Source organism: Oncorhynchus mykiss, chromosome 21 (genome assembly GCF_057628025.1).
Source record: "Oncorhynchus mykiss isolate SJ-2025 chromosome 21, ASM5762802v1, whole genome shotgun sequence".
NCBI lineage: Eukaryota > Metazoa > Chordata > Actinopteri > Salmoniformes > Salmonidae > Oncorhynchus > Oncorhynchus mykiss.
This window is the reverse complement of record NC_143042.1, coordinates 23,082,964-23,155,052: the sequence shown is the minus strand read 5'-3', so window position 1 is coordinate 23,155,052 and position 72,089 is coordinate 23,082,964. Positions and strand designations below refer to the sequence as shown.

Sequence of the window (72,089 nt, the reverse complement as noted above, 5' to 3'; positions counted from 1 at the left end):
GACTTTTTCCACATTTTGTTTCGTTACAGCCTTATTCTAAAATGGATTCAATTGTTATTTTTCCTCATCAAGGAATACCCCATAATGACAAAGCAAAAACAAGATTTTAAATTTTTTTGCACCTCGTCTTAAAAACCAAACAACTGAAATATCACATTTACATAAGTGTTCATACCCTTTACTCAGTACTTTGTTGAAGCACCTTTGGCAGCGATTACAGCCTCGAGTCTTCTTGGGTATGACCCTACAAGCTCGGCACACCTGTATTTGGGGAGTTTCTTCCATTCTTCTCTGCAGATCCTCTCAAGCTCTGTCAGGTTGGATGGGGAGCATCGCTGCACAGATATTTCCAGGTGTCTCCAGAGATGTTCAATCGGGTTCAAGTACAGGCTCTGGCTGGGCCACTCGAGGACATTCAGAGACTTGTTCCGAAGCCACTCCTGCGTTGTCTTGGCTGTGTACTTAGGGTCATTGTCCTGTTGGAAGGTAAACCTTCACCCCAGTATGAGGTCCTGAGCGCTCTGGAGCAGGTTTTCATCAAGTATCTCTCTGTACTTTGCGCCGATCATCTTTCCCTCAATCCTGACTAGTCTCCCAGTCCCTGTTGCTGAAAGACCCACAGCATGATGCTGCCACCACCACGCTTCACCGTAGGGATAGCGCCAGGTTCCCTCCAGGCGTGATGCTTGGCATTCAGGCCAAAGAGTTCGATCTTGTTTCATCAGACCAGAGAATCTTGTTTCTCATGGTCTGAGAGTCCTTTTGGCAAACTCCAAGCAGGCTGTCATGTGCATTTTACTGAGGAATGGCTTCCGTCTGGCCACTCTTCCATAAAGGCCTGATTGGTGGAGTGCTGCAGAGGTGGTTGTCCTTCTGGAAGGTTCTCCCATTCCCACCAAGGAACTCTGGAGGAACTCTCAGGAACTCCCTGACCAAGGCCCCTCTCCCCCAATTGCTCAGTTTGGCCGGGCATCCAGCTCTAGGAAGAGTCTTGGTGGTCTCCATCATTTAAGAATGATGGAGGCCACTGTCGTCTTGGGAACCTTCAATGCTGCAGAAATGTTTTGGTACCTTTCCCCAGGTCTGTACCTCAACATCCTGTCTCTGAGCTCTACCGACAATTCCTTTGACCTCATGGCTTGGTTTTTGCTCTGACATGCACTGTCAACGGTGTGAACTTATATAGACAGGTGTGTGCCTTTCCAAATCATGTCCAATCAATTCAATTTACCAGAGGTGGACTCCAATGAATTTGTAGAAACATGTCAAGGATGATCAATGGAAACAGGATGCACCTGAGCTCAATTTCGAGTCTCATAGCAAAGGGTCTGAATACTTAAGTAAATAAGTTATTTCTGTTTTTTATTTTGAATACATTTGCAAAAAAAATCTAAAAACCTGATTTTGCTTTGTCATTGTGGGGTTTTGTGTGTCAATTTTAAAATAAGGCTGTAACGTACGAAAATGTGGAAAAAGTCAAGGGGTCTGAATACTTTCTGAATGCACTGTATGATTAGTCTAATACATTGACAACTAAAACATTCCAAAAACTATTTAGTCCTGGCAACGAAAGCTAAACATGATAGTGATATTTATTTATGTGTGTGTGTGTGCATGCATGCGTGCAAGTAGAAAAAACATGTTGACAATGCCATCCTCCTCTTTCATGTTGCCTATACGGTCTATGACTCTGTCATACAGTACACACTTTTAGTTGTTGTTGTTGTCGTAGGCTACCTGGCTAAAATACTTGCTCACCAGCCTAACTTCCTTTCAAGTGCAACGATATGCCAGCGAGCTAGTTAACATTAGTATACTGCTGTACATCTAGCTACATGTTGAACTTCTATCCTCTCAGACCAGGGGCACAATGTATGAATTTATGGTTGGATCAGAATTGTCGTTATAATCACTGGCAAGTACGGAGAATTAAGAAAAATCACCAAGTCCAAGTCCCTATCACCATCATGGCTAATTTAGGAAAGGAACTGCTAGCTAGCCACCAGAGGACAACAACACGAGATGCAACAATTCAATATTTTTTCTGCCAATAATGACCTTTGGCTTGTGATATGATTGGTCTGAAGCCAAATCCAAACTGGCTTCCATTGACACTTAATTTTGGTGCCCCTGGAGCATTCATAGTTTAGCTCAACGCTGATTGGCTAATATTTTATATTGTTTTTATCCATGGAGGTCAAATGCTTTCTGGCTTCTCTTGCATTCAATACTACGGGCAGCAACAATATCATACTATTTCTGACCTGACAGCATCAGACATATACGCTACACATACTGGGACTGAGGGGCGCTGTTTCGTTTGGTCGGATGCTTTCTCCGGTGAGATACATTCAGCCTCTTGCGAATTGAAGGCAATTTATGAAACACAGAGAGACGAAAGATACTTTATTTTGTATGTTTTTTGTAAAAAATACAAATAAATTGGGGGAGAAGCCTGGCTTCCCTTGGTCCCAATGAATAGACGCCACTGGTCTCCATCCGTGTCCATATTGGGACTCTCGCACACTTGTGCACGCGCATACACACACACACACACCCTCACACTGACAATGTATTGTGAAGTAATTGGTGAACCTATTGTGAGGTGGACCATAGGTGTAAAATACATTGGATTTGGAAGAAGTCATCAACTGTTAACTGTTGCTTTGAAGGTAACATTTCAACCACAGAATTACGTCATCATGGTCAACAGATTTCAACATAGACACGCCTTGTATAAAATATGTTGAATTTGTAGCTTTAAAACAACGTCAGATCTTTAAAAAAAATAATAGAAAATGAAAACGTCTGGGCAGTACCTCCTACTAGAGAACTGATCTATCTACAGCTACCCTTTGGTCTCCCATTCTGGGTTTTAACTCTGCAGCAGAGGTACATCTGGGTCTTCCTTTCCTGTGCCGGTCCTCTTGAGAGCAAGTTTCATCATAGCGCTTGGTGGTTTTTGTGACTGCACTTGACAAAACTTTCAAAGTTCTTGAAATTTTCCGCATTGACTGAACTTCATGTCTTAAAGTAATGATGGACTGTCGTTTCTCTTTGCTTATTTGAGCTATTCTTGCCATAATATGGACTTGGTATTTTATGTATTCTAGGTGAATGTCAAGAGTGTAGAAAAGCTGTCATCAATTTTTGAAGAATATAAATATATTTTGATTTGTTTAACACTTTCTTGGTTACAGTATGAATCCATATGTGTTATCTCGTACTTTTGATGTCTTCACTATTATTCTACAATGTAGGAAATAGTAAAAATACAGAAAAACGCTTGAATGAGTAGGTGTTTCCAAACTTTTGACAGGTACTGTATATACTGAACAAAAACAAAAAATACAACATGCAAAGTGTTGGTCCCATGTTTCATGAGCTGAAATAAAATATTTCAGAATTTTTCCATATGCAAAAAAGCTTATTGTTCTCAAATGTTGTGTAAAATGTGTTTACATCCATGTTCGTTAACATTTCTCCTTTGCCAAGATAACCTAACCACCTGACAGGTCTGGCATATCAAGAAACTGATTAAACAGCATTATCATTACACAGGTGCACCTTGTGCTGGGGGGACAATAAAAGGCCACTCTAAAATGTGCAGTTTAGTCACAAAACATAATGCCACAGATGTCTCAAGTTTTGAGGGAGCTTGCAATTGTCATGCTGACTGCAGGAATGTCCTCCAGAGCTGTTGCCAGAGAATTCAATGTTAATTTCTCTACCATAAGCTGTCTCCAACATCATTTTAGAGAATTTGGTAGTACGTCCAACCGGCATCATATCTGCAGACCATGTGTAACCAATCCAGCCCAGGACCTCCACATCCGGCTTCTTCACCTGCGGGATCGTCTGAGACCAGCCAGCCGGACAGCTGATGAAACTGAGGAGTATTTCTGTCTGTAATAAAGCCCTTTGTTGGGAAAAACTCATTCTGATTGACTGGGCCTGGCTCCCCAGTGGGTGTGCCTATGCCCTCCCAAGCCCATCCATGGCTGCGCTCCTGCCCAGTCATGTGAAATCCATAGATTAGTGCCTAATCTATTTATTTTAATTGACTGATTTCCTTATTTGAACTGTAACTCAGTAAAATCGTTGAAATTGTTGTATGTTGCGTTTATATTTTTGTTTAGCATAAATCCTTTGGGACATATCAGTAAGCCCCATTGGACTCTGTCACCCTCTTTTTCACCTGAGGGTGACAGTGTTGTGGAGGCAGTGAATGTATCCTCTCTGTGTGGGAGCTGACAATGTCAACTTTGTCAGAGGCATTGTGTGGAAGGCTCTGCAAATTGTTTTTGTTATCAGCATCTTTAACAGTTGTCTGAAGCAAGTGGCAGGCAATAGCCTCTGCATGCCCCACTACACAAACAACATAAAAGGAAGAGAAAGGTGATGCTTGGCTGTGGTGACACCACCGTTGCTCTAGTATAGCCCAGTACCAACCTCCTCATCATCCCACATACAGTAAAGCTCCGAATATTCACTACACCAACCACCATCCATCCGCCCATGCCAAAGACCAACTGACAGCCCATGATGCACTGCCTTAGACAGGCGCTTTCGTTCTTCTCGCGTGCCTTCATTCAGTTACTTCAGTCCGTAGGCTAAAACCAAACCTCTCTCAACCCCAAACAAAAGGCCTTGTGACTCTGGCTGCGTGGCATCGTTTAACCCCCCCCCCCTGCAGTGGAGTCCTGGTGATGTTGCTCTACGACCTTTGCTAATCGAGAGGCAGCAGACTGGCAAGCCACAAGGCTGGATGCGCTCAGATTAAACAGAACGCTGTCTCCCTCCCTGTAGCCAAGGCAGGGTCTTACTGGGAGAAGGGCAAGAGCAAGGCTTGCCTTTTGCCTCTGCTACAGTACATGTGCATGGAGTTAAAGGGAAGCCTCGGGGGGGGGGGGGGGGTATCCATGTACTGTAGAAATAGTGAATTGAAAGAAATGAATGACGCTTTGATGTCGTGGTGTATGTTTTTGATTGATTGCTGTGTGAATACAGAATAAGCATTGTGTAACGTGTAATGACAATGACATACACATGTTTGTGTCCTGATCGTGTCGTTTAATGAAGCCTTATATATCGGAGCTCCCACAGACCCCACTTTATTGTAACTTGTGCAATTTGAATAGTGATCCTGCTTTATTTTCACTCCTGAAGCATGGAAGAATCTAGTTGAAAGACCTCGAAACACAAGTTGAAACTGTATATTTTGTATAGAAAGAATAGTATCATCGGCTAGACGTTCTTTACCATTCGGCCAGCAGATTTGCCATCCCTGCACTCTATACTCCTCTGTAAACTGGTCATCTCTGTTTACCCGTCGCAAGACCCACTGGTTGATGCTTATTTATAAAACTCTCTTAGGCCTCACTCCCCCCTATCTGAGATATTTACTGCAGCCCTCATCCTCCACACCCGTTCTGCCAGTCACATTCTGTTAAAGGTCCCCAAAGGACACACATCCCTGGGTCACTCCTCTTTTCAGTTCACAGCAGCTAGCGACTGGAACGAGCTGCAACAAACACTCAAACTGGACAGTTTTATCTCAATCTCTTCATTCGAAGACTCAATCATGGACGCTCTTACTGACAGTTGTGGGTGCTTTTTGTGATATATTTTTGTCTCTACCTTTTTGACCTTTGTGCAGTTGACTGTGCCCAATAATGTTTGTACCATGTTTTGTGCTGCTACCATGTTGTGATATTAATGCTCCGGGTGTCGTGGGTGTGGAGTCAAACGCAGGAGACAGAGAGTGCAATGCTGTGCTTCTTTAATTGCACCAAACGCACCACAGGGTGCTCACAATAGTAACGGCCCCAAACACAGGGAATGAAAAATGTACAGCTGAAAATGCACGACCAGGCACTAACACGTACCTCTACAACAGAGCCGAAGGTTACAACGAATAATCCCGCACAGCAACCAGGCGGGCCGGCTGTCTAATAAAGACAAACTAATCATTCATAAACAGGTGCTACCAATAAACATACAAGGAGGGGGAGGAAAGACAATCAGTGGCAGCTAATAGGCCGGTGACGACGACCGCCGAGCGCCGCCCCCCGGGAAGGGAGGCCACCCTAGGTTGGACTCGTGACAGTACCCCCCCATGACGCGTGGCTCCCGCAGCGCGCCAACACCGGCCTCGAGGTCGCCCCGGAGGACGGGGTGCAGGGCGATCCGGATGGAGGCGATGGAAATCCCTCAACATGGATGGATCCAAGATGTCCCCCACCGGTACCCAGCACCTCTCCTCCGGACCGTACCCCTCCCAGTAAACGAGTTACTGCAGGCCCCTCACCCGGCGTCTTGAGTCCAGATCGGCCCGGATCGTATACGCCGGGGACCCCTCTATGTCCAGAGGAGGGGGAGGGACCTCCGGCACCTCACTGTCCTGCAGGGGACCAGCTACCACCGGCCTGAGGAGAGACACATGAAACGAGGGGTTAATACGATAATAGGAAGGGAGTTGTAATCGATAACACACCTCGTTTATTCTCCTCAGGACTTTAAAGGGCCCTACACACTGCGGACCCAGCTTCCGGCAGGGCAAGCGGAGGGGTAGGTTTCGGGTCGAGAGCCAGACCCTGTCCCCCGGTACAAACACGGGGGCCTCACTGCGGTGACGGTCAGCACTCCTCTTCTGTCGTCCACTCGCTTGTTGTAGAGATTCCTGGACGGCCCTCCAGGTCTCCTTGGAGCGCTGTACCCATTCCTCCACCGCAGGAGCCTCGGTCTGGCTCGGATGCCATGGTGCCAGGACCGGCTGGTACCCCAATACACACTGAAAAGGGGACACGTTAGTAGAGGAGTGACGTAGTGAGTTCTGGGCCATTTCAGCCCAGGGAATGTATCGTGCCCACTCCCCTGGCCGATCCTGGCAATACGACCGCAGAAACCTACCCAACTCCTGGTTCACTCTCTCCACCTGCCCATTACTCTTGGGGTGATAACTGGAGGTCAGGCTGACAGAGACCCCCAAACATTCCATGAACGCCCTCCATACCTGAGACGGGAATTGGGGGCCCCGATCAGAAACGATGTCCTCCGGCACCCCGTAGTGCCGGAAGACATGGGTGAATAATGCCTCCGCAGTCTGTAGGGCTGTAGGGATACCTACAGGAGGAGGGTAGAGGGTAGGACGTGAGCCCACCAAATCAGTTTGTCCCGAACACCAAGCGGCACGTACCTTCGCCCCTCTGGACACTGAGGAGGCGCGGGTTCCGCCCGTAACGCCCGCTCGATGTCCGAGTCCACCTCCCATACCACTGGCGCTACCAGATTTGAGGCGGGAAGGATGGGAGTAGGTTCGGTGGACCCATCCTCTGTGTCGTAAAGGCGGGACAGTGAGTCAGCCTTTACGTTCTGGGAGCCCGGTCTATAAGACAAAGTAAACCGGAACCGGGTGAAGAATATGGCCCACCTTGCCTGACGTGGGTTAAGTCTCCTAGCTGCCCGAATATACTCCAGGTTCTGGTGGTCGGTCCAGATGAGAAAGGGGTGCTCAGCCCCCTCAAGCCAGTGTCTCCACACAAATCTCACGATACATGGCCCTATTCATTCTTTCCTTTACACGGATCAGTCGTCCTGGTCCCTTTGCAGAAAAACAGCTCCAAAGCATGATGTTTCCACCCTCATGCTTCACAGTAGGTATGGTGTTCTTTGGATGCAACTCAGCATTCTTTGTCCTCCAAACACGACGAGTTGAGTTTTTACCAAAAAGTTATATTTTGGTTTCATCTGACCATATGACATTCTCCCAATCTTCTTCTGGATCATCCAAATGCTCTCTAGCGAACTTCAGACGGGCCTGGACATGTACTGGCTTAAGCAGGGGGACACGTCTGGCACTGCAGGATTTGAGTCCCTGGCGGCGTAGTGTGTTACTGATGGTAGGCTTTGTTACTTTGGTCCCAGCTCTCTGCAGGTCATTCACTAGGTCCCCCCTGTGGTTCTGGGATTTTTGCTCACCGTTCTTGTGATCATTTTGACCCCACGGGGTAAGCTCTTGCGTGGAGCCCCAGATCGAGGGAGATTATCAGTGCTCTTGTATGTCTTCCATTTCAGCTCTTTCCAGCTCTTTGGTCTTGGCCATAGTGGAGTTTGTAGTGTGACTGTTTGAGGTTGTGGACAGGTGTCTTTTATACTGATAACAAGTTCAAACAGGTGCCATTAATACAGGTAACGAGTGGAGGACAGAGGAGCCTCTTAAAGAAGAAGTTACAGGTCTGTGAGATCCAGAAATCTTGCTTGTTTGTAGGTGACCAAATACTTATTTTCCACCATAATTTGTAAATAAATTCATTAAAAATCCTACAATGTGATTTTCTGGATTTTTTTTCTCATTTCGTCTGTCATAGTTGAAGTGTACCTATGAGGAAAATTACAGGCCTCTCTCATCTTTTTAAGTGGGAGAACTTGCACAATTGGTGGCTGACTAAATACTTTTTTGCCCCACTGTATATAGTTTGGCGATTGAACCAATGCGTTGTTTTTTAAGAGCGAAGCTTACTGGTTTCTCTGTGCCAGGTGTAATGAAGGGTCCCACGATAGCACTGTCTGCGTATGCAGATGATGTGACAGTTTTTATTATAGGTGGTGAGGATGTTAAGGTTCTCTCAAACGCTTTAAAGGTGTATGAGGGGGCCTCCTCAGCTAGAGTCAATTGGGGAAAGAGTGAAGTGCTGTGGGCAGGTCAGCTTCAAACGTGGTCCGCTCCACAGTTACCAGGGGCGCTTCAGTGGGGCAGAGATGGGATGAAGACTTTTTTTTTTTTTCTAGGCTCCGATGTCTTTTAGACAAATAACTGGGATGGTGTATTGGAGAAAGTGTGTGCCAGACTGTCAAGATGGTAATGGGTGCTGCCCCAGCTGTCTTAAAGGGGAAGGGTCCTGGTAGCTAATAATCTTGCTGCCTCTACCCTGTGGCACAGACTAATGATTTTGTAGCCACCAAAGTGTCTGATACAAGAGCTTCAGAGGACCCTTGTCAATTTATTCTGGTCTGTACAACACTGGATTAAAACTGCAGCCCTGTACCTGCCACTGCACAAGGGTGGGCAAGGCCTGGTGGACATTTCCTCTAGAATCATGGCTTTCCGGCTTCAAGCAGCCCAGAGATTGTTGTACAGAGACGGTTCTAGCTGGGTCGAAACAGCCTACACATTGATGAGGAGAGCGGGCTGTTTGGGCTTAGACAAGCACCTTTTCCTCTTAAAGCTGGAGGGGGGTGATTTGCCTGCCTGACTACATTTTATGAGTCTGTTATGCAGGCTTGGAGAGTCCTTGTCAAGTCCCACCAGGGATGTGGCTTTTTGAAGAACCTCTTTTCCACAACACTGCCATTCAGTCCCGTGTTCTGTGTTCAGCTAGCCTACGTTCATGCCTGTTAGGCGTGGGGTGTACCAAGCTGGGTCATCTGATGCGGAGCAGGAGCAGATCGTTGGAGCGTAACTGTGGTTTTGTATGAGTACTTATTGTGTGGTGGGCCCCCAGACCCAATAAAGACTTTTTAAAACTTAAAAAAAATCTCTCTCTCTCTCTCTCTCTCTCTCTCTCTCTCTCTCTCTCTCTCTCTCTCTCTCTCTCTCTCTCTCTCTCTCTCTCTCTCTCTCTCTCTCTCTCTCTCTCTCTCTCTCTCTCTCTCTCTCTCTCTCTCTCTCTCTCTCTCTCTCTCTCTCTCTCTCTCTCTCTCTCTCTCTCTCTCTCTCTCTCTCGCATCTCTTTCCCTCTGTTTTGCCTTTCCTCTCTCCCTGTATGTGCCTATCACTCTATCAGTCTGTATGTCTGTGTACCTCTCTCTCTCTAGAAAATTATCTATATCCCACCTCTGCACTCTTTACTTACTTGTTCTCTATCTCATTCTCCCTCCTCCTGTTTAAGGGCCAATATCTCAAATTTACCTGATTCTACACCTGGTGACCGTTCTGCTATTGTTCTCATCCATTTACCTTTCTCAGGCTCAGGGCTAGATGTCATGACAATTAAACAGAGCTTCTGTGCCAGCAGTAGTCTGGAATATGTTAATGAATCTCTAGTCTCCTTTAGCTTCCCTACATTTATCACAAGAGCCTGACATAAAAACGCATGAAGTTATTGTCCAAGGTGCGCTAAGGCTGCATTTATTGGGGTCTGATTTCGTGTTCCCTCCCGCTGAGTTGGCCACTAGTGTGGAGGTGTAAATTACCTCGTGTTATTATGCATTAACACCTTCTGTTGGGAATGAAGGGGAGTTATATTGTGAATAGAGCAGGAGAGGTGTTGAAGAACATGCGATTGATGTCATGTACATTCTGAGAGTGTCTATTTTAGATGCTAATGAAACACATATCTATTTCCCACAGAATAGATAATTAGTGGTGTGTTTGTGGTATGTGTGTGTGAGAGAGAGCGAGAGAGGGACAGACAGACAAACAGAGAGAGAGGGGGGGGGGAAAGAGGGACAGACAGACAGAGCGAGAGAGAGAGAGCAAGAGAGAGAGGGTAATGTGATGTGTGTGTCCTTAACTAGTGAGCTCCTTTCCTGTTTTGAAAATTTTGCCACTTACTCATCTCTCTCTCTCACTCACTTGCTCTCTCACTCCCCCTCTCTCCCTTTATTTCCCTCCCTCTCTCTCTCTCTCTCTTCTCCCCTGTTTTATCTATCCTCTGACACTTTGTGTCTGTCGGATTAGCACCTTTAGGTTCTCAGCAAAGCAGGTGGGGAACATCATTAGAGCTCCACAAATAGTCTTGGCAAGCTCACCAGCGGGAGAGAGGTGTCACTTTAAAAAACACAATGTTGTACATTGGAGTCATGCCATGGTTACGTCATACACTGCTACCCCTAGGCCCAGGTGGAAACATTTTCTCAGCCAGAGAGATTTAGAGAGAGAGTGCAAGAGAGAGAGAGAGAGAAATTAGTATGGCAACTAGGCTCATATCTGCATTGGGATCCTATTTCAATCATAATTAACGGGCTGTTTTTGTTTTCAAACCAGTCATTTTACTTTCTCTCAAGAGTAGTGATTGCTGAATGATATATTGTTGTGTAGCACTCGGTAGGGTGATATTTTTTGTACCATCAATCATCGGAATGAAAGCTGCCGTCAAGGCTCCACTTGATAAAAACGCAGCGCAACAGTCTGACGGGAGATCAGTCTTCATACACAGCAATTTGAAATCCAAGCAGAGGCAGCATTTTTTTTTTTACAGCGCTCCTCAGATCAGACTCTCATTTTAGTCTTGATTCAAACCAAGGGTGCAACTTTGGTTTTAGAAGTGGGGGTGGCATTATTATTATTATTATTGTTGTTATTTTTGTTTATCCAGTCAGATCAACACTCCAAACAGCCTACCCGACCGCTCAGAGACAACCACATGGTCCTAAAGCACACCGTTGCCTCATTTTGTACCGCGCCCCCCGTCCCCACCGTCCCCCCGTCCCCTGTCCCCAGTGAAAGTTGCCCCCTGATTCAGACACCTCAGCCATGTGCATGTTTCAAGATGATGCTCAGTGTGAAATCTCATCACGTAGGCTTTTATTCACTGTCAGCTCAGTCAACTGTTGGATCAATCTTTCATTATTTTTTACCTCAGGGGTCGAATAATAACTTGAGATATTATGCACTTGTAACTCAAACTTTCCCGTTGATCATGTATTGATATCAGTGTAGGATTAGCAGGAATATTGGAGATGCACACGTTGTTCAGAAGTTCTGATTTGGCCTGATAAAACTTTTAACCCTCGGGCCCCTTGACGAATTCAAGAAGCTTATGTTTCTCTGCCTGTTTAGTGTTCAACTTTGACTTTGACACATTGTTTCAAAGACTATTGAATACTTTTGTTTGAGTGTGGACAGCATCCCTTAGTAGAGTAAAATTTTTTTTGTTAAATCTCTTCAATTCCTCACAGCTTCTGATCTGCTCGCTCGATGATAGACTCACACATAAGTGTGTGTCTGTTTTTTCAGGTAGTATACAGACATTCAGTGTATCACTAAAAGTGTCACTTTGTTTAAGGGTGTTTTGTATGTTTTCTCTGTCTAGCTATTAAATATTATGGCCATAAGCCTCTACTGTTTTATGAATGCATTCTGTTTACCTGACCTTCATGTTCTTTACTTTCGGGGGAAAAATGCACTCTAATGGGATCCGTTGAAGTCAGAAGAATAGAAGTTGTTTTCTGCAGTATACTTTGCAAGTTCGATACTTTTTTCATGAAATATGTGTCACTGCTACTACACTCCCCTCCGTATTTCTTTGGACAGTGAAGCTAAAATGTTTACATTTGGCTCTATGCTTCGGCATTTTGGATTTGAGATAAAAAAAAAAATTTCATATGAGGCAACAGTACAGAATGTCACCTTTTATTTGAGGGTATTTTCATACATATCTGTTTTACCATTTAGAAATGAAAGCACTTTCTGTATTTACTCCTCCCTTTGGAAGCAGTCATAAGTATTTTGACAAATTCAGTAATACAATAGTCAAAAGTTTAGTATTTGGTCCCATATTCACTGCACACATGATTACATCAAGCTTGTGACCTTAGTGAGAGTTGAGAGTAAAATGTTTCGTTACAATTTTTGATCAAAACTTTCAGAACTACCTTTTAACAAAAATCTGTGTGCTTTAGGCAGAAAAGGAGAGACGAGGGATTCAACACGATTTCTCGCTGTGAGGAAAATACAGTCAGTCTTGAATTAATTATAATGCTGCAGGGATGAGAGGAGCTATGGCCAAACAAAAGGTCACATCAGTGTCTCTGCATGATCATTTTGCTCTCCTAGATCTGATGTGGACCTGTAATATCTGTTGTACTCTCTAACAGAGAAGGTATGGTCAAGAATCTCGTCGATGACCCTGTTCATCCTCCTCCTCTACATATATCGGCTTTTTGGTGGTTGTCTTGGCCATGGTGGAGAGTTTGGAATCTGATTGATTGCTTCTGTGGACAGGTGTCTTTTATACAGGTAACAAACTGAGATTAGGAGCACTCCTTTTAAGAGTGTGCTCCTAATCTCAGCTCGTTACCTGTATAAAAGACACCTGGGAGCCAGAAACCTTTCTGATTGAGAGGGGGTCAAATACTTACTTCCCTCATTAAAATGCAAATCAATTTAGAACATTTTTGACATGCGTTTTTCTGGATTTTTTTGTTGTTATTCTGTCTCTCACTGTTCAAATAAACCCACAATTAAAATTATAGACTGATCATTTCTTTGTCAGTGGGCAAACGTACAAAATCAGCAGGGGATCAAATACTTTTCCCCCCTCAATGTATATACTGTAACCTAGCAACAAACTAAAGTTTCCCCCAACTTTAATCATAGTACCTTGCCAGTGTCTGCCTGCAGTTGTGGCTTTAAATACCAAGCTGATAACAACTCGAGGGCTCCTTCCTCCTCCCATAGTTATAGTGTTCCACATATTTTCAGAGCTTCTTCTTGAAGGCCCCAGGCTCGAAACTCAAGGGCCCTGTCTGATACGTAAAAACTGTGTCCTTACATGATCCTGTCTTTACAATTTTCTGTTTTATGAAATTCTGTTGGACAATAAAGCATATGGAATTGAATCGCAAGTAACCATGTTTTGATTGGAGAGAAAAAGGTGCGTGGAAGAGCCTGTGATGATGTTAGGTCTACAGTGGCTTGCGAAAGTATTCACCCCCCCCCTTGACATTTTTTCTATTTTGTTGCCTTACAACCTGGAATTAAAATAGATTTTTTTAGCAGGGGTTTGTATCATTTGATTTACATAACATGCCGACCACTTCGAAGATGCTGAATATTTTTTCTTGTGAAACAAACAAGAAATAAGACAAAAAAAATTACAACTTGAGAGTGCATAACTATTCACCCCCCAGATCCACCTTTTGCGGCAATTACAGCTGCAAGTCTCTTGTGGTATGTCTCTATAAGCTTGGGTATGTCTCTATAAGCTTGGCACATCTAGCCACTGGGATTTTTGCCCATTCTTCAAGGCAAAACTGCTCCAGCTCCTTCAAGTTGGATGGGTTCCGCTGGTGTACAGCAATCTTTAAGTCATACCACAGATTCTCAATTGGTTTGAGGTCTGGGCTTTGACTGGGCCATTCCAAGACATTTAAATGTTTCCCCTTAAACCACTCAAGTGTTGCTTTATCAGTATGCTTAGGGTCATTGTCCTGCTGAAGGTGAACCTCCATCCCAGTTTCAAATCTCTGGAAGACTGAAACAGGTTTCCCTCAGGAATTTTCCTGTATTTAGCGCCATCATTCCTCAATACTGACCGGTTTCCCAGTCCCTGCCGATGGAAAAACTCTGGGGATGGTGTTGGGTTTGCGCCAGACATAGAGTTTTCCTTGATGGCCAAAAAAGCTACATTTGTATCTCGTCTGACCAGAGCGCCGTGGGATGTTTAAAGTTTCTGATCTTTTTTTATAACGCAACCCTGATCTGTACTTCTCCACAACTTTGTTCCTGACCTGTTTGGAGAGCTCCTTGGTCTTCATGGTGCCGCTTGCTTGGTGGTGCCCCTTGTTTAGTGGTGTTGCAGACTCTGAGGCCTTTCAGAACATGCTGTTTATAGATTTTTCTACTGTATTATTGACTGTACGTTTGTTTATTCCATGTGTAACTCTGTGTTGTTGTATGTGTCGAACTGCTTTGCTTTATCTTGGCCAGGTTGTAAATGAGAACTTGTTCTCAACTAGCCTACCTGGTTAAATAAAGGTGAAATAAATTAATAAAATAAATATATACTGAGATCATGTGACAGATCATGTGACACTTAGATTGCAAACAGGTGGATTTTATTTAACAAATTATGTGACTTCTGAAGGTAATTGGTTGCACCAGATCTTATTTAGGGGCTTCATAGCAAAGGGGGTGAATACATATGCACGTACCATTTTTTTTAATTTTAATTTTTTTAAACAAGTTTTTGTTTTAATTTCACATCACCATTTTGGACTATTTTGTGTATGTCCATTACATGAAATCCAAATAAAAATAAATTTAAATTACACTTTTTTTATGCAACAAAAAAAAAGCCAAAGGGGATGAATACTTTTGCAAGGCACTGTATGTTTAATAACGAGTTCCTAGGGACACTGATTGATTGGTGGTGAGGTACAGTACAGTAGACTATAATCAGTTGCATAACGAGCCCCCCTGCGGTGGGGTTGTGTTCTGCTCAATATGCCTCTCAGCTGTTGTTTGTCCATTCAGTCGATTGGGAGATTGTTAGATAATGCAGATGTAATCACTGACTGACTGTAGTTCTCAGTGGACCAACACCATGGCGCCAATAAGAGTTGTGATGTTGATGATGCTGTGCGTTCGAACGTGCTGATCAATTTGTGTAGTTTGATTAAAAGTAAAACTACCTGTATAACTCGATTTGGGGAAAAAATAATTAATCAGTCATGTACAACTTTATCTAGGGAAAATAAATGATTTTGCAATGAAATAGGTGTGTTTTGTTAAACTGATGGATTGCGTTTGATTGAGAAAAACAGGAGTAGGGAGGGAGTTAAGATAGAGGGGTGCTTGACAGATCATATGACTCACCCCCTTTGCTCCTCACAGACTCTAAGAGAGCTTAGGCAACGCTCCACCATCCTCGCAAATCTATTTCAGGAGGAGTGGAGTGCGAATGAAAGAGCGAGAAATACGTTGGATTGTCTTTCTAACAAAGCCGGGGATAAGGAGGAGCATGAATCAATGGGAAAACAGCTGCATATCTTTCTCTCTTTAACCCACTCAGCAGTGGGCGCAAAGCCTCACTGTGTTAACAGACCCTGTAGTGAGAACGTAGCGTCCTGTCCTTTAGCCCTGGCCCCGGTCCAGCCAGGACAGGCACAGAGATAATGGATATTAAATGCTCTGTTATGAAACCTGAACGTAAAGCATTCCAATGGATTTAGGTTTCACCACCATAGCTGGGACATCCTGTAAATTGCTTCTACTGCTGTGGATTGATTCAAAAGTCCTTCAAGTATACTTTTTTTTTTATAACACTCAAAGTTGTTGAGCTGGTTGCAATATCGGTTTCTGCTTCACAGTGAGAAACTGGCAAGCCGCTTTGCTATGAGTTTGAAACGAGTTAGCAGACACTCGAGTCCAATGTTAACGTACCCAGGTATTAAATCAGCCTTCCTTGAGTTAACTATGAAAATCATTCATCCACATGTTTCAGAACAACATGTGCAATTACTTCTCAATTCATTTCAAGTAAAAAGTCACAACATCTTGGTTGATTTCCAGGAAAGGATTTAATTTGGCTTCGCATTTTAACTAATGACAATAACCAGTTGGATACTCATTTAAACGGTCTACTTCACCTTCCATTCATGCATCCCTGTTGATTTAAGTGTGGACGAATGCTAATGTTTTAGGCCAAGCTGTGAGTTGAGAGATGACTTCATTAAAGAAGTGAATTGCTAAATATTCTTATTGTTTCTAAGTTTGAAAAAGAAATTACCTTTTTAACTTAGAGATGGAAGACAGACACAAAGAATGACAGACAGATGGACGGACATACAGAAACCAGACAGACAGACAGACAGGACATTGAGCTTTTGAGAAAATCCATACATACTGTATGTTATTACTTTTCCTTCTTTTTCACATTTCTCCACAACAAAACACGGCCTCCTCTACCCATCGACCCCCCCCCCCCCTTCTCCTCCTCCTCCATTTATCACATATCAGCCCAGTTTGTTTGACATATCAATCGATACAGTTGGAATTCTTGTATCCTTGTCTCCTTGATCATACTTTGATTCCATTTTTACTTTCGGCTTTGTACATTGAACATCCAATCCATGAAATTACAAATGTATACTGTGGGGTGAATTATTTCTGTCATTAGATGCTGAGGGCCGGGGTTTTGATTTATAACAGCTGTGAGGCCTTCTGACTCTCCCGTTATATCTTCTCTGTATGTGTGCAACCATTCTGGACTTCAATCTGTTGAACTTCAATCCCTCTGACTAACTGTACATGCTTTGCCCTGTTAACTTTGCTTTTATTCACTTCTCCTGGTGTGCTCTGACAGCATCATATATCATTTCACTCTGTTACTGATGGTCTATTTGGGTTCGGGAATAGGGACGGAAATTAGACTCCTTTTAAGAGAATATTGAAGAACCTCTTTGGAAAGAAATTGCCTTTCAAAATGTTCCTCATATTGAAGATATGATTTGGGGTAATAGGACATCACTTTTTGTGTGAATGAAATGGATGGATCGAAGTAAGGTGAAAATGGACCAACGCCCTGGTGATGTATTCAGGTTTTTGTCAATCTGAAGAGGGCCACGGGTCTTGAAAGGAAAGGAGACTGAAAGGTAAAGCTCTCCAAAATGCAGTATTAATGGGCATAAAGAGGGATTGGAGAGCAGGAGATTAAACAGTTCGGAATAGATTTTCTCACCCATTTTCTCCGTTCAATACTCTGTCTTATTTAGTCCGTGACAAAGACAGCAGATGGAAGAGATTATCTCCGTGATGCACAATGCATCAACAATGAAAACGATGGAAGAAATAGGATTCATTCCTTGATTTGATTCAGTATTTATTAATGCCGTCTTCAAAGGATAAATACTGTATTTAAAAGCTCCTCTGTCCGTTTTTAAAAAGGACATAAGCCGAAACCCATTGGTTCTACTTTTAACAATTAAAGAAGCCTTTTTATTTAATTCCATTGTTTTCCAAAAGTTGCTGAATATCCTCTGTACCTCAGTCTGCTCCTCTATTCATGCAGCTTGGTTGGAAAGGCAGGTGGCGGCAGTGATCCCTTCCGTTTATGGGTGTTTTTGTGCGATAACGCTCTAGCAAACCCCTGGTGTCCGACAACAGAGTTGTGGGCCATTTTCCCCTCAGACTGCCTTTGCCTTTATGGTTTAAGAAGAGTCACATTTCCTTGTGTCAGGTCATCATAGCATGGCCAAAGATTAAAACATCCAACTGTGATTTTATTACTCTTGGCGCTCTGTCTTGGCTTTCAGGCATGCTGTGGGGACGATTGCTAGTGTGGTCAGTGGCTGGCTGTGGATCAGATCTACATAGATTGTTTTCATACATGGTGGCTGGTCACTAAGTATGGCTCATAGGTCCACATCTCAGCTCCTCTCTATGTCTGGGTGTGTGTTCCTCTAGCTGGGTGAGAGCTGCGTCCGCCAGCCACAGCAAAGACGGCTCATTAAGCTCAGGCCTTTACGCTTGAGGTGAAATTGCATGATTGCGTTTTTCTCTCCCCCTTGTAGATAACACGATAAGCCTCCCTGGCAACATATGTCTTGCAGACAAGGATAATTTCACGTGCAATGATCATTTCCTGTGGGTGTGATACGGCAGTGTCTTCGGTGGCTTGTGTTGACATGAGGGGATCGACCAACATTCCATATCGCTCTCAGTGACATGGAAAAATAGATTGTATCTCTGTCATTTCAAATGATTCCATTCTGATTGTGACGAGTGTTCTCGGTTTCTTACATAGGGGAAATACAGCATTCATATTATGTGGAACATGTTTTATTACTTTTCGATCAACGACAAAGAGAATTGTTTACATTTGTCACATTCACCTCAGTTAATTCACAGCACTTTTGTAAGCACTTGATCAAAATAGGTCAAAGTATAACTTTACGGAATGATATCATCTTAAATAGTTGTTTCCACAATGTTGTCCCTTGAAGTCTGTAATTTGTCACTTATTGTGGCGTAAATGTTCATGATATATATCTACAGGCAATGTCCACAAGATAGAATATGTAATGTTTGTTATATAATGTAAGTTCCTCTTGAGCCACACTACGTCCCTTAAGTCTCCCACGTCCTCAGGATAAAAGGAGACAAAGTATATTATAAAGAAAATACCATGAAATTTCACAGAAAACCTGCACATTATTAAATCAAAACAGAGAACCATACATAGCATTAACATTTAATTCTGAGAGAAATCAAAACTCACATATCAAATAGTTACGTGATCTTAAGTGTGCACATTGTTCACAGATTTTATGCCTTTGGGCTATGATATTAACAGCATTCACCATCTTCTTTATCCAAGCAATATTTTACAGGACGAAAAACCGTCACACAGTATCAACTTCAATGTAGAAACATCAGATACAGTGAGCCACTGTCTTTCAGTTCACAATATGTCAACTAAGGCATCCGTCGAATTTTGTCAGGTTGTCCCCTGTTATGGTTCATCCATTTTGACAACCTCACCTTCTGCCAGCACTTAGATCCAGGAAAACCCCTTTGGGTAAGGAAGTCACTCTCACATCCATCAACCAAGGAGTTTTGTGAAAGATAATTTAATTCAGGTCTCATGGCCGAGTGCAACATTCTACAATTCAGGTCTCAGATTGAACCTTAAAGAAAGTTGTTCTTCTATCTCAATGAATAGTTTGTCAAAGAGGTTCCAGAACTCAGGTCTCATGCTCGACAGCAGAAAAGTTTGTGAAAGACATTCCGGAACTCTGCGTTGAAGGCAGTGTAGATGATGGGGTTGACAGCACTGTTGACGTAGCCCAGCCACGTTACCACGGAGATCAGAGTAGGGCTGATTTTGCAGGACACGCACAGCACGTTGGTCACATGTACCACAAAGAAAGGCGTCCAACAGGCTAGGAACACACCTGGTATAGGTGAGATGAGGGGAGGAGGAGAGGAAGAGGGAGGATGGGTGGTGAGGAGGAAAAGGGGGGGGAAGAGGGGAAAGGTGACGCAGTCAGTCTTTTCAATAAATTAATGCATGGCAAGGGATACATAACTACAGTATATTACTGTCATGACGTTGGCCTGGGGATAGGTTTATGACCGTCATAAATACCTCTTACCCCCTTTTTCCTCTCTCTACCCTACTGATGTTAGAGAGAGATTCTGGGAACATCAGAAGGTGGGGGGAAATGAACTATATTCTGGTAATCCGACCAATTGAACATATGCGGTGGTACTTAATGAATATGATGTCAGTTCGGTTGTCATCTGAGACATTCTCATCAATGATAAGATGGCATACAGTGGAAAGTCTACACATCAGAGTTATCGGATTCACATGGAATTGTTGTTCAATTTAAATGTTTGAATATGAAATTATTTGTGATGGGATGAAATGTGATTTTAGCTTCTAAAATGTGAGATTTGGGTTTTCATAAGGTTAGGGCTATGCTCAATCAGTGGCCCACTCCTGTGAAGGGACATGGGCTATAAAACTTTTCAAACACGCCCTCCTCTCCCTTCCTATATAAAGCCTTGACGACAATGTAATCAACAACGACAATCTCCTGTTCCGAGGATGCAACGACGACGGTCCGATGTCAGAATGGTTCAGATAATAACTACAGAACGAAGCCAACATCAATGTGAGCTTTGGTTGCGAATGGTATGAACTTTGAACTCTTATTCACTACAGAAGTGATACCTCCTAGCCGTTGAGTTAGCAACAGCAGCTGCAAACGCAGGCTAGGAAGGAACAGACAAAGTATTCTGTCTACCACACAACAACGTTACTACAACGTATCCAATTTACCAGCAGAGACATTCTTCAAAGGACAAAGGACTTGGTTGGGCAACACGGCCTTCCATCTACCACCAACCTACCGAAGCGCAGCTCAGAGTAAATATTTATTGCATTTTCCTTTTCCAAATGGGCGGTAATTTAGAATGCATAAGATGCTGTATTTACGAAAGCACAGCTTCGCCCTTTTTTCCTTTGTCTTCCCGCTCTTTCACTTAAACCCAGCCCCTTTTCTTTTGTGTAACCAGCTGTCATATCTGTTCCGCATGCTAGGGACGTTTTCATTCATGACGTAATTTGTAATCAAGTTATGATTAATTATGTGTATATGTAATTCTTGGTGATTAGTTAGGTATTTAGTAAATAAATAATTAAACCCAATTTTGTATTGCTGATTCACATTGTTAGCCAGGGTTCGTGCAGATAACCAAGAATTTACAGCTTTCAGATGAGACTGAATTAAGGTGACGATTAATATTGACTGCTATTGATGTAAAATATTACTAGGTCTTTAAGAGTTTATTCGGAAGATAACAGCTCTATAAATATTCTTTCATGGTGCCCCGACTCTCTAGTTAATTACATTTACATGATTAGCTCAATCAGGTAATATTAATTACGGAGAAACTATTTTATAGAATAGCATGTCAGATCACTTAATCCGGCATAGCCAAAGACACGACAATTACTATAAATTGAGATGGTAAACATCAATGTGATATGACATTGAGGAAAAGGTGTTTATGACAGAATCTGCATATAGAGTTACTGGTTTTGTGTAATACGAGTATATTGGTATAATGTGAGATGGTAAATATCATGTGTTGTCCCAATTGAGGAAAATCTGTCTTTGACAGGCAGACTGTAGCTCACTGCATATAGAGTTACTGGTTTTGTGCGATCTGTTTGTGGGTGTGTAGACTAAATGCATTTGGCAAGAAAAAGTGTTTGCACAGACTGTGTGAACCATGGTAGAAGATGGCAATCGAGTGGCTGTTTCCTCCTCTACTTGTACTGCAGGCTGCATTACCATTACCAGGCTGCATTACCTTGCAGACACTTAAACCATGTGTTAACTCTATATTTGGTCGCCAGCTAATTAGCTGGTAACACTTTATCACCTTTCCAGCAAACGTGCCATGATAATGTTGTCACACTGAGTAAAGTTAGTCAGCTCTGCGTGTACACCTGGCCTGCGCCAGTTTCGGCGTGAACGACTCTCTCAGAGTAGACCTGCATAGATGTACGTAGACAATGGGGGTGCATATGTCATGTTTTCCTTCCGTTCATTCAGCACGCGCTGACACTCACACCTGTGCACACACGCACACATATGGTATGATATAGCTTAGATCCACAGCACAGACTGCGGACTCTACTTCTCTCTGCTTGGTCCGTTCAGACACAGCGGGAGTTGGTTTGTCAGTGGATGCGGTCCTGCATTAGTAAGCAAACAGGCCCAGCATTGTGGGAAGAGACTATACTGTGGAGGGTGTCATTATTCATTCCTCTATTTTTCACCACAGCACGAGCATAACGCTCAACACATCCTGCTAAATCTGTGGAGCATCAACACCGTCTAACACCACCGTCTCCCCTCGTTGCATTTTAACAGTCTTGTGCTTTCAAATGCTGAATACATAGCCAAGGAGTGTGAGCCTTTTTCTCACATAATCAAAATGTTAGCCCCTTCTCAGCATGCAGCCTCTTTCAAGCATTCAGGGTTTGTTATATTGATGCCATCCCCTGTGGTCTCAGATTGCAAAAATCTGATCCTTGTTTTGTGTTGCTATAAAGCTATGTTATTATGTAACGCTGAACAAAAACCATTGATTTCAAACATCCTCTTCTTGACCCTTGTCTGGCAGTAGAGTATTTACTCTTCTCTCAGGAGAGGCAGGCGTAATGCCTTTAGTTGGGGTGGGCACTGCCCGGAGGTGGCGACAGTTAAGTCGTAGTGTTCCTCATTTCTGCATCTCGACGTTGTAAAACCTAGGTGTGGCGCTTTCACCTGTTACCACTGCAGGTGTTGTCCACTCTTTTAGGCAATCGAGCTTGGTGAGCACTGTTTCTCCTGGCGGTAGCAACTGTCGTGGTCTAGCCCCGTGACGTTGGTTGTAGTAGAAGGCTCATTTCCTATTTTCTGCTGTATCCTGATGTTTTTTTTGTTGTTGGGCCACTTAGGTTGCAGGTTTCTCACCAAGGTTGGGAGCATCGTTCAGATTCTTCTACCCATGAGGAACTCTGCTGGGCTCATTCCCGTTGTTGTGCATGGGGTTGACTTGTAGCACATGAGAGCAATCAGCTGGTCTTTCTGCTTCAGAATCCTCTTTGCGGTCTGCACTGCCCTTTCTGTGTGACCGTTACCCGGAGGTTTGTGAACGCTGGACGTAATGTGCTTAACGTCAAGCTGCTTTGCCATTTCTTGGAACTCGGAAATAGAGAATTGGGGCCCATTTTCACTAACGACCTCATCTGCAATCCCATACCTTGCAAAGGTTCCTTTCAGCTTAAGGGCAACCTGTGTGCTTGTGGTTGTAGGCATGTGTAGTATTTCTATGAATCTTAAGTAGTAGTCAGATATAATCAGATCGTTTTGTTTGTTATGCACGCATAGATCCAGATCAATTCTTCTCCATGGCCTGCCAGGGAGCGGTGTTGAGATTAGTGGCTCCTTTTGCTGGGCCAAGACTGACATGACCTTTTTCTTCTCTGAGATCCCCGACCACAATACTGAGGCATTGGCCCTCTCTCTGCATTTAGTCTGACCTTGATGTCCATCGTGTATTCTATCAAGAATGTCCGCCCTCTGTGTCTGTGGTACTAGTATGCGGTTCCCCCTTGTGACCATACCATTGTACTCTGAATGTTCACTTTTCACTGGGAAAAACTCTCCGTGACTGGGGTTTTACTCACATGTTCTGGCCAGCCTGAACCTGTACTTGATCACTGTCTGTAGTTCATCATCTGCTGCGGCGGGAAACTCTGCTCTCCATTTCTGTCTTTGTAGCAGGTATGTTGTTGATCATGGCGGCAATGTAACACTCCATGTATGTGTGTGTGTCTGTTTCCTTTTCTGTGAGTATCGACAGACTCCTTGAAAGAGTGTCCCCCACGACCATAGTTTGTCCTGGCGCGTACTCCGCTGTGGGTTTGAACCTCATCGGCCGCATGAGTAGTGGCACCGTAAAGGCACGTTATCCAAGTCTTTGCTGTTCATTAGTGGGACCAAGGGCCTGTGGTCTGTCACCTAAGAATGCGACGCGAGGCGACCATCTCTGTCAGGGCCATCTCTGATTATCTGGTTTCTGCCTCCATGAGCCACAAGGAGCAGTACACCACAGGCTTCCATTCCTCACCATGGAGCTGTGGCAGTACACCCCAGGCTTCCATTCCTCACCATGGAGCTGTAGCAGTACACCACAGGCTTCCATTCCTCACCATGGAGCTGTAGCAGTACACCACAGGCTTCCATTCCTCACCATGGAGCTGTAGTAATACACCACAGGCTTCCATTCCTCACCATGGAGCTGTAGCAGTACACCACAGGCTTCCATTCCTCACCATGGAGCTGTAGCAGTACACCACAGGCTTCCATTCCTCACCATGCAGCTGTAGTAGTACACCACAGGCTTCCATTCCTCACCATGGAGCTGTAGCAGTACACCACAGGCTTCCATTCCTCACCGTGGAGCTGTAGCAGTACACCACAGGCTTCCATTCCTCACCATGGAGCTGTAGCAGTACACCACAGGCTTCCATTCCTCACCGGGGAGCTGTAGCAGTACACCACAGGCTTCCATTCCTCACCGGGGAGCTGTAGTAGTACACCACAGGCTTCCATTCCTCATCGTGGAGCTGTAGTAGTACACCACAGGCTTCCATTCCTCACCATGGAGCTGTAGTAGTACACCACAGGCTTCCATTCCTCACCGTGGAGTTGTAGTAGTACACCACAGGCTTCCATTCCTTACCATGGAGCTGTAGTAGTACACCACAGGATTCCATTCCTTACCATGGAGCTGTGGCAGTAAACCACCGGCTTCCATTCCTCACCGTGGAGCTGTAGCAGTACACCACAGGCTTCCATTCCTCACCATGGAGCTGTAGTAGTACACCACAGGCTTCCATTCCTCACCGTGGAGCTGTAGTAATACACCACCGGCCTCCATTCCTCACCATGGAGCTGTGGCAGTAAACCACCGGCTTCCATTCCTCACCATGGAGCTGTAGTAGTACACCACAGGATTCCATTCCTTACCATGGAGCTGTAGTAGTACACCACAGGCTTCCATTCCTCACCGTGGAGCTGTGGCAGTAAACCACCGGCTTCCATTCCTCACCATGGAGCTGTAGTAGTACACCACAGGCTTCCATTCCTCACCGTGGAGCTGTAGTAGTACACCACAGGCTTCCATTCCTCACCGTGGAGCTGTAGTAATACACCACAGGCTTCCATTCCTCACCGTGGAGCTGTAGTAGTACACCACAGGCTTCCATTCCTCACCGTGGAGCTGTAGTAGTACACCACAGGCTTCCATTCCTCACCGTGGAGCTGTAGTAGTACACCACAGGCTTCCATTCCTCACCGTGGAGCTGTAGTAGTACACCACAGGCTTCCATTCCTCACCGTGGAGCTGTAGTAGTACACCACAGGCTTCCATTCCTCACCGTGGAGCTGTAGTAGTACACCACAGGCTTCCATTCCTCACCGTGGAGCTGTAGTAATACACCACCGGCCTCCATTCCTCACCATGGAGCTGTAGTAGTACACCACAGGCTTCCATTCTTCACCGTGGAGATGTGGCAGTAAACCACCGGCTTCCATTCCTCACCATGGAGCTGTAGTAGTACACCACAGGCTTCCATTCCTTACCATGGAGCTGTAGTAGTACACCACAGGCTTCCATTCCTCACCGTGGAGCTGTGGCAGTAAACCACTGGCTTCCATTCCTCACCGTGGTGCTGTAGTAGTACACCACATGCTTCCATTCCTCACCGTGGAGCTGTAGTAGTACACCACAGGCTTCCATTCCTCACCTTGGAGCTGTAGTAGTACACTGTCAAGCCCAAAGCTGCTTGCGTCTGCTGAGACTGCAATGGTTCTGTTGCTGTCATAGAACGTCAGGACTGGGGAAGTCGTCAGAAGTTCTTTGAGGCACTGGGACACTGCCTGGTATGCGTGATCCCATGTCCATGCCGTCTTTGACCTCAGGAGCTCATGCAGTGGTTGACCCACTGTGGAAAGGTTGGGGATATACTACCCTAGGTATTTATCCATCCCAATAACTCTCTTCAGCTCCTGCAATTTCTCTGGTGGGGAAAAGCTGCCAGATGGCCCCCACTTTCTCTGAATCGGGCCTGATTGGGTCAATGAGGTGTCCCAGGAAGCGTCGCTGTGTTTGACTGAGGGCTCACTTTAATTTGTTCAACTTTAGTCTGGTTGACTCATTCTCTTTTTAGTCACTCGTCGTGCTCCTCCATGGTATTTGCATATACCAAAATGTCATCCATAAAACGGTGACTCCCTCAAGGCCTTGCAATGTCTATATCATTTTTGGGGGGAAGATTTCTAGAGGGCTCGAGATCCCAAATAGCAAACGGCGGAAACAGTACCTGCCAAAAGGTGTAATAAAGGTTGTCAACTTTCTGCTGTCACAGCGTAGGGGTATTTGCCAAAACCCACTTGCTGCATCCCTTTGTTGAGAATACTTTGGCTCTGCTCAGCTTTGCCAGCATCTCATCCGAGGTGCGTAGGATAAACCGTTCTTTTCACTATCTTTTCAACGCTTCGTTATTCTTTTTCAAACCCACACATGTTCGCACTTTTCCATTTTTCTTCAGGACAGGCACCATGGGTGCACACCAATCTGTTGGCTGCGTCACCTTCTCCATTATGTCATTTTACTCCATCCTGCACAGCTCCTCTTTCACCTTCTGCGTAAGTGGTATTGGGATGCTGCGCGCTGTGCATTCTCTTTCAGTTGTATTTTGTGTGACACATTCTTTCTCAAAGTCCTGTTTTCTGACCACTTGTTGCATGTCCACTTGGAAGCTCGTTGATAAAAACAGGCATGTTCGTGAACAGCATTCCGTTTGGGAAAACAGTATTCGTTATATTTCCTCACGACAATATCAAAGTCTGCTTCCTCATCCTCTGATGCAAAGGTGAGCGATTTGAAAATGTTCTCTGCCTCGCTGCCCATGGCATGAGGGAACTGACCTGCACATCACCATCTTCCTGATCCAACTTGGTCACGGTTCTGAATCTCATAAAAGGTTGTTTCCAATCCATCCATTCCATCAGAGGAGTACCTTTCTAGGTAAGTTGTTTTAATGCCCGTCCATTCCATCAGAGGAGTACCTTTCTAGGTAAGTTGTTTTAATGCCCGTCCATTCCATCAGAGGAGTACCTTTCTAGGTAAGTTGTTTTAATGCCCGTCCATTCCATCAGAGGAGTACCTTTCTAGGTAAGTTGTTTTAATGCCCGTCTCACCAGAACGCCTCAAGATAACGGATAACGGTAAGTTTTTTATTTTATTGTTCGGCACACAACATTTTTTCTTGAGGCCAGCCGGTAAAGTCTTTGTTGTCTTAGTTTCATGCACTTTTTTAAATTGAGAGATACTGCACCAAACATCTTAGTTAGATGTAAAATTGCACGACTAAGATCTCTCCGGCAAAAACTTCTAAATAAATGACAGATTTCTTGACTTATTTAGAATTTTGAAAAGCATTATTCCCCTTTGACATTATGGGGTATTGTGTGTAGGCCAGTGACCAAAAACCTAAATTGAATCCATTTGAAATTCAGGCTGTAACACAACAAACTGTGGAAAAGGTCAATGGGTGTGAATACTTTCTGAAGGCACTGTATTTGCTCTGAATTAAGAATAAACGATGCCTGCAGAAATAATGGGGTGTCATGTATGACATGGTTCTTTTGGTTATTGAACTACAGTGAATTGATTTACACCCGGTAACAGAATTGCGGTAACGGAATTTCGTCATAGGTCCCCGATTTGTACTAAAATAGATGCATAATTCTGGATATGAATGTCATTCTCTTTATGGTGATGTTTCCTAAATAGGTACACAAAAGTATAAATATGAAATATCCTCCTTTCATTATTTGGGTTTTATTCTACACACTGGCTATTATTTGAATGACCTCTGCCCCCAAACAAGACCAAATTTGGTTGGTCCGAACCGGACCAAATCTAAACCAATCACAGACGTCTATGTTTCATAAGTTTGGACATCAGCATAGTAGAGCTTAGTAGAACACAATAGAGTACAGAACAGTAGAATTTAGTACTGTAGAGTTCAGTACAGAACAGTAGAGTACAGTAGTGTAAAGTATAGTTCAGTAGAGTATGGTAAAGTACAGTAGAGTTCAGTACAGTACAATACATTACATTATAGTGTACAAAATTCTAGTGTGCTCTACTGAACTACACTCTACTTTTCTTTACTGTACTGTGCTGTACTGTACCATGCTGTGCGGTCCAAACTGTTATGTGACTACTATGATTTCCCATTGTAGCCAACTCAATTGCAGAAATTCCTGACAGATTTTTCGGAATTTTCCGTTACCGATTTGGTACTCATAGCTTTCATTTTACACCCAATTGGACATTCTCCTATGAACTTCACATGTTAGTGCTCATGGCTCCTTTTACATGGAAATGACCCCATTCATCTTAAGATAGATATGTGAGACAACCACATATCCCAGTCGTAGTAAGTACATTTTCTCACAATACAGAAATGATCAGCAAAGTCACTGCTAGCTAGAAAATACTATTTCTTTTTTTATGTGGGGGAGGGGAATAAGACAGATATCTTATATTAAGATACTCATTGAAGATGTAGATTTTCAGGTGTTTTCAGAAGATGGGCAGGGACTCTTCAGTCCTAGCTTCAGGGCAAAGCTCATTCCACCATTGAGTTGGCAGGACAGAGAAGAGGTTTGACTGGGTTGAGCTGGAATGGACAAGATACCAAAGGTGGCAGAATTGAGTGCTCGGGTTGGGATGTAGGGTTTGAGCATAGCCTGAGTGTGGCGAGGGGGAGTTCCCCTTGCTGCTCCGTAGGCAAGCACCATGGTCTTGTAGTGGATGCAAGTGGAGTGTGCGGAGGACTGGGTGACATGGGAGAATTTCGAAAGGTTGAACACCAAGCGTGCTGCGGCGTTCCAGATATGTTGCAGGGGTTTGATGACACAAGCGGGGAGCTCTGCCAACAGCGAGTTGCATTAGTCCAGACGGGAGGTGACAAGTGCCTGGATTAGGACCTGCACCACTTCCTGTGTGAGGTAAGGTCGTACTCTACAGATGTTAAAGGGCAAGAACCTGGAGGAGCGAGTCACTGCTTTGATATTTGCAGAGGAAGATGGTGTTGTCCAGGGTCACGCCAAGGTTCTTTGCACTCTGGGAGGGGATCACTGTGAAGTTGTCAACTGTGACGGAGAGGTCTTGGAGTGGGCAGGCCTTCCCCGGGAGCAAGAGTAGTTCCGTCTTGTCGGAGTTGAGCTTGAGGTGGTGGGCCGATATCCAAGCTGAGATATCTGCCAGGCACACAGAGATGCGTGTCACCACCTATTTGTCAGAAGGAGGGAAGGAGAAATGTAGTTGAGTGTCATCTGCATAGCAATGATAGGAGAAACCATGTGAGGATATGATGGGGCTGAGTGACTTGGTATATAGAGAGAAGAGGAGAGGGCCTAGAACCGAGCTCTGGGGGACACCAGTAGTGAGAGCACGTGGTGCAGACACAGATCCTCTCCAAGTCACCTGGTAGGAGCGGCCTGCCAGGTAGAATGCAATCCAAAAGTGTGCAGAGCCTGAGACGCCCAGCACTGAGAGGGTGGAAAGGAGGATCTGATGGTTCACTGTGTCCAAGGCATCGGATAGATCTAGGAGGATGAGGACAGAGGAGAGAGTCAACTTTGCCAGTGCGGAAAGCCTTTGTGACACAGAGGAGAGCAGTCTCTGTTGAGTGACCCGTCTTGAAGCCAGACTGGTTAGGGTCAAGAAGATTTTTCTGAAAGAGATAACGAGAGTGATGGTCAGACTGCACGCTCAAGTGCTTTGGAAAGACAAGAAAGAAGGGATACCGGTCTGTCATTTTTTATGTCAGAGGGGTTGAGTGTTGGTTTCTTGAGGAGGGTAGTGACTCTAGCCATTTTGGAGTCAGAGAGGATGCAGCCAGTGGTCAGGGAAGAATTGATGAGGGAAGTTAGGAATGAGATGGTCTGGAGAAGGGAGGAGGGGATGGGGTCAGATGGGCAGGTTATCGAGCGGCCAGACGGCACTAGAATTTCATCTGTAGAGAGAAGGGAGAAAGGGGTCAAGGTGTAGGGTAGTTCTGTGTGAGTCATACCAGTGGACTCAATAGGCTGACTGAGTGGATATTGTCTACCTTCTTTTCATAGTGGTTGACAATGTCCTCCGCAGAGAGGGGGGGGGGGGGGGGGGGGGGGGGATTAAGGAGGGAGGAGAAGGTGGCGAAGAGTTTCCTAAGGTTAAATGCAGGAACCTGAAATCTGGGTTGATAGGAAGTGGTGTTAGCAGTGGCTACATAGGAAGGGAAGGTAGAGAGGAGGGACTGAAATTATGATAGAAGTTTAATTTTAGTTTAGTTTAACTTTCCTCCATTTTTGCTCACCTGACATACTCAGCCACCGAGCAGAAGGATAGGGCAAGCCAGCCGGGAGGAAAGGGGACAGTGAGTGTCATACGATACAGAAAGGGAGGCTAGTACGTAAAGTAGATGGCCCTAGCTAGCAAAAGACAATACTAGACAACAACAAATTAAGACAAAAAAATGATTATTCTCACTCCTGGAGAGAGTAGGAGTCGTCTTGCTCTAGATTGAAACACACTGAACTGGAGCTTGAGAAGCTGGATATACTGTATACTCAGAGAAGAGGTGAAACCACTCACCCTCCAGGCACTGATTACCAAAACAGCAACAATCACAAACTGCCCTGCACTTTAATCATAGTTGATGTGTCAACAGTCAGCTGCAGGTTATGAGGTTATGTATTCTGAGTGGGAAACCCCTCATTTCCATACCCCTCCATGTTTATGTAATTAATACTTTTTAAGTTCACCGCAACCCACTGTTTCCTTACCCCAACGATGCTAAATGTCCTTTGTTGACATGATTTGTGTAAGTATTATACCTTGGAATACACATGCATGTACACACACACACACACACACACACACACACACACACACACACACACACACACACACACACACACACACACACACACACCTACCTACCAACTACAACAGGAAGGACCTTCATGGCTTTTCGCTCCCTCCCACTCACTCTGCTACTCTTGCTGTTGCGGCGCCCCCTCTTGGTGGCCTTAGCGTGGGCCAGCCCATTCTCCTTCCGGCTCCTCCCCTGCCTAGGCGGCTTCTCCGTGGGGTCCGCGTCCGAAACGCTTTCTATCTGGGTAGTCATGGGGTCGCTCTCCGCCATGCCAGCCCCCACACCATCCTGCTGCTTGCCCTCCACCCCCGGGGTCGCTGTGGGCGACGGCATCGATACGGTCGACGGTGACATTGGGCTGAGCCCTGAGGGCATGAGGTACACCACCTTCTCCTTGGCCCCCGCCCTGACCCCTGCGTTCTCCCTCTGCAGGGCGGAGCAGAGGTGCAGGGACAGGCCCCGTTTTCCTCCCCTCGTCAGCTGGGAGCGCCTCCTGCCTGAGCTCCAGCGTCTCAATCCCCGGAACATCCAGTAGTACAGGAAGAGCATGACTGGGCAAGGCACAAAGAAGGAGCACACTGAGGAGTAGACCACGAAGCTGTCGTTCTCCAGCTTGCACACGGTGGGGTCGCGGCCCGGCACCTGGTTGAGGCCGAAGATGACAGGACTGGCGACGCCCAGGGAGAGAACCCAGGTGGCCGTAATGAGGACCAGCTGCCGCAGGCTGAACTGGTTCCTGTTGTACTTCAGGGGCACCACCACCGCTATGTACCTGCAGGGACACACAAATCACATACATTTAAAATACATGGAGCACACCTGTTGTACTTCAGGTGCAATGCTGCCACCATGGCTATGTACAGTTAAAGTCAGATGTTTACATACACTTAGGTTGGAGTCATTAAAACTAAATTTTCAATTATTCTTGTTGACAAACTATAGTTTTGGCAAGTCTGTTAGGACATCTACTATGACGCAAGTAATTTTTCCAACAATTGTTTACAGACAGATTATTTCAGTTATTATTCACTGCATCACAATTCCAGTGGGCCAGAAGTTTACATACACTAAGTTGACTGTGCCTTTAAACAGCTTGGAAAATTCCAGAAAATTATGTCAAGGCGTTAGAAGCTTCTGATAGGCCAATTGACATCATTTGAGTCAATTGGAGGTGTACCTGTGGATGTATTTCAAGGCCTACCTTCAAAATCAGTGCCTCTGCTTGACATCATGGGAAAATCAAAAGAAATCAGCCAAGACTGGTTCATCCTTGGGAGCAATTTCACAGTAAAACGAGTCCTATATTGAAATAACCTGAAAGGCTGCTCAGCAAGGAAGAAGCCACGGCTCCAAAACCGCCATAAAAAAGCCAAACTACAGTTTGCAATTGCACATGTGGACAAAGATTGTACCTTTTGGAGAAATGTCCTCTGGTCTGATGAAACATAAATAGAACTGTTTGGCCATAATGACCATCGTTATGTGTGGAGGAAAAAGGGGGAGGCTTGCAAGCCGAAGAACACCATCCCAACCGTGAAGCACGGGGGTGGCAGCATCATGTTGTGGGGGTGCTTTTCTGCAGGGGGGACTGGTGCACTTCACAAAATAGATAGCATCAAGAGGATGGAAAATTATGTGGATATATTGAAGCAACATCTCAATACATCAGTCAGGAAGTTAAAGCTTGGTCGGAAATGTGTCTTCCAAATGGACAATGACCCCAAGCATACTTCCAAAGTTGTGGCAAAATGGCTTAAGTCAAGGTATTGGAGTGGCCATCACAAAGCCCTGACCTCAATCCCATAGAAAATTTGTGGACAGAACTGAAAGAGCGTGTGCGAGCAAGGAGGCCTACAAACCTGACTCAGTTACACTAGCTCTGTCTGGAGGAATGGGCCAAAATTTACCCAACTTATTGTGGGAAGCTTGTGGAAGGCTACCTGAAACGTTTGACCCAAGTTAAACAATTTAAAGGCAATGCTACCAAATACTAATTGAGTGTATGTAAAATTCTGACCCACTGGGAATGTGATGAAAGAAATAAAAGCTGGAATAAATCATTCTATCTACTATTATTTTTGCATTTCACATTCTTAAAATAAAGTGGTGAACCTAGCTGACCTAAAACAAGGAATTTTTACTTGGATTAAATGTCAGAATTGTGAAAAACTGAGTTTAAATGTATTTGGCTAAGGTTTATGTAAACTTCTGACTTCAACTGTACCTGCTGAGACACGGATCAAAGCGAATTACATAGTCTACATTTAAAATACATCAATACATACATTCAACATGGAGGGGCTTCAAACAGGCCAACACAGCAGGGAAGTACTCAGAGGACATGGTGGCTGTTCTGGAAACATTTGAAAAACCTCAAAGTTGTGCAGAGCTGTTCTGTGGTCCTACAGGTTCAAAGTAAACTTAGATATGGAGACACTGGAAGGCCACAGATGAAGTTACAATAATATTCACCTTCATTTGTAACTCCACTCTATTCCAACCCCCACAACCTGGTACTACCCTGCTTCTCATGTCTTATAAATCCAATTAATCTCAATCTATTGATTAGATACCATGTCGTATTATTACATTGTGAAATGTAATAACACCACAATGCTATAGAACCTGTCAGCCGCAAAACACTAGGGATACAACATTTAACTAGCAAGAAGTGTGTGCTGTGTGGAACCTATTTAATGCTTATTCTCTATTTTACAGTCGGTTTGTTTTTGCTTTGCCTTAGAAGCTCTCGGTCACACTTAGCCCTTAGATGTTGTTTTGGGGTAGAGTCCCCTGGGTGGTTGGCGTGAGTTTGCTTCTCTCTGTTTTGAGTAATTAGCGGGCCTTGATGAGTGGGTCGATGAGGGGGTTCCAGAGTTACGGTTCCATTAGCCTCCTATAGACCACAGCCATCAGTTAGCATTCACTGTGTGATGTCTGCTAATGGTCTCGCTACGCTCTTCTCACAGTCTGGCAGAATGCTTTGGGGGATTACTATGAGTGACAGGGCTCGCTACAGAGCTCGCTACAGATATTAGAAGGACATATTGAACTTGCAAGTTGAAGATATTGTTTTTGGTGTTTTTCAATGGCTCTCTTTGTTACTTTCAAAAGTGGGAATAAAGGGTACACCCAGGGTATTTCTTGAAGAAACTTTTTGAAGAAGAACTTGCGTTATCAATCTTTTCCTAATAATTCAGAGATATTGCGGTAGTTCTTTGCAATTCTTTGTGAACTCAAATCATACTGGAGACTGCCCAATGGGCACAGCATGTCATTTCAACATGAATAATTGGGTAATAATTGGTTGACACGTCGATCTCACCCACTCAAAAAGACAGCCAAAAGCTAGTTGAATATCCATTGTGTCATCACTACGCTTTCAACCATCTAAAGGCACAAACAAATTCTAATGCCAAACAATGTCTGATTTGTGTGTCACGGATCTCGCCGAAGATGGTGCCTCTTCCTGTTCGGGCGGCGCTCGGCGGTCGTCGTCGCCGGCCTATTAGCTGCCATCGATTCCCTTTCCGTTTGTTTCTGTTTATTGGGTTTAATTGGGTACACCTGTTTTGAGTTAGTGTTTGTTTGTAGGCTATTTAAGGGCACTAGGCCCGCTGGGTATTTGTGCGGGCTTGTTCTCTGTTATTTGGTGTTGGTGTATTAGTGTGATCTATATTTTTCCGGACAGTTTTAGTCCTTTGTATTTTGGACGGGTTGTTTCAGGCGCCCTTGTGTTTCGCATGTCCGTGTCTCCACTGTCTTTGGAATAAAATATCCACGTACGGAATTACCTGCTCTCGGCGCTTGACTCCTCCACTCACCATTCATAGAAGTCGTAACATTGTGGTTTATTTATAGAAAAGATTATTGTGTTATCACTGTGCATCATAACCAAATGACCTGGATTGCAGTTGAGATTGCATTAAAAGTACACGGTGCAAGTGACCAATGCCGTTCGAGATTCTGCACAGATTATTACAGAAATTGTGATCATGTCCACAGACCTGCGACGACCTATCCATGCTATTTTGAATATGCACACTTTATATGATTACATAAGAACACATTCATAGTTACAGTAACCTCAATGTGGCCATGGATGTGTTACTCATTTTAAAGTTACATTCGTTTCTACGATAGCCTTAACTTTAGGCTATTTACTGTATTACAAATGTAATATTGAATTGTGTTTGGTTGTCAACGCAATCAAATATCAACATTATCTTCTGCTTGGATAGTTCCATTTGTGCCACTAACTTAGTCTGGCTTTAATTCTAGTTAAAAACTTAGTTTTAAGTCAAAGATCAGAACTAAATAAAATCAAACTTTTAAAACACTTTCAATAATGTTTGTTTTGATGTCATCTTATTCTTTAAATTTGATTTTGATTGAGATGAAGACGTGAATCCAACATATCAGTTATTCATTTGTAGACAAACTGGAATTAAAAGGCAGACTAAGGCAGTGGCTCAAATAGAACTAGCCAAGCAGTTTGAACTTGTTATCAGTATAAAAGACACCTGTCCACAACCTCAAACAGTCACACTCCAAACTCCACTATGGCCAAGACCAAAGAGCTGTCAAAGGACACCAGAAGCAAAATTGTAGACCTGCACCAGGCTGGAAAGACTGAATCTGCAATAGGTAGGCAGCTTGGTTTGAAGAAATCAACTGTGGGAGCAATTATTAGGAAATGGAAGACATACACGACCACTGATAATCTCCCTCGATCTGGGGCTCCACGCAAGATCTTACCCTGTGGGGTCAAAATGATCACAAGAATGGTGAGCAAAAATCCCAGAACCACACGGGGGGACCTAGTGAATGACCTGCAGAGAGCTGGGACCAAAGTAACAAAGCCTACCATCTCCCTGCTTAAGCCAGTACATGTCCAGGCCCGTCTGAAGTTTGCTAGAGAGCATTTGGATGATCCAGAAGAAGATTGGGAGAATGTCATATGGTCAGATGAAACCAAAATATAACTTTTTGGTAAAAACTCAACTCGTCATGTTTGGAGGACAAAGAATGCTGAGTTGCATCCAAAGAACACCATACCTACTGTGAAGCATGGGGATGGAAACATCATGCTTTGGGGCTGTTTTTCTGCAAAGGGACCAGGACGACTGATCCGTGTAAAGGAAAGAATGAATGGGGTCATGTATCGTGAGATTTTGAGTGAAAACCTCCTTCCATCAGCAAGGGCATTGAAGATGAAACGTGGCTGGGTCTTTCAGCATGACAATGATTCCAAACACACCGGCCGGGCAACGAAGGAATGGCTTCGTAAGAAGCATTTCAAGGTCCTGGAGTGGCCTAGCCAGTCTCCAGATCTCAACCCCATAGAAAATCTTTGGAGGGAGTTGAAAGTCCGTGTTGCCCAGCAACAGACCCAAAACATCACTGCTCTAGAGGAGATCTGCATGGAGGAATGGGCCAAAATACCAGCAACAGTGTGTGAAAACCTTGTGAAGACTTACAGAAAACGTTTGACCTCTGTCATTGCCAACAAAGCGTATATAACAAGTATTGAGATAAACTTTTGTTATTAACCAAATACTTATTTCCCACCATAATTTGCAAATAAATTCATTAATCCTACAATGTGATTTTCTGGATTTTTTTTTCTCATTTTGTCTGTCATAGTTAAAGTGTACCTATGATGAAAATTACAGACCTCTCTCATCTTTTTAAGTGGGAGAACTTGCACAATTGGTGGCTGACTAAATACTTTTTTGCCCCACTGTAGATCAATTCTCTAGTGGGAGCCAGGAGGTGCTGCCCAGCCTATAGTTTTTTTTTCTTCTGATAGTGTGTATAACGTTGAAGATCTGACATTGTTTTAAAGGTACAAATTCAAGGTTTATATACAAGGTTTCCATATGTTGAAATGTGGTTACCATGAGGACATAATCCTGTTGTAGAAATGTCTCTCTCAAAACAACAGTTAATTACTTTTTTTCAAATCCAATGTATTTTCCACGTATATTCCACGTCACAATATGTTGACAAATTACATTGAAACAATGTTGATTCAACCAGTTTGTGCCCTGTGGATGGACATGTGGTGTTGCTATGTTTCAGAGTCCAGTGTACCGTAACTCGACAGGTTAGAGAGGACAGGTGTGGTATTGAAAACTAGTGTGACCTGACAGCCATGTGTTAAAATAGTGTTCAGGCGAAGTTGAGACAGAAGGACTCACCTGTCCACACTGATGGCACATAGGTTGAGGATGGAGGCAGTGCACAACATGACGTCCATGGTCATCAGAGCATCACAGATGTATGTGCTCAGGGTCCAGATACCACCCAGGAACTGGGACACACAGCAACAACAACAACAACAACAACAACAACACATGGTTAACAAGTTGTCAGTCCTGTCAGCGGTGGACTTTAAACTACGAAGAGACAGACAGGGCAGGTAATTGAACAAAACAACATGTATTTGGGTATGTGTACGTGTTTCTTCAATTTAAGAGGTCATGGAGGGAAGGTCAACTTACACACGCGCACACAGATACACACATAAATACACACACACATACATACACACACACTCTCCGCTCCTCCCTCACCTCAGAGTAGACGTAGAGGGGCAGCACCAGTACAGCCAGCAGTAGGTCGGCCACAGACAGGCTGATGATGAAGTAGTTGGTGGCAGTCTTCAGGGAGCGCTCAGTGAGCACGCTCAGACACACAAGTACGTTGCCCAGGATGATGATCAGGATGAGGGGCACGCCCAGCACCAGGGCAAAGTAATTGTAATCATACTCTTCCCTCTGGCCCAGGACCACCAGCCCCCCCTCAGTCAGACCCTCTGGGGTGGCATTGCTGCTGGGTGACGTCGTCACGTTGACCATGTCAATTATGGAGGCCCCGGGCTGCACTGTCGCTCTGAAGTTAACATCTAGGGAGGAGGCGAGAGGAGAGTGTTTACTGTGGTGTGTGTGTGTGTGTGCCTTCAGTAAGTATTCACACCCCTTGAATTTTCACATTTTCACATTTTGTTGTGTTACAAAGTGGGATTAAAATGTATTTAATTGTATTTTTTTATCATCAATCTATACAAAATACTCTGTAATGTCAAAGTAGAAAGAAAAATGTGAACATTTATTAAACATGCAGGAAAAATAAAACATAAATATATCTCAATAAAATAAGTATTCAACACCCTGAGTCAACACTGTACATGTTAGAAACACATTTGGCAGCGATTACAGTTGTGAATCTTTGGGTCTCATCAAGTCTCTAAGAGCTTTTCACACCTGAATTGTACAATATTTGCCCATTATATATATATTTTTTTATTCTTCAAGTTCTGTCAAGTTAGTTGTTGATCATCATATGGAGCGGCATGTAACCTAGTGGTTAGTATATTGGGCCAGCAACTGAAAGGATCTAATCCCCGAGCTGACAAGGTAAAAATCTGTTGTTCTGCCCCTGAACAAGGCAGTTAACCCACTGTTCCCCGGTAGGCTGTCATTGTAAAATAACAATTTGTTCTTAACTGACTTGCCTAGTTAAATAAATAAATAGAATAAAATTGCTAGACAGCTATAGCTCTTGCTATAGATTTTCAAGTTGATTTAAGTCAAAACTGTAACTAGGCCACTCAGGAACATTCAATGCCATCTGGTTAGCAAACTCCATTGTAGATTTGGCCTTATTGTCTTGCTGGAAGCTGAATTCCTCTTCCAGTGTCTGTTGGAAAGCAGACTGAGCCAGGTTTTCCTCTAGAATTTTGGCTGTTCCTTGCTGTGTTACATTTATTTTTATCCCCAAAAAACTCTATAGTCCTCGCAAATGACAAGCATACCCAAAACATGCAGTGGTTAAGGGCGCTGTACTGCAGCGCCAGCTGTGCCACCAGAGACCCTGGGTTCGCGCCCAGGCTCTGTCGTAACCGGCCGCGACCGGGAGGTCCGTGGTGCGACGCACAATTGGCCTAGCGTCGTCTTATAGGGAGGGTTTGGCCGGTAGGGATATCCTTGTCTCATTGCGCACCAGCGACTCCTGTGGCAGGCCTTGCACAGTGTGTGCTAACCAAGGTTGCCAGGTGCACAGTGTTTCCTCCGACACATTGGTGCGGCTGGCTTCCGGGTTGGATGCGCGCTGTGTTAAAGAAGCAGTGCGGCTTGGTTGGGTTGTGTATCGGAGGACGCATGACTTTCAACCTTCGTCTCTCCTGAGCCCGTACGGGAGTTGTAGCGATGAGACAAGATAGTAGCTACTAAAAACAATAAAAAATTGGATACCACGAAATTGGGGAGAAAAAATAAAAAGTAAATTTCTTTGCCATATTTTTTTGCAGTATTACTAAAGTGCCTTTTTCCACATGTTAATATTTTAGAATATTTGTTATTCTTTACAGCCTTCTTTTCACTCTGCCATTTAGGTTAGTGTTGTGAAGTAACTACATTGTTGTCATATCACAACCATTAAACCCTGAAACTGTTTTAAAATCACCATTGGCCTCATGGTGAAATCCCAGAGCGGTTTCCTTCCTCTCCAGCAACTGAGTTAGGAAGGACGCTTGTATCTTTGTAGTGACAGGGTATACTGATACACCATCTAAAGCGTAATTAATAACTTCACCATGCTCAAAGGTATATTCAAAGTCTGTTTATTTTTTTATTTTTTTTTACCATCAACCAATAGGTGCCCTTCTTTGCGAGGCATTGGAAAACCTCCCTGGTCTTTGTGGTTGAATATGTGTTTGAAATTCTCTACTCGACTGAGGGACGTTACAGATAATTGTATGTGTGGGGTACAGAGATGAGGTAGTCATTCAAAATCACGTGAAACACTATTATTGCACACAGAGTGTGTCCATGCAACTTATCACGTGACTTATTTAGCACATTTGTACTCCTGAACTTATTTAGGCTTGCAATAGCAAATGGGTTAAATACTTATTGACTCAATGCATTTCAGCTTTTTCGTTTTTTATTCATTTGTAAACATTTCTTAAAACATAATTCCACTTTGACATTATGGGGTATTGTGTGTCGGCCAGTGACACAAAATATCAATGTAATCCATTTTACATTCAGGCTGTAACACAACAAAATGTGGAACAAGTCAAGGGGTGTGAATACTTTCAGAAGGCATCTGCATAGGAAGGGGAAAATGACTAGGCAACAGGACAGATAATAGACTGTAGCAGCAGCGTATGTGGTGAGTGTAAAAGTGTGTGTGTGTGTGTGTGTGTGGTGTCAGTATGCATGTGTGGGAGTGTTGTGTGTGTGGGCATATTTAGGGTGTGTGTGTGTATGTGTGTGGTGGGGTGTCAGTGTAAGCATGTGTGAATGTGTGGGTAGAGTCTAGTGTGGGTGCGTAGAGTCAGTGCAAGAGAATTAGTGCAAAAAAGGGTCTTTGCAGCTAGTCCGTGTAGCGATTTGATTAGCTATTTAGCAGTCTGGTTTAGTAGTCTTGTGGGTAGAAGCTGTTCATGGTCCTGTTGGTTCCAGACTTTATGCACTGGTACTGCTTGCCGTGAGGTAGCAGAGAGAACAGTCTATGGCTTGGGTGGCTGGAGTCTTTGACAATAATTTGGGCCTTCCTCTGACACCCCCTGGTATAGAAGCCCTGGATGGCAGAGAGCTCGGCCCCAGTAATGTACTGGGCAGCTTGTGGTTGGGTGCCTTGCAGTTGCCGTACCAAGCGGTGATGCAGCCAGTCTAGATGCTCTCAATGGTGCAGCTGTGGAGCTTTTGAGGATCTGAGGGTCAATGCCAAATCTGTTTGGCCTACTGAGGGGGAAGAGGTCCTGTTATGCCCTCTTCACAACTGTGTGGGTGTGTGTCCATGTTCATTCTTTAGTGCTCGCCCCTTTATTTCCTGTATTCCACAATCAGCTCCTTTGTCTTGCTGACGTTAAGGGAGAGGTTGTTGTCCTGGCACCACACTGCCAGGTTTCTGACCTCCTCTTTATAGGCTGCCTCATTGTCATCAGTCGTTCCACAATTGTGTCAACAGCAAACTTGATGATGAGGTGGGAGTCATGCACGGCCAAGCAGTCGTGGGTGAACAGGGACTACAGGAGGGGACTAAGCACACACCCCTGAGGGGCCCTCGTGTTGATGGTCAGAGTGGCGGATGTGTTGTTACCTACCCTCACCACCTGGAGCTGGCCCATCAGGAAGTTCAGGATCCAGATGCAGAGGCAGGTATTTAGTCCCAGGGTCCTGAACTTGGTGATGAGCTTGGAGGGGACTATGGTGTTCAATGCTGTGCTGTAGTCAATGAACATCATTCTTACATCGGTATTCCTATTGTTCAGGTGGGTGAGGGCACTGTGGAGTGCAATAGTGGATCTGTTAGGGCGGTATGCGAATTGGAGTGTGTCTGGGATGATGGTGTTGATATGAGCCATGACCAGCCTTTCAAAGTGTTTCATGGCTATAGGTGTGAGTGCTACGGGGCAATAGTCATTTAAGCGGGTTACCTTAGCATTCTTGGGCACGGGGACTATGGTGGTCTGCTTGAAACAAGTTGGTATTACAGACTGGGTCAGTGATAGGTTGAACATTTCAGTGAAGACACTTGCCAGCTGATCAGCGCATGCTCTTGAGTACCCATCCGGGTATTCCGTCTGGCCCTGTGGCCTTGCTAATGTTAACCTGTTTAATAGTCTAACCCACATGTAATCTGTGATAGTGTGCAAGTCCTGCCATATCTGTCGAGCGTCAGAGCTGCCGTAGTAGGATTCGATCTTAGTCCTGTATTGATGGCTCGTGAGAGAGAGAGCGTGCATGTGTATGTGTGCATGCAAATCATGTCCATCAATACAGAGGGAAGTGTGTAATCACATCACGCCCTCACAACCCTGATAGATGTTCCTACCTTCATGAAGTGAGGCCGGGAGATGCGCAGAGCGTGATGTGTGTCCTGACCACTGGTTCTAGACGCAGTGTGTTTAGCGTGTGTGTGTCAGCCAACTGCTTCGCCTCGCTGAGACCCGTGACAGCCATGTTTTACAGAGATGACTCTTCAGTCATGCTCATCTCCCTGAGTGACATCACAGATCACACCTGCCAGGGAAGAGGAAGAGGTGGGATGTAACAAAAACACATTTTCTTTAACCCACTTCTGCTGCAACTCAGTAGCCCAAAGTGACCTCTGCTATTTTTCATCCAAAGTGATGGTACAGTAGGCATCTGTGTTTTTACATCAGTGCGGATTAAAGGAAAACTCCACCCAAAAACGTTTGGTATTTGTTTCATTAGTCTATTGTTGATGTATTCCCAAACTGTTTTGCATGTCAAGCAATTCAGTTTTCAAGATATGTAGGTTTCAAAATACAGGAATCAGGCCCGTATGATGCATTTTGCTCTCGTCAGCCAGTTTTAGGAAAGCTTTCTAAGGAAAGCTTATTACTATTCCCTCTTTCGTGTCATATTTTTAACTCTAGCTATAATTCAGATTTCATCATATGCAGCCTCTCTCCCTGTCGTATTGTTGTTTTTGTGTGTTGTTTTGCATGTTGTTCTGAAATAACGCATCTTGTTTTCCTACAGTCTCCCCACTGAGCGTGCTCCAGATCAGAGCATTTTTTTCCTGTGATATGGAACTGTCTTTTTCTCCGCGGCAACAGGTGAGGGTTGCCATGACACCCATTGAGAGCTTGCACAAGCTACAAAAAGACCCACTCGAACTGTTCATCCAGCTCATTTCACTTGTATAGATGAGATATGAAAGCAGTGTTTTTTTGTTTGTCCAATTTTGGAGTGGTTTGGTCTAGTTTTGATTTACCTTTGTTTGTTGAGTTGTCAACTAAATGTGACTTCGACGTGAAATCAACAAACAATGTCCCATGTCATTAGATTTAGGTGAGGAGTTAGGTGAAAAAAAAGCATGAAATTCCTTTACGTTAATTTCTGTTTGCAAATCCAATCAGTTTTCCACGTGGATTCAACATCATCACATTTTTTTTTACGATGTGGAAAAAACATTGATTCAAACAGTTTTTGCCCAATAGGTTGACACATTATGTACAAACAGAGTTTGTCATGTTCTGTGTGCCTATGGCTCTGATCCAAAAATGATTTTCTTCTCACATCTGGGCAGTCCGGATGCATTCATTTTTGATTATATTGATGATGTTCCTTTCTCAGCGATCTCTTCCTGATAACACCCACAGATTGCCAAATAGAAGCGTTTGTCCCAAGCTGAGACGGATTGCTCTATTGAATTTGATCTATGGTGGAAATTTGAATTGTCATCTGGAAGGGTGTTCAAGCTCACTGCTGTGTTTAATATCTCGGTTTAAATTTTACACGGACACACACGTGCACACGCATGCACACAAGCACATCGCATAGGCCTGCTGTGTAGCAAGGTAATTCGTCTGCGTGGTCGGCGGACTCGGCGTTCCGCCGTAAATGTCAAACCAAGCGGGAGCTTGCAGGATAACAAGAGTGGTTGAAAGAGAAAAAAACAAGACAGCGAAATAAAGTGGGAGTTATTGAGGTTTATCAGATCAGATGGAATGGACTGAAAAAGCAGAGCAAGGACGTGGAAAGTCATCACCACTCTTAGAACAACCCCACATCCCCCTGGGCAAAACCACTCTGCAGTGCACAAACAACCCACTGGGCAAAAATGTGTTGAATCAATGTTGTTTCCGCGTCATTTCAACCCCCCCCCTCCCCAAAAAAAAAACATATATGTGATGATGTTGAATCAATGTGGAAAACGGATTAGATTTGGAAAAGGTCATCAACATAAGGGCATTTCATTTTTATTTTACCCAACTTTTAACCTAAATCCAATGAGATTGTGACATTTTTTTTATTGATTTCACATTGAATTCATGTTAGATTGACAGCTCAACCAAATGTAAATAAAAACTAGACATTGAACTGTGCCCCAGACATCATTAGTCAAAGCAACTTTCCTCCCTCTCGCTCTGTCTGTCACCTGTCTGTCAGGCTGTCAGAGTTGGGCATTGTTCGGCTCCAATTCCTGTTTAATTGGCCTTGGGATTTCTCTGGAAGTGCCATTACAGCCCAACTGTGATGAATTACCTACCAAAATCCCACTATCAAGGTGAATAGCCTCAGGTGAGTATTGTCGGGAGAGCTAGACTTACATGAAAACGCATTACAGTAGCGGCTACTGAGGAACCTATTGGTGCATTTTCACTTCTGCTGCCCTCATTTAAACAGCAAATAATTTAGGTAACCATTAAAACTGCTTGTTGTGTTACTGTAATTTTGTTAAGATGAATCTCTGCATTCATACCCTGTCAAATAAAGTTGCACATCATTTTTTTTCAAATGTAGGCTAAGTATTGTTTTGTTGCAAGTTTCAAGTATTTCCTTACAGATACTGTGATTGTGACCGGAAAGGGTCAACTACAGTACCAATGGTACATACTGTAGGAGGTGTGAATGTCTTTCAACTGGCATTGTGTGTATCCTCTATTACTGTATGTGTGAACTTTTAGAGAGAGGTCATACAATAGGTCATACCTATTCTATTCTCTCTCCCAGCTATTGTTCAGAGATGCTGTTCGGTGGTGATGTTTTTTTTCTCCCTCACTGTAAGAAAATACATTACGCAACCACAGCTACTCCCCCACACCTCTGGACTTGCCAACATGAGCACCTACACACCTCAACATGGCCCCTGAACACGAGACCATTGCAGTCGTTTTAGTCAACGGGTCTGATCCATGGTGGATATTCTTCTGATGAAGGAACAATGGAAGGCTGTAATTATATACCTCCACTTTGCACCTTTACATTACATGACAGCCACTGATAAGTGGTGCTCATAGGGCTTAGGTTGATGTACTGATGCTGTTTGTGGTTTGTTATCAATAATGGATGCCTGTGCTTTTCTGCCCAAGCCAGCTCTTTATTCTGCTAGTTGCCAATTATGATGTTAGAGGTGGCAAGTGCACAGACAAGCTGTCACACTGGGCGGGTCAGCGAAACATCCCGTGGGTTGGAGAGTGGAAGGGAATTGAATGTGGGAGTTGGCGGGTGTGTGTGTATCTGTGTGTGTGTGTGGGGGGGGGGAACTTTCAGCAGAGCACCATTAAATCACCCGCCAGCTTTGCCTATAGCACAGAGAGAGAGAGAGAGAGAGAGAGTGAGAGGGGGCAGAGAAAGGAAGAGAGGGCAAGAGAGAAACTGAGACAGAAAGAGGGAGGCAATAGGGCCGGGAGAGGAGGAAAAGAGAGTGAAAGCGATGAAGAGAGATATAAGCGAGAAATCATGCAGCCTAGACAGCAGAACATAGATATATGCCTTATGATGCTGAATGTCCATTTGTTTTCCTACCGAAGCCTAGCCTGAAACTTTTTCTGGCTGCCAAATTTTGACAGCAGACACTGCTTAATAAGAAGGTGTTTTTAGCTGTGTCTGAGATATACTTGAACAGGAGACAGCCTGTGACATTATCTTTTGTGTTGCTTAAATGCCTTTACAAAGATTTTTTACAGCATTTCTGTTCACAGAAGCCATCAGTGCTGGGCCAAAGAGCATGCTGGGACACAATAGAGACAACAATAGCAGATGGGGCAATGAGCTGTCGGAATTAGAAAACAGAAACAGACATGCTGGGGTCAGATGTGCGTGCGTGAGTAGTCGATGTGTGTGTTTGCTTGTCTGTGTGTGTGTGTGTGTGTGCGTGTGTGCGTACATCCGTGTGGGGGTTAACAGTATGTGCAGAAAGATAACAACTGCAAGCCAAGATAACTACCCGTCTCCCGGTTTTCACCGTTCCCGCCAGTCAGTCAAAAATAATGGTTATCCTCTGTTTGCATGCTCTTGTACAGTGTGTTGAACTGTCAAATAGCCAGGCGGGACCACAGGCGACAGCTAACATGGAGACTACATAATGAGTATTGGGAGAGGAGGATAGTGTGATTGTCAGCTTGGGTGTTTGTATTGACTCCTGGGACGAGATGTTGTTCCACACGCTAAGTTTAGTCTCGCACAAAGAAGAAGAAGAATGCAACACCATACTTAAAGCATCTTTCTGTGGGATAATCGTTTTATGTTGCAGATGTGTGTACGCGTAATGTTTTAGCTTCCTGTCAACACTAATTAGCTCATATGCGGTTGGAATGGACTTGGAATGGAGTGTGTATGATGGGCGTTTTCCTATGTGTGTGTGCATCTCCATACCAGTACCATACCCCCAGGAGCATTGACCTGTATTTGCCCTCTATCCCTCTCTCTCTCTCTCTCTCTCGCCCTCCCCCGACCCTTTCCCTCCAATATCAATATTTTCCTTTCCTTTCATCGATCCTATCGCTCTTTTTTTCTCACCCCCTCTCTCTGTGGTCTCTCTCGTATTCCTTTGTCTTTCTCTCTCTTCCCCTTTCTCTTCTCTCCCGCTCTCTCTGTGGTCTCTCTCGTATTCCTTTGTCTGTCTCTCTCTTCCCCTCTCTCTTCTCTCCCTCTCTCTCTCTGCTCCACGAGGGATTTCTCTGCGTTCATCCTTAGCTGCTGTCGGCCATGGCTGACTGAGTGGCCATTGTCCAGCACCACTCGTCACAGTCCACACCACCACTAGTGCCATTTATCAAACACAACACCCTTGCCAAACAACCCGCTAAAATCAAAACATTTACATCATCAGCCTACTGTGGTGTGATGTCTGCCGGTCAGTATTAGGCTGTCTTTTAGTACTACTGTAGCGGTAACAACTGGACACTTGTGTCACTCCGGTCTCCCCACACAGTCGAAGAGCCGGTCGGTATCCTAGAAACGTCCTTTGTCATAACGACGATGCTGATCCGGGGCCTCGGATTTAATTTACTTGGCTAATGAGCTGCCTGTCGTTTTGCATGAGGCGAGGAACCATTCGCATCATCATGGGTCTGTGAGAGATTTATTGAGAGATGATTTCTCCACGATATATACAGTAAATGTCATTTCTCTGCCCATGCCAAATGATGCGGGGCCACAGATGTTGTAAAAGTGTCTGCAACAGGTGGCAAACGCTCAAATGCAACCTAATAGCATAATGAGCGGCATGTCTCAGCCAGTCAGTCTGAATACTGGGCATGGTCTGTTTCAGTGGAGGCTGGTGAGGGGAGGACAGCTCATAGTTATGGCCGGAATGGAATGGTATCACGTTGCATAGCAACAATGTGTTTGATATGTGTTTAATACTGTTCCATTCATTTAATTCCAACCATTACAATGAGTCACCAAACCAGCCACAACAGCTCTGTGTCCCAGTAGCCTCATTACCTCATCTTCCATCCTTCACTACTAGCCTTCCGATCTGACAGGTCTTCTTGGAGAAAGGTATAAGTGCTCTCTCTCTCTCTCTCTCTCTCTCTCTCTCTCTCTCTCTCTCTCTCTCTCTCTCTCTCTCTCTCTCTCTCATATACAGTGCCTTGCGAAAGTATTCGGCCCCCTTGAACTTTGCGACCTTTTGCCACATTTCAGGCTTCAAACATAAAGATATAAAACTGTATTTTTTTGTGAAGAATCAACAACAAGTGGGACACAATCATGAAGTGGAACGACATTTATTGGATATTTCAAACTTTTTTAACAAATCAAAAACTGAAAAATTGGGCGTGCAAAATTATTCAGCCCTTTTACTTTCAGTGCAGCAAACTCTCTCCAGAAGTTCAGTGAGGATCTCTGAATGATCCAATGTTGACCTAAATGACTAATGATGATAAATACAATCCACCTGTGTGTAATCAAGTCTCCGTATAAATGCACCTGCACTGTGATAGTCTCAGAGTTCCGTTAAAAGCGCAGAGAGCATCATGAAGAACAAGGAACACACCAGGCAGGTCCGAGATACTGTTGTGAAGAAGTTTAAAGCCGGATTTGGATACAAAAAGATTTCCCAAGCTTTAAACATCCCAAGGAGCTCTGTGCAAGCGATAATATTGAAATGGAAGGAGTATCAGACCACTGCAAATCTACCAAGACCTGATGAACTGCAGAGATCTACAGCTGAGGTGGGAGACTCTGTCCATAGGACAACAATCAGTCGTATATTGCACAAATCTGGCCTTTATGGAAGAGTGGCAAGAAGAAAGCATTTCTTAAAGATATCCATAAAAAGTGTCATGTAAAGTTTGCCACAAGCCACCTGGGAGACACACCAAACATGTGGGAGAAGGTGCTCTGGTCAGATGAAACCAAAATTGAACTTTTTGGCAACAATGCAAAACGTTATGTTTGGCGTAAAAGCAACACAGCTCATCACCCTGAACACACCATCCCCACTGTCAAACATGGTGGTGGCAGCATCATGGTTTGGGCCTGCTTTTCTTCAGCAGGGACAGGGAAGATGGTTAAAATTGATGGGAAGATGGATGGAGCCAAATACAGGACCATTCTGGAAGAAAACCTGATGGAGTCTGCAAAAGACCTGAGACTGGGACGGAGATTTGTCTTCCAACAAGACAATGATCCAAAACATATAGCAAAATCTACAATGGAATGGTTCAAAAATAAACATATCCAGGTGTTAGAATGGCCAAGTCAAAGTCCAGACCTGAATCCAATCGAGAATCTGTGGAAAGAACTGAAAACTGCTGTTCACAAATGCTCTCCATCCGATGTGCAAAACTGATAGAGGCATACCCCAAGCGACTTACAGCTGTAATCGCAGCAAAAGGTGGTGCTACAAAGTATTAACTTAAGGGGGCTGAATAATTTTGCACGCCCAATTTTTCAGTTTTTGATTTGTTAAAAAAGTTTGAAATATCCAATAAATGTCGTTCCACTTCATGATTGTGTCCCACTTGTTGTTGATTCTTCACCAAAAAATACAGTTTTATATCTTTATGTTTGAAGCCTGAAATGTGTCAAAAGGTCGCAAAGTTCAAGGGGGCCGAATACTTTCGCAAGGCACTGTATATATATATATATATATATATATATATATATATATATATATATATCTGGCTATATTTTCATCTATCAATAGTCGTGAATGGAAGATAGAGTTTGTAAGGGGTATCTGACAGGGAATATCTGTTTGGGAATGTATAGAGTGTGGCTTGATTGAATCTTGACTTGGAGGCTGCATGCATACCAATGATGCCAGAAATAGCATGTAAGTTAGCAGTGCACCTCCCATTGATTCTGAAATGATCGTGTTCATCAAAACGACAGCAAACGAGGCGGCGGGCGGGCATATTATGATGCTCGGTGCTCTAAAACTAACCTGTAGCTCGCCTGCCATATGGATTTATAGAGGGCTTGATCTGAGCATTTCTTAAAGTGTGTCCCAAATGGCGCCCTATTCCCTATAAAGGGCAGGGCTGGTCAAAAGTGGTGCACTACATAGGGAATAGGGTGCCATTTGAGAGGCAACAACACTTTCTCTACTCTTCCTTCCATGAAGGTTTAAATTGGACAGCGCCGTGGCAGGTGATGGAGGATTAAAGAATATAAACACAAAGGGTGGGTCAGGGAAGTCATTTCACACCTGAGACAGTTAAAGAGAGCAACACAGTGTGGTGCCTTGGGAAGCTGATAGAAGTTAAAGCTTGTCTCAGGAATAAAGTTGTTTATCTTTTGTTTTCTGCTCATTAAATGTGCTGATGTCGAATTATGTGTAGCTTATGTAACCTGGGTAGTCTTTTCCATTAAAAGCACTGCTGTTTTCCAGGGTGTGCTATCCGTCGGTTTCATTGACGGCTCTATATAGTCTACCGATAGTCTGACAGATAAGACATTAAATCTTACTTTGTGTTTATCAATAACCCCCAAAAATTCACTTCACTAGCCTCTTTTATGTTTTCATTGCCCTTTAACTGTGTTTTTGCTTACCACCTGTCCTGTCCCATGTTATCGCTCCATATCCATTGCACATGTGCTCACCAGTTGTGGCTGACACAAGGTCTTTATCCTTGTGTTGGAGCCCATCCAGAGCTCACCAGACTGGGCTGGGTGGTGTTTGGTGGTGACCTGGGTGGTGGAGGGTCCAAATTAAGCCCCCGAAGCCGCTGCAACCAACTGTGCCAACAGCTGCTTACCAGGAAGGGTGGTGGCGTTGGGTTTAGAGAAGATAGCAACGGAGCCAGGACGTATTAACAAGAGGTTATGATACTGCGTATGCCCTACATGTGGCTGTGCCTTAGTGTGTAGCAGGAGGCAGTAGGAGCACATCATGACAGCATGTTTCAGTAGGGTAGAGTCTATTGGTTTCATAGAAATGGAAATACTGAGATATAGTTGGGATGCTGGTCTTTATCACTACTCACACTAATAGAGCACAACTGTTCTATGAATTACGTTTCTGCGTAGAATGATTCTGTAATTGTCTGGGCAGTACCAAATGAGTAACTGCAGGTTTTCGATGGCTTTAAGGCTCTGAGGTTATTTCCTTTTGGGTACAATGCCACCCTGGGGGGGATCATATCTCACAGACAGAATATGACCACCCCCCCATCCCCTCAAGTCTCACTGGTCAGAGGAGGCCAGCAGTGCACTGTCTTATTGGTCGAAGGCAAAATGTATGCACTCTTCACAGAGATGTGTAAGGGTTCAAATAAACAACAGGAATAAAACGTCAACAGCCTCCCCCCAAATGACCCCCAAATGACCCCGACCCCATCACATCAGATCAGGAAGCACTACCACTTAAAGGTAGCACGAAACATGGATGGTCAAGCTAATGGAAATTGGACATCCTAGCTTTTGAAAATTGTTATTCGTTTTAATTTAATGAAGCTGATATATTTTGATGTCAAACTCAGTGGTTGAATAGAGATGTTACCATTAAGATGATTAGATTGAGGACAACAGTTCTATCTGTCTTGATACTAATCATGCCTAATCATGATCTGTTTTGATTAAGAAAGTAATTATAGTCATTATAAATTCTCTTTAATATGACAATCTTTGAAATGTCTTCTAGTATACCAATAGTGTGCTTTTTCCATTTTTAAAACTCAAATGAATTGTTTATTACTGTGGAACATTTGGATATAACAACCATATTATGTATAATTATGCAGAATCATATCACCATTTTCCAATAACCATTTTCACCATTACATGCAGATCTTTTTTATTAAGACTCCTTTTTTCATGTTTATATCAATTACACCATTTGTTAATGGTGTTAGAGGACTTGATTTTCTAACAAGAGTAGAACATTCCCAAAACACAGAACAAAAAGAAAATATAGCACAAAAGGCAAAAAGGTACTCACATCAACATCAAGCCTTTGACCCCATGAAGTCTATCAGTCCTGTTACCCCTGTCACTCCGAGGTTCCCAGTCCAAACTGTCTCAGTCAGCCCTGATGTTGTCTGCTCCGCTGCTTTCCTTCTCTCAGCTCCACAAAACTGTCAGTCAACAGCTGTTTTCACCCTCGCTCCGCCGCACACTCACACTAGTCCATCTCCTCCTGCGCTGCAACTGTGCAGAGTTTTACTATTGATGAGCCATCTGTCTGAAGGGAAATTCCATGACTGTGCTGTCAGAAACTTGTCCCCTGCCTTCACATTTATGATATGACACAACGTGACTGAGCCCACATCGTCTCCCTCTTCAACGACTCAGCCACAGAGAGTGTGCTAGAACTCACAAACTCTCTCCTCTCACTCTCTAAATGTATCTCTGTCTCACTCTCTCTTTCTTTCTTTCTTTCTTTTTCTCTCTCTCTCTTTCCCTCTCTCTCTCTCTCTCTCTCTCTCTCTCTTTGTCTCTCTCTATTTTCTCTCTCTCTCTCTTTCTTTTTTTCGTCCTCACTTTTGTCCGTCTCTGTACATCTCTCTCCCTCTCTCTCTGGATGCTGAGGGACTATCACGTGCTTAATTAGTCATGATTTGCCTGTGATTGGTTAACAGTTAAAGGCTGCTGTGCACCCCTCGCCGCTCCCTTTACTCTCACAGAAACAGCTGCTGCCCTATCACTGGGTCTCGCTATGTTCTGACTCCCCCCTTCTCTTACTGCCGCTGCACCTGAATCAGTGCTTCGGGGCTTCTTGCCAGCTACAGCTCGTAGAATAGACATGGTTCTATATTCTATTTGATTTTCCATGGAACCAACCATAGAAAATGAACTGCACGTATATCTCAACGAGTTCAGCTTAATAGAACTTAATAGAACTGGCTTTAAGTGTGAGCACTTTAAGTGTGAGTAGCACTTGCCTGTCACTCATTCTGATCTACCCTCAGGAGAGTAGTGAGTCCTGTATTCATCTCAATTGAAATCAGGATTACTCAACTTTATGGTGATGGGAAAACCAGAGAGTTCTTGAAAACATGCATACAGCTGTATGCTCATTCATTTTCATGAGTGTAGGTACAGAAGTATCTATATCCACAGTAAAACGAGTCCTGTATCGACATAACCTGAAAGGACGCTTAGCAAGGAACTGATCCAAAACCGCCATAAAAAAATCCAGTCTAAGGTTTGCAACTGCACATGGGGACAAAGATTGTACTTTTTGGAGAAATGTCCTCTGGTCTGATGAAACAAAAATAGAACTGTTTGGCCATAATGGCAATCGTTATGTTTGGAAGAAAAAGGGGGAGGCTTGCAAGCCCAAAGAACACCATCCCAACCGTGAAGCAGCATCATGTTGTGGGGGTGCTTTGCTGCAGGAGGGACTGGTGCACTTTACAAAATAGATGGCATCATGAGGATGGAAAATTATGTGGCTATATTGAAGCAACATCTCAAGACATAAGTCAGGAAGTTAAAGCTTGGTTGCAAATGGGTCGTCCAAATGGACAATGACCCCAAGCAGACTTCCAAAGTTGTGACAAAATGGCTTAAGGACAACAAAGTCAAGGTATTGGAGTGGCCATCACAAAGCCCTAACCTCAATCCTATAGAAAATCTGTGGGCAGAACTGAAAAAGCGTGTGCGAGCAAGGAGGCTACTAATTGAGTGTATGTAAACTTCTGACCCACTGGGAATGTGGTGATAGAAATAAAAGCTGAAATAAATCACTCTACTATTATTCTGACATTTCACATTCTTAAAATAAAGTGGTGATCCTAACTGACCTAAGACATACATTTTTACTAGGATTAAATGTCAGGAATTGTGAAAAACTGAGTTTAAATGTATTTGGCTAAGGTGTATGTAAACTTCTGAGTTCCCCTGTATTGACGTGTGTGTTAGAGGGGGTTGCAGCCTTATCTCGTGACACAGCCAGGCATGTGTGAAATGGACTTGGGAAAAGGTGTTAAACATTTTGGCCCCTCCAGCACCCGGATGTCCCATACTCCAAGCAGACAGAAATAAAGCAGGGAGTCTGCTCTGAGGCTTATAGGAAGACCTGGAGAGAGGAACAACAGCACACTGAGAAACGCCAGCAAAAGCCATTACAGGTTGATAACCTAACCTTTCCCTGGCTGCCTTGGTCAGACCTGATGGAATATGGAATTGGTATTTGGTATTTGATTAGGATCCCCATTAGCTGTTGCGATAGCAGCAGCTACTCTTCCTGGGGTCCACACAAAACACGAAACATGACATAATGCAGAACATTAATAGATAAGGACAGAACTACATACATTTAAAACATGGAAAATATAACTAAAAGGTTCTATACTGACTCAACACTTAGAGAAAAAACACAGAGAGACCTACTATTCTAGGCCTGTATGTATTATTTATATTTTCTTACATTAAATTTACATTGAGTGGGATCTATCAGTGCAGACACATAAAATATTTAGGTAAACTAGGAGAGAGGTGTTGTGCTGTGAGGTGTTGCTTCATCTGTTTTTTAAAGCCAGGTTTGCTGTTCACTTGAGCAACGTGAGATGGGAGTTCCGTGCAATCACGGCTCTATATAATACTGTACGTTTTCTTGAATTCGTTCTGGATTTGGGGACTGTGAAAAGACCCCTGGTAACATGTCTGGTAGGGTAAGTGGGTGTGTCAGTGCTCTCGTGTAAGTTGACTGCAAACAATTTGGAATTTTCAACACATTAATGTTTCTTATAAAAAAAACTTCAACCTGGCCTTGGAATGCAATCACACATAACTAATTCTGGAGTCAGACCTTCCCTGGACATGTCAGGCAGGCTCAGACGCCGCTTCCTGAGATTAAGCTATGAGGGAGTAACAACACTGCATGTCATTGTAGAGCACCGTGACAGAGGGAAATGATAACTGCAACACGATGACTCTTCTGACCCCTTGCCTCCCGCGGGTCTGCTTCTCCACATCCATACACACACATGCAGTCAGAGCTGGCCCTAGCCTTTTGGGGGTCCTAAGTGAAACGTTGTTGGGGGGCTCCTCCCACCTTGAGAGCACAACATCTTAGCGGTCCCCCTCTTGACAGAGTACTTTTTCCCATTTGCCATGGGGCAACGTTTTCTGCAATGCTACACATTTTGCCATGGGCCAAAGAGAAGAATTTGCAATTGTATAACTCATTTCATGCAATAGTAATCAAAAATCCACAGGGCAGAGTAAGAGAGACTAACACAATCAATGGGGGCACCCTTGTTGGTAGATAAGGGTAGATAACTGGCTAGACTAACTTACCAATCTTAAAAATGTTAGCTGACATGGGCTAATTGAATGACAGTCGGTGACTAACATCACAAGAGAGAAACTGCTGACGCACAACCACATTTCTACTATTCTAACTCTCAACTGCTGGGACCCCGACTGAGATTTTGGAAATTGATCCACGAGCCTACAAAAGGGGGGTTGACCATCCCCGCTCTAGGTGATGGCTATTCTGTAGATAAGAGAGTTCTTTGAATTGAATTAAACTGGGAGCTGTTCTGATTGAAGTCACCTTGCAGTACTCCACGTTGCCTTCATCCGTCTGGAAAAGTGGAGAATGGAAGGTTACAGCGACAGGAAGGTTACAGTGAGTTCTACGATTTTGGGTTATTCTGTGTGTGTGAGTACCTAATGTTCACTCTCAGGGAGAGTTCGCCCAGTTCTGTTCTGTTCTGTGTCAGATGAACTTATTAGTGTCCTCTCTGCTCGCCGTGTGTTGGCTCAGGGTCTGGTTTTTGATTGGTCTGTGTGTTTGTAGCTCTGACTACACAATGGATGTGTCTCAAATGGAACCCTGTTCTGTGTAGTATACGGTGTTGCTGGCCGGCAGCTGCTCACAAGCCAAGGGGGGGGGGGGGGACCGATAGTTTAATTAGACTTCAAACAGCAGCTCCTGTTCCTTCTTTGATCTCTGGTTTGAAGGATGACGTGTGAAGATGAATGTGCGCCAGAGTGTCTTTATCACAGCTCAAGGCTGCCAGGAGGTTACGTTACATGCGCGCGTCGCTGCCGTTTTACATCTTTAAGGTTTAATTAGCGAGAGCGAGAAAGAAGGAGAGAGAGAAGAAGTAAAAGTGACAGGCAAGTGTGTTTGATCTGTTAAATCACTTCCTGCCCTTCTAAAGAGCTCTGCTTTTGAATTGACAGATGGAGGGATGAGCAGGGTTCATGCGACTACTTGTAAATGTAAACTGTATGTGGGAAGGAGTTGAGAGTGAAGACCTTCCATAGCTGCGAAAAATGCTCACCCACCTCTCTCCCCATCCTCTTGCGGACCCCCCCACACACACACACACACAGACAGGGGAGCTCAGAGCCCTCCTCTTCCTCCACCTCTCCCTCCACCTCTTCACTCACCCCTTTTATCTCTCCGCTGAAGCCATTTCCACAGAGATTGCCTGTGTTTGGCTTGCCCCATTGCTCTCTATCGTCTGTCTGTTTGCCTCTTTCCTGGCTTCCTGCCTCGGTTTCTTTCCAGAATAATTTGTTTTGCCCCGCTCCACAGACAGCTATATCAATCTGCTAACACAGGACTAGTAAAGGCCCTCCACTACTTTTGTGGAGAATTTTTTTATTTTTAACAAAATATATAGAATCATAAATAGGGTGTTCTGCAGCAACCTCAGCACCCCTACTTCCCGTGGCTATGACCATACCCTCTTCAAAGGCACTTAAATATTTTGTCTTGACAATTCACCCTCTGAATGGCACACATACACAATCCATGTCCTCAATCCTTCTTTAACCTGTCTCCTCCCCTTCATCTACACTGATTGAAGTGGATTTAATAAGTGACATCAATAAGGGATCATAGCTTTCACCTGGATTCACCTGGTCAGTCTATGTCATGGAAAGACCAGGTGTTCATAATGTTTTGTACACAGTGTATAACGCTACAGTTTTTGACCGTCAGTTGAGTTGAAAATGCGATGGAAACCCATTTAACACCTTTTTTTTTTAAACCGGTACATGGGAATTTAACTGAAAAAGTTCATTTGATGTGCATACGTCATCACGCACAGCTTTTTATCCACAATAAATCAGTTTGATGGAAACACATCTCTGGGGGGGGGAAAATGTACATTCAGTTTTATGCAGATTTGAGAATGTTTGCATGAAAATCTATCGCCAATCAAAGGGAAACATAGCTAATGTGTGTCCTTTTTTTCTTTCTTTCCTAGTTCTCTCTCTGGGTCCCTTGACGGTTGTCATAGTTTCTGTTTTAGACATTTTCTCTCCCGTCCTTTGCAGCCCGTACTTTCTTTTTCAATATCTGTGTCTACGTCCCTTTTTCCACATATTCGTTTCTCTGTTTCCTCTGTCGCGTCTCGTCTCTTTCTCAATCTTCTCCTTCTATATTTTTCCTTCTATACTCCCCTCCCACACGCCAACCTATTTTCAACCATGTTCACTGTTGGTGCTCTACTGATATTGCTTTTTCAGGGTCGTTGTGTTTCAATAATGATAAATGCTACGACCGGTCCATTTTGTGCAGGTCACTGTGAAACAAGGGTCACGTAACACAATGTATTAGGAGCTCTTCTGCTGCATTTGTTTTGGTCCTATGGGTTCTGCACTGTAGTATCGGCACCAGCTCTGTGTGTGTTCCCTCTAATGGTACACTGTACATATGAGGTAGGACGTGATGGTGTTGTCTACTCAGCTACAAGGTGAACCTCTCGCTTCCCGCACTAATTGGCTCAGTTTGTTTTTGTGGTGTGCGTGCTTGCGTGTGTGTGTGCATGCTAGTGTGTCAGTATGTGTGTGTCCTTCTGTGTGTGTATATCTATGTGTGTGTGTGTCACTTAAATCCTTATTCACCTGGACAGGCTCCCTGCTCCTTATTAAAGTGGCCCGCGGCCATGGTCAGATGGGTGCCAGTTCATATCTGAATGGAATACACTACATCCTTGTTTAACAGTATAACTTTAAACCTCGCCCGTACCCGGGCTCGAACCAGGTACCCTCTGCACACATCAACAACTGACACCCACGAAGCATTGTTACCCATTGCTCCACAAAAGCCGCGGCCCTTGCAGAGCAAGGGGAACCACCACTTCAAGGTCTCAGAGCAAGTGATGTCACCGATTGAAACGCTATTTAGCGCGACCACCGATAACTAGCTAGCCATTTCACATCCGTTACACTTGGCTAGCATATGATTAAGTGCCAAAACTTGGTCTCATCAACATTGATATCCCAGAACAGGTGATATGTATCGAACCCTTCAGAATCCATTGACTCCCAAATTCTTAATTCAATTTGAACAGTGTACTCTGGATGTTCTTTTCATGTTGAATATAATTTAGGGTGTATTAGTTATGTTCAGAAACTGTGTGTGTGTGTGTGTGTGTGTGTGTGTGTGTGTGTGTGTGTGTGTGTGTGTGTGTGTGTGTGTGTGTGTGTGTGTGTGTGTGTGTGTGTGTGTGTGTGTGTGTGTGTGTGTGTGTGTGTGTGTTAGTAACGCTGACTGCCACATCACAAAGCCATCCTGCTTTACCAAGCTTTACTTCAATTAGTGGCTCCCACAATGTCTGTAAAAAGCCATTTAAAAGCTCATTATCCTCTACTTCTCTCCTACTTACATGTTGTTAGAATTTTTTTTCAATGTTTTAATTGCTCCATTCATGTTTTATGCATGGTATATGCTTTAGTTATGATTGTAAACTTTCAAGAATTTGGATAACTTTCAAGTTTATGGAATTTTATCACATGACATCTAGTGGCCTTTTGGGGTACTTCCGATTATCACAGGTGTCTGTAATTAACTCTGGCCCTCAGTGTGGCCTTATCACATGTACAATAGATAAAATAATAAAATAAGATGATTTTAAATACAACACAGAATGACAAAGCTGGCGCCAAACTGGTGGCAGTTGTGAAAAATCAGTAGTTAGAAGAGTGTCAGAGTTAATTGAAAATAATGCCATTGTTGATTAGATGCTTTTTCATTAATTAGGCTATTTTCTCTTGAACCATATGGCCTATCCATTAGAAACTCATGGAAAGTATGGACAAATGTACAAAATGAATACTATACATTATTATAATTTTTTACAATTATTATACATGACAAAAGTTACCATTGATTGCCATAGATTACCTGATAATTACCAACATTACTGAAAGTTCCAGTAACTTTGGTAAATTACCAGTAGTTTTTAAACCCTTTGCTTTAGTTAGATAAATTCATGCATCTTGCTACTTCTGATACCCACCCCCTACAGTGCCTTCAGAAAGTATTCACACCGCTTGACTTTTTTCACGTTGTGTTACAGCATGAATTTAAAATTGATTCAGTTTAGATTTGTGTCTCTGGCCTCCACTCAATAATATCAAAGTGGAATTATTTTTTTCATTCATATTTTTTCTCCTCCAAATGAATTAAAAATGAAAAGGTAAAAATATTCAACCCTGTTGTTATGGCAAACTTAAATAAGTTCAGGAGTAAAAATGTGCTTAACAAGTCACAAAATAAGTTGCATGGACACACTCTGTGTGCAATAATAGTGTTTATCATGATTCTTTTATGACTACTTCATCTCTGTACCCCATATACAATTATATGTAAGGTCTCTCATTCGAGCAGTGCATTTCAATCACAGATTCAACCACAAAGACCAGGGAGGTTTTCCAATGCCTCGCAGAGAAGGGCGTTTTTTGGTAGATAGGTAAAATGTCAAAAGAGACAATGAATATCCCTTTGAGCATGGTGAAGTTATTAAATAGACCTTGGATGGTGTACCAATACAACAAGTCACTAAAAAGTTACAGGCATCCTTCCTAACTCAGTTGTCGGAGAGGAAGGAAACCATGGTGACTTTAAAACAGTTAGAGTTTAATGGCTGTAATTGCAGAGGATGGATGGATCAACAACATTGTAGTTACTCCACAATACTAACGTAATTGACAGAGTGAAAATAAGGAAGCCGGTACAGAATTAAAAAAAAATCAAAACATGCATCCTGTTTGACACAAGGCATTAATGTAAAATCTTTTTTTCTGAATACAGAGTGTTTTGTTTGGGGCAAATCCAATACAACACATAACTGAGTTCCACTTTCCATATTATCAAGCATAATGGTGGCTGCATCATGTTATGGGTATGCTTGTTATGGTTATGCTTGTAATCATTAAGGACTGGGGAGTTTTCCAGGATAAAAAAAAGGTAGAATGGATCTGAGCACAGGCAAAATCCTAGAGAAAAACCTGGTTCAGCCTGCTTTTCATCAGACACTGTGGCACATGTGCTCCCTCTCCGGCCTCTAGGTCACCAGGCTGCTTGTTATGGCGCGCACCTGTCACCATCGTTACATACACCTGCAAGGCGTCAGACTCACCTAGACTCCATCACTTCTCTGATTACCTTCCCTATATATGTCACTCCCTTTGGTTCCTTCCCATACCGTTGCGTATGCTCTCTCCGGCGCTCTAGGTCGCCATGCTCCCGCGTCTCAGCCGGACTGACAGGTTTCCCACGCCTCAGCAGAAGTGACCGGTCCTGATCCATGGGATCGTCATTTTGGTCGACATCCTGCAGCTGGAGCCGCGCGTCGGGGAGGGGGTACTGTCACGTGTGCTCCCTCTCCGGCTTCTAGGTCACCAGGCTGGTCGTTATGGCGCACAACTGTCACCACCGTCCCCAGTCCTTAATGATTACAAGTCATCAGACTCACCTGGACTCCATCACTTCCCTGATTACCTTCCCTATATATGTCACTCCCTTTGGTTCCTTCCCCAGGCATTATTGTTTTAGTTTCAGTTTCATGTCTGTGCGTTGTTCGTGTTTCTTGTTTTGTTTTAGGCTTTGTTTATTGATTAAATCCCTCACTCCCTGAACTTCCCTGAGCTTCCCGACTCTCAGCGCACTTAGTTACACACTGGGAGATTTATTCACCTTTCAGCAGGACAATAACCTAAAACACAAGGCCAAATCTACAGTGGAGTTGCTTACCAAGAACACAGTGAATGTTCCTGAGTGGCCGAGTTACAGTGATGACTTAAATCTACGTACAAATCTATGGCAAGACCTGAAAATGGTTGTCTAGCAATGATCAACAACACATTTGACAGAGCTAGAATTTAAAAAAGAATAATGGTTAAATGTTGCACAATCCAGGTGTGCAAAACTCTTAGACACGTACCCAGAAATACTTCTTAAAAGTTTTGACTCAGGGCTGTGAATACTTATGTAAATGAGATATTTCTGTATTTCATTTTTTTTAAACAAGTTTTCACTTTTTCATTGTGGAGTATTGTGTGTAGATGGATGAGAGGGAAAAAAATCAATTTAATCCATTTTGAATTCAGGCTGTAACACAGCAAAATGTGGAATAAGTCAAGGGTTGTGAATACATTCCGAAGGCACTGTATCTCTCTCAGATTGAATGGCTGGTTGTGTGGTTGAAGTCCTCTGATCTAGGCTGGCAGCCTCCCCTCCGCTTCCCTTTGTCTGTTCAGGCAGATAAAAAGAGAAAGGAGGAGATGAGATCTGTAGCCATAGAGAGGGAGAGGGGGAGAGATCAGGGTCCTTCTTTGAGAGATTAACAAACACTGTTACTTGCTGCTGTCGTGTGTGTTTTCAGTGACTCACACCGGCTGCATTTTAAATCAATTCGTCTTTAGAAACAGAAAAAGATGTGTCAAGAAGAAGAATTTTCTTTCTGTTTATTTGATCATTTTCCAAAGCAGAGTCCCTCCCTTTTAGTCGGTGGCTTTTGAATCCAAATCCTCATTGTTTCCTCACTGATTCCCCAAGAAACATGTGCCAAGTTGGCTCACTCTTATACCTGCTGCAGCTTTATGTTAAGGCTTTGTGAAGTCAGGTTGCATTCTGTCCTAACCTGTCTTATTACAGAGGGTCTCCTGCTGATCTGTGTCTTCGCTGTCTTTTTTATCACTGTTAGAAAGTTTCTATTAGAGTGCACGGCCGCGGTGACAGTCACAATGCAAATGGTCAGCTCTGAAGTCCCCTGAACACGGTACACTGACTGCACCGCTCTGCCTAGCATTTGCATTTAGAGAGAGATGGAAGCGAAAGGGGCTTTTACGCCCATTCATAAGGTAGAACGAAGAGTTGACGGATGGTGGGGATGGAGGTATCAAAACCTCTGTCAAATCTGGAATACAGCAGATGCAACGTAGGCTTCGTTCTGGGTTACAGATAGAGTACCAGCTCAAATATACCAATGGCACTGCGCGTTTGTGTTAAGGCACAACACATTTCCACAGAGAAGTACTGTAGCTAAACATGTGTTCTCATTCTTAGAAGCATACATTTATATAAACAGTGGTTTAAATAGAAATGTGCCTTCAACCATTTGTCTTCTGCAGCTGCTTAGATACTGACCTTTCTCTCTGCCTTTACGTCGTGTGCTGCGGCTGAATGAAAAAGTGGATAAAAATCCCCTCTCTTCACTACACTACTACTAACACGCATGCACACACATGCACGTACGCACACATACAGTACACACACACCACAGTGCCACACATCTCATTGCATTGATCACTGTCACTGGGCCTACATCTGTTCTCCTGTCCTTCCAGTGGGGAAGACGTCGAGGCTTTGGCATCATGGTTACCCTCGGGTGTCGGAGCTGACAGCTGAGCGGTTCAGTATCAGGTTTCAGGTCGAACCCAAGTGCAGACTGTGTTGAAGTAACAATGTTCATCACAACAACAGGGGCAGGCAAACGACAAGTCAAGGCAGGCATGGGTCAATATTCCAGAGTAGTGGGGCAAGGTACAGGACGGCAGGCAGGCCCAGGGTCAGGTCAGGCAGAGGTCGGTAATCCAGAGTAGGGGCAAAGGCACAGGACGGCAGGCAGGCTCAGAGGCAGGATAGGCAAGGTTCAAAACCAGGAGGGCGAGAGAAAAAAAAAGAGACTAGGGAAAAGCAGGAGCTGAGACAAAATGCTGGTTGACTTGAACAAACCAGATGAACTGGCACAGACAGACAGAAAGCACATCCATAAATACCCAGGGGATAAGTAGGGAATATGGGTGACACCTGGAGGGGGGTGGAGACAAGCAGAAGGACAGGTGAAAGAGATCAGGGTGTGACATTCAGTCTTCTATTTCTCCTCGGTCCATTGCAAGGGTTGGAACCGGTTCAGGGAACAGTCCCGAAAACAGGAAAATAACGACGTTATTTGAGGAACAGAACCCGAACCGGAAACGAAAGTATACTGTTCCGGAACCTAACTGCTATTTTAAAGCATGGGAACCGGGTTAATAACGGGTTTTTTTACATTCCAGAAATGTTTTTCCAGTCCCACAAAAATCGCAAACAAAGCGCCTATTCAAAGCCCTCACTCTGTCACTCAGAAACATATTCCAGTGACTGTCTGCCAGCTGGAAAATTTTCCCAGTGGCAGTATGTAGGGTACCAGCCCTTCCCCTTTGAAGCATAGGTTACTATAGTCTACTGACTACTTTACAAGCACGATTCAGAAATTAGGGAGAGATGTTTAAAAGAATGGATTCACTTTTTCAATGCTAGTTAAGGATACGATTTCTCATTGGATTTATTAACTCCCAAAAGGTAAGACGTGTTTTTAATTCTAGTTCTGCTCTGCACACACAAGCTTGTTAGCTAGCTAACGTTTGCTCTGGTACAACGTTATAAAGTTCCTCCATAGAAGCTGCTCCTCCGTAGGTATAATTCTGTGGGCCTAATTCAGATAATGCATGTCATAACAAGATGCCCCGCGCTTCGGGGCAAGCATCCTCTCTCCTCACCAGCAAAATTTCAGTGGCATCTCAGGGGTCTGTCTGTCCTCCTCACTCTCTTTATCTCTCTTTCCCACTCTCTCTCTGTCTGCCCCCATCTGTTTCTCCTTCTCTGTCCTCCGTTTCTCTCTATCTCTCCTCTGTCTCACCTCTCTGTGAAATTACTCTCACAGTGAAATCACTTCTCAGCATTCACGTCATGTGCCAGTCGTCTGTGGCTCTGTGTCCTTGATGTGCAAGAAGGTTCTCAAATTTGACAATCTGAATAACATCTGAATAAAACCAACTTGACCCTTTGGCAACTGCAGTAGATTCTGCTTCACTCTCTCGATTTAGTGCAGATTTGATGTGCTCAGTCACTCAACCCTCCTCACCTCTAATAGTCTTCACTGACCGCATACACCATCATTCTCCTCCCCATCCTGTCCCCTCTCTCATTCTCCCATCTCCCTCCCTCACTGACCCCCAATTGTCCCCTTAGGTCCTCCCTCCTCCCCTCCCCCTTCCCTCTCTGTTTTCTCACCCAGGCAGAAGATTAATCTGGACCTCAAGGCTGTCTATCTGAGATAAACAAGGGACAGGACCATCATACCCACACACAATGTCGTGTGAGGGAGAGAGAGACAGACACTGGAAAGAACTAACAAAAAGTCAACTAGAATGCTACTTGGCCCTAAACAGAGAGTACACAGTGGCAGAATACCTGACCAATGTCACTGACCCAAACTTAAGTAAAGCTTTAACTATGTACAGACTCAGTGAGCATAGCCTTGCTATTGAGAAAGGCCGCCGTAGGCAGACCTGGCTCTCAAGAGAAGACAGGCTATGTGCACACCGCCCACAAAATGAGATGGAAAGTGAGCTGCACTTCCTAACCTCCTGCCAAATGTATGACAATATTAGAGACACATATTTCCCTCAGATAACACAGATCCACAAAGAATTCGAAAACAAACCCAATTTCGATAAACTCCCACATCTACTGGGTGAAATACCACAGTGTGCCATCACAGCAGCAATATTTGTGACCTGTTGCCACGAGAAAAGGGCAACCAGTGAAGAGCAAACAGCATTGTAAATGCAACGCATATTTACGTTTATTTATTTTCCCTTTTGTACTTTCACTATTTGCACATCATTACAACACTGTATATATACATAATATGACATTTGAAATGTGTTTATTCTTTTGGAACTTCTGTGAGTGTAATGTTAACTCTACATTTTTATTGTTAATTTCACGTTTGTTTATTATCTACTTCACTTGCTTTGGTAATGTTAACATATGTTTCCTATGCCAATAAAGCCCTTGAATTTAATGTAATTGAATTGAGAGGGAATGAGAGGGAGGGGGAGAGACAGAGAGAAGGGTGTACAAAATAAAGACAAAAAAGACACCGACAGACAAAGACAAGCAGACAAGACTAAAAAGAGACACAGACCCTGAGTGTGAGACAGACCAGAGAGAAAAGAGGAGAAAAAAGAGGGGTTGAGAGACAGAGGCAGACAGACAAGTGTTTCTGCACCTTAGAACCCTGACAATCCATTGTGGGTCTCAGATGTTCTAGCCTTGCCGACCTGGTGAATAATGTTTCCCAACTTCAATTCAACTGTGTAATTCAATTCAGCCAAGACAGGAACAGGGCTAAAGGTTAAAGCTTCAATGCCATTTTTGATGTCCCGAGACTGACCCAATAGACGCCATGAACGATGGATCACTCAATGGGTCAGAGCCCTCTCATTGGGACTGTCAGTTTGCCAAAGGCCACACTGATGGGAATCCACAACATTGGGTTTGTCTGTGCTGAGCAGGGGTTGTTTCCCAAAGTTCACCCTATTCCCTATGTGGTGTACAAAAATTGTGCACTTTATAGGGAATAGGGTGACATTTGGGAAGCAGCCTGTTTTTTTTCTCCCTCAGAAACTATGTGCAATATGTTGTTTTTCTATGCATCTTTCTTGTACAGTATTTGACTTGAGTCACAACAACCCTGCTAGCACAGCAGGAGAAGGAGAGTGAGCTGTTAGAGATGCTTGGCAGTGTTGAGAAGACAATGGCACCCTATTCCCTATATAGCGCGCTACTTTTGACCCTAGTGTACAACGGGTATTGAGCTTTCGTAAATTCGTCAGTTATTCTGCTCTCTGGAACACTCAGATGAGAGTGCTCTGAAATCGGAGTACACAGCCAGAGTGAATTTACCAACTATGTCTATCAACAGTTTTTGCAGTGACATCATTAACATTATATTGAAATGGTTACTTGCATAGTGGAGTCTTTTGTTAAGACATGTAGCTAGCTAGCTAGTTTGCTAAACAATGAACCATAATCCCAACTCATGATGTTACTACCCTGCATGAATCTGCAACCAGGTTCAATGTTAGCTAGCTAACATTAGGCTATAACTAGCAAAGCAAATGGCTCTGAGATATGAATAATATTACTACACAGATCATACACATATCGTTAGCAAGCGATCCAGCCAGCTAACATTAGCTAACTAGCTAACAGTACACTTTATCTTGAAATGAAAACTAAAAACTTTCTGACAAAATTAGAAATGTGTAATATATAAAAATGTAGCTAGCTAGACTATCTTACCCGTCCTTATACATGAACGGTCGCTTCTGACTCTGTCATGGATGCCATGATTTCCCTTGGTTTGAAGATGTCATCCGGCGACTGTTTTCTCCATCTCCTTAGCTATCATACTCTAATTCCACTGATTTCAAAACTCGGTCCTCCAGAAAGTGAAAAGCAACAGCATTTCTACTACGTGATATATTTATTTTAAAAGCAGCATTAGACAGGATTACCTACACATACTGATCAACTCAAATAGACAGATGTGTGCAACATGGCAGACCAATCCAAACTCATCTCTTGGCATGTCCACTCATTATCTCAGCCAATCATGGCTAGCAGGAAGGTTGCTGGCCTTTTCTGTGGCTAAACCCACTGGGCTCAAAATTTAACCATTGTATTCATATTTACAGATGGCATACACATTTGCTATTCAGAAACATGAAAGTTCACATTTTCCAGGAGGCATTTCTGCCAAAAAACGCATTTAGATTGAATTTTTTAAAGTTTGCGTTCAAATGGTTCTCCTATGAAGTAGTGACGAGCGACATATGCCTAGATTCCTGAAAAAACTCACATATGGTCAGTTGAAGCAAAGAAGGACCTAGCAACGCTGCAGCTGGCTCAAAAGAAAGCAGGACACCTTGCCCTTAACTGCACACACAGAACTAAAATCGACAACATGCATGATTGTCTTTCATGGTGTCACGACTTCTGCCGAAGTTGGTCCCTCTCCTTGTTCGGGCGGCGTTCGGTGGTCCACGTCACTGGCTTTCTAGTCACCACAGATCCATGTTTCATTTTCGTTTTGTTTTGTCTTTATCATTCACACCTGGTTTCCATTCCATTAATTATGTTCCTTATTTAACCCTCTGGCTTCCCTCTCTGTTTTGTGCGTTATTGTTTGTCATGCGGGTTCGTGTTTTTTGTGCTCTGGATTATTGTGTTTTTCCTTGTTGGAACATTATTTATATTTTGAGTAAATTTCGCACTATTACTCATATCTGTGTCCTGCGCCTGACTCCGCATTTTTCCATTCACCAACACCCACTTATCCTCTAGTCTTTTTAACAAGCATTTGTGTGTTGAAAATGACTAACCACTTGCCTAATCTATTTGCATACACTTCAAACAGACATACATACCCAACCAGACACGCCACAATGGGTTTCTTCACGGTACCCAAACAAAAAAACAGATTAAACGTGTCACTCAGTTATGTATAGAGCCATGTCATCATGGAATGCTCTGGCACTAGAGGTTACTCAGTGTTAAAAAACACATAAAAAACACATTGTACTACAGCGCCTCTCCTCTTTCTAAAGATTTAATTTAACTGTACTATATGTATACAGTACCAGTCAAAGGTATGGACACACCTACTCATTCATGTTTTGTTTGTTTTTTAAAACTATTTTCTACACTGTAGAATACTAGTAAAGACATCAAAACTATGAAATAACACATATGGAAAAATGCAGTAACCAAAAAAGTGTTAAACAAATCAAAATATATGCAGTCGCAAAAACCATCAAGTTTTTGCGACTGCCACAGGAAAGGAACACCATAGTTACCTTTGGTGCAGAGGATAAGTTCATAAGAGTTACCAGCCTCAGCAATTGCAGCCCAAATAAATGCTTCAAAGATTTCAAGTAACAGACACATCTCAACATCAACTGTTCAGAGGAGACTGCATGAATCAGGCCTTCATGGTTGAATTGCTGCAAAGAAACCACTACTAAAAGACACCAATAATAATAAGAGACTTGCTTGGGCATTAGACCGGTGGAAATCTGTCCTTTGGTCTGATGAGTCCAAATTAGAGGCCGTGTGTCTTTGTGAGACACACAGTAGGTGAAGGGATGATCTCCGCATGTGTGGTTCCCACCGTGAAGCATGGAGGAGGAGTTGTGATGGTGTGGGGATACTTTGCTGTTGAGACTGTCTGTGACAGTTATCTGGTTTGCACTTAGTATTTTCACCAAGGATGAGAGTGATGGAGTGCTGTATCAGATGACCTGGCCTCCACAGAGTGAAAGAAAAGCAACCAACTAGCAGTGGTGGAAAAGTACTAAATTGTCATACTTGAGTATAAGTAAAGATACCTTAATAGAAAATGACTCAAGTAAAGATGAAAGTCACCCAGTAAAATACTACTTGAGTAAAAGTATTAAAGTATTTGGTTTTAAATATACTTAAGTTTCAAAAGTAAATGGAATTGCCAAAATGGACTTCAAAAGTATAAGTATAAACCATTTCTTATTCCTTATATTAAGTAAAGCAAATGGCACCATTTTCATTCCAACACTTAACCATCATTTACTAAGAAAGCATTTGTGTTTAGTGAGTCTGCCAGATCAAAGGCAGTAGAGAGGACCAGGAATGTTCTCTTGATAAGTGTGTGATTTGGACAATTTTCCTGTCAAAATGTAGCGAGTACTTTTGGGTGTCAGGGAAAATGTATGGCGTAAAAAGTACATTATTTTCCCTAGGAATGTAGTGAAGTAAAAGTAAAAGTTGGGAAAAATACAAATAGTAAAGTAAAGTACAGATACCCCCAAAAACGACTTAAGTAGTACTTTAAAGTGTTTTTACTTAAGTGCTTTACGCCACTGCCAACAAGTGCTCAGCATATGTGCAGACTGTTGGAAAATAATTCTAGGTGAAGCTGGTTGAGAGAATGCCAAGAGTGTGCTTAGCTGTCATCAAAGCAAAGGGTGGCTACTTTATTTATAACTTTTTTGGTTACTACATGATTCCATATATGTTATTTCATAGTTTTGATGTCTTCACTATTCACTATGTAGAAAAACCCTTGAATGAGTAGGTGTGTCCAAACTTTTGACTGGTACTGTTTATTAATAGTGTGTAAATAGTATTCTATTTTGGTCTTGGTGTCTTTCCTATATATAACTTATATCTTATTTAATTTCTTTATTTTGAATTGAATGTAATATCTTATGTCGTTTTTGTCTATTACTGTTCTGTACTTGGTCATGTATTTGTACGTTTTATGTGGACACAGGAAGAGTAGCTGCTGTACGTGCGGTAGCTAATGGGGATCCTAATAAACTAAACATCATCACTATTATATTACCAATGGCAGTTAGGATAAATAACTCAGCCTTCAAAATCATAGTACCCTCCAAGCTCATCATTAAGCTTGGGGCCCTGGGTCTGAACCCCGCCCTGTGCAACTGGGTCCTGGACTTCCTGACGGGCCGCCCCCAACACAGGGGCCCCACAACGGTGCATTCTCAGCCCCTTCCTGTACTCCCTATTCACCCATGACTACGTTGCAACGCACATCTCCAACTCAGTCATCACATTTGTAGATTACACAACAGTGCTAGGCCTGATTACCAACAACGACAATACAGACTACGAGAGGAGTTGAGGGCCCTGGCGGAATGGTGCCAAGAATATAACCTCAATACAATGAAGGAGCTGACCCTGAACCTCAGGAGACAGCAGAGGGAGCACACCCCCATCCACATTGAACGGGCCACAGTGAATAAGGTGAAAAGCTTCAAGTTCCTTGGCGGACACAACATTGATCATCTGAAATGGTCCACCCACATAGACAGTGTGGTGAAGAAGGCGCAACAGCACCTCTTCAACCTCAGGAGGCTGAAGAAATTCGGCTTGGCCCATATGACCCTCACAAACTTTTACAAATGCACCATTGAGAGCATCCTGTCGGGCTGTATCACCGCCTGGTACGACAACTGCCCGGTCCGCAACCGCAGGTATCTCCAGAGGGTGGTGCGGTCTGCGCAAGGCATCATCAGGGTCACACTGCCTGCCCTCATGCCTGCCCTCATCTCAAGGCCATCAGACTGTTAAATAGTGACCACTAGCCGGCCCCCGCCCAGTACCCTGCCCTGAACTTTAGTCGCTGTCACTTGTGGTGGGATTATTGTAATCAAAAGGAGAGACTTTTAAGATTTCTTCAAAACAATCCAACTTTATTATTTAATTACTTCAGTAATGGAGCTGGTCAGTAATCACAGTAATCACAGTAAAGTGGACCTGAGTGAACAAGTAACACAACAATTACATACTTATTTCGTTTATTTCATAAACAAAGTTATGCAACACCCAACACTGTGTGAAAAAGTAATTGCCTCCTTACATTTAATAATGGGTTGTGCCACATTTGGCAGCAATGACTCCAACCAAACACTTCTTGTAGTTGTTGATCAGTCTCTCATGTCACTGGGGAGGAATTTTGGCCCACTCTTCCAAGCAGAACAGCTTTAAACTCAACGACATTTGTGGGTTTTCAAGCATGAACTGCTCGTTTCAAGTCATGCCACAACATCTCAATTAGGATTAGGTCTGGACTTTGACTAGGCCCTTCCAAAACTTCATGGAGACTTGAATGTGCATTTTGGATGATTGGCTTGCTGCATGACCCAGCTGTGCTTCAGCTTCAGCTTACAGACAGATGGCCTGACATTCTCCTGTTGAATGATTTGATACAGAGCAGAATTCATGGCTCTTTCTATTAAAGCAAGTCGTCCAGGTTCTGAAGCAGCAAAGCATTCCCAAACCATTTACTACCACCACCATGCTTGACCGTTGGTATAAGGTTCTTACTGTGGAATGTGTTTGGTTTTTGCCAGGCATAATGGAACCCATGTCATCCAAAAATAACGTTCTTCCAAGAGTCTTGATGATCATCCAGGTGCTTCCAGGTGCTTTTTGGCAAACTTGAGTCAACTTTTTGGACGAGATGTGTCCCATTATGCCTGGTGAAAACCAAACAGTGCATTCAAACACCTATTCAAACACTTATTCCCGACCGCATACTAGAGTGCTTCGGCCGGGCATGAAAACCGGTCGATTACTATCGAGGAATTCCTAGTCGATCATCAAACATTTCTGTAAAATACCCAACTAATAAAGCCTTGCGTTCTTATTTTTTTATTTGTTTCACACTGTTAGCGGTAGGTGCTCGATTCAGCAGCCCTAGTGTCGGGAAGGCAAAGTGTTCCCATTTTGAACCATTACATGTAGAACTCCGCCTACCCAGCAGGCCCAGTGAGCAAATCAAGTGCACTTATAGGCCAATCAGATAACTCAGAACACCGTGCCTGCACAGCTTTCTCACACCATGGACTGTAAAAAGAAGCCTGGAACATACAGCAAAGTTGATCATGTGTGATTTCTAAACTTTTAAAACCATGACTAGAGAGAGACTCAACGAATACAGCAAAGAGCTGCTGTTTTTATGAGTAAGTTTAGCGTTTAAGTTCTTTCCCAGCACTGTCAACACTTTGTTCAACACTTTAATAAGCCATAAAATGGTGTTCTCCTTCCACTCACACTACAGCCAGCACTGTGGCTGCAATGAATAAGGTTAGGATTAAGCATCAGGGTTAGCAGTGGGGTTAATGTTCGGGTTAAGTTTAATCCGATTTTTACGATTTTGTGGCTGTGCCAGCTAGTGACCACTGCAGAGCTGCCTCCAGCAACAGGAAGTTCATGATGAAAAACGTTAACCTGCTTTTGACCATGGCCCATAGAACTGCAGACAGAGAATGGCTTATTATCAAGACCTCTGAGACAAAGGGGACTGACCAACTCTAGAGAGAAGGTCATAGAGAGAACTGGAGGTCTAGCTTTTATGTTTCAGCCGGTTGAAATGCCTTCATGGAGGTTTCAGCCTATTGTCAGCTTCCTGGAAAAACCTTGCATTGAAAGTAATAATTTCCCTGCTCGGCTGCGAAAGTTTCTTGGCTCTAGGATAAATTGGTCATTCAAAACACCATGTGACCTTCCAAGACGACAATGGAAGGTTAGAGACAATTACAGACAACTTTTATTGAAAAGTATTTTACTCTACTATTTTACTCTAATTAAGAATTGCTTCCCTAGATGGTGTAATTAGGACCCCCCCTCCCTCCCTCCACAACCTCCCATATGAAAGCATTACGTAACTGTCTTTCTTTCTTTTGTTGTCAATCTATTCTCATAGTAATGCTTTAGAATTTATTGAATTGAACCTGATTGTACAGTTCTTGAAAGTCATTATGTTTTTAATGGGACTCAACTAACTATTACAGTTTTTTACATTCACTTTGGCACTAATTTCGGAACCTTGATGTCATTTTTCAAAACTCTAGACACAAAACTCGCAACCAATGGTCGAAATGCAAAGTTTTCAAAACTTTCACTTTTCCAATTGCTTGGATACAATACACATAAAGCTAAGATCATTTGTTCATTGAACTAAAATCACCTGTTCAAAACGACACAACTTGACATCAAAGTATTACCATTTCAAAATGCAATTCACACATTACATCTGAGATGACTGTCTATTCATTTCATTACAATGATCGAACTATCAATTGATACAACTGCTCAAAATGATAAGTAACTGTTGCGTTACTCTTAATGTATAGTTTTATGGAAACTGACAAACAATATTCTATGTTTAGATCATGAAAGTTTCAGGATAACGAGATCCATTGACACCAATTACCGTGGAATATGAACCAATTGGACTACATTATCGATGGATGTAATATTTCATCATCATTCTTTATCAGACACTGTTTCTATGGTCCCATGTACCACTTTTCCAGACCATGTGTTCATATTTGACATAACTGTACACACCGGCCACTTTATTAGGTACACCTATCTAGTACTGGGTAGGACCCCGTTTTGCCTCCACAACAGCCTGATTTATTCACAGTATTGTACATTAAGAGATGCCCTTCTGCACACCACTGTTTTAAACAGCTGTTATTTGAGCATTTCTGCTAGCTTGAATGAGTCTGGACATTGTCCTCTGACCTCTCTCATTAACAAGGT

The 72,089-nt window shown here is 43.5% G+C and overlaps 1 protein-coding gene across 1 annotated transcript; it reads right to left on the bottom strand.

The window, feature by feature from the left end:
• Window positions 1-18,489: 18,489 nt before the first annotated feature.
• LOC110500258 (dopamine receptor D4) lies at window positions 18,490-51,540 on the bottom strand. Its single transcript, XM_021577515.3, has 6 exons — window positions 50,892-51,540; window positions 41,580-41,767; window positions 37,310-37,641; window positions 36,935-37,047; window positions 30,797-31,503; window positions 18,490-19,620 (listed from the first exon to the last, which is right to left on the bottom strand). The coding sequence occupies exons 3-6, from the start codon at window positions 37,592-37,594 to the stop codon at window positions 19,418-19,420; spliced, it is 1,308 nt and encodes a 435-aa protein (XP_021433190.1). The 5' UTR covers window positions 37,595-37,641; window positions 41,580-41,767; window positions 50,892-51,540; the 3' UTR covers window positions 18,490-19,417.
• Between the last annotated feature and the right edge of the window lie 20,549 nt (window positions 51,541-72,089).

Bases quoted from the DNA above. Each gene is read 5' to 3' on its own strand.
- LOC110500258 (XM_021577515.3), bottom strand. From the start codon at position 37,594: ATGGTCAACGTGACGACGTCACCCAGCAGCAATGCCACCCCAGAGGGT. The intron at 37,048-37,309 runs GTGAGGGAGGAG...TGTGTGTCCCAG, and splicing joins CCCTCTACGTCTACTCTGAG to TTCCTGGGTGGTATCTGGAC. The intron at 31,504-36,934 runs GTGAGTCCTTCT...GTGTCCCTGCAG, and splicing joins TGTGCCATCAGTGTGGACAG to GTACATAGCGGTGGTGGTGC.